The sequence below is a fragment of the Rhagoletis pomonella genome, unplaced genomic scaffold (genome assembly GCF_013731165.1).
Source record: "Rhagoletis pomonella isolate Grant_MI unplaced genomic scaffold, Rhpom_1.0 Rhpom_scaffold_00003, whole genome shotgun sequence".
NCBI classification, from domain to species: domain Eukaryota; kingdom Metazoa; phylum Arthropoda; class Insecta; order Diptera; family Tephritidae; genus Rhagoletis; species Rhagoletis pomonella.
This window is the reverse complement of record NW_023458557.1, coordinates 71,396,227-71,455,282: the sequence shown is the minus strand read 5'-3', so window position 1 is coordinate 71,455,282 and position 59,056 is coordinate 71,396,227. Positions and strand designations below refer to the sequence as shown.

The 59,056-nt window shown below is 38.4% G+C and overlaps 6 protein-coding genes across 8 annotated transcripts; 2 read left to right on the top strand and 4 right to left on the bottom strand.

The window, feature by feature from the left end:
* The first annotated feature begins 5,627 nt into the window (after positions 1–5,627).
* LOC118736360 lies at positions 5,628–8,181 on the top strand. The gene is made up of 2 exons (XM_036466454.1): positions 5,628–5,702; positions 5,762–8,181. The coding sequence occupies exons 1-2, from the start codon at positions 5,628–5,630 to the stop codon at positions 7,970–7,972; spliced, it is 2,286 nt and encodes a 761-aa protein (XP_036322347.1). The 3' UTR covers positions 7,973–8,181.
* A 7,921-nt stretch (positions 8,182–16,102) lies between these two features.
* On the bottom strand, positions 16,103–21,061 carry LOC118735459. Of its 2 annotated transcripts, none has more exons than XM_036465216.1 (2): positions 20,470–21,061; positions 16,103–19,394 (listed from the first exon to the last, which is right to left on the bottom strand). In XM_036465216.1, exon 2 carries the CDS (start codon positions 18,378–18,380, stop codon positions 17,274–17,276), a length of 1,107 nt encoding a protein of 368 aa, XP_036321109.1. In that variant the 5' UTR covers positions 18,381–19,394; positions 20,470–21,061; the 3' UTR covers positions 16,103–17,273. The 2 variants fall into 2 exon arrangements, with proteins under 2 accessions (XP_036321109.1, XP_036321110.1); XM_036465217.1 differs by having other exon boundaries at positions 17,568–19,394.
* Positions 21,062–21,162: 101 nt separating this feature from the next.
* On the bottom strand, positions 21,163–23,012 carry LOC118735460 (REPTOR-binding partner). 2 transcript variants are annotated; one of them, XM_036465219.1, is made up of 4 exons: positions 22,852–23,012; positions 21,875–21,956; positions 21,684–21,809; positions 21,163–21,621 (listed from the first exon to the last, which is right to left on the bottom strand). In XM_036465219.1, the coding sequence occupies exons 1-4, from the start codon at positions 22,894–22,896 to the stop codon at positions 21,593–21,595; spliced, it is 282 nt and encodes a 93-aa protein (XP_036321112.1). In that variant the 5' UTR covers positions 22,897–23,012; the 3' UTR covers positions 21,163–21,592. The 2 variants fall into 2 exon arrangements, with proteins under 2 accessions (XP_036321112.1, XP_036321111.1); XM_036465218.1 differs by having other exon boundaries at positions 21,688–21,809; positions 22,852–23,011.
* Positions 23,013–27,522: 4,510 nt separating this feature from the next.
* LOC118735457 (ubiquitin thioesterase otubain-like) lies at positions 27,523–29,507 on the top strand. Its single transcript, XM_036465215.1, has 3 exons — positions 27,523–27,697; positions 27,817–28,116; positions 28,180–29,507. The coding sequence occupies exons 1-3, from the start codon at positions 27,620–27,622 to the stop codon at positions 28,585–28,587; spliced, it is 786 nt and encodes a 261-aa protein (XP_036321108.1). The 5' UTR covers positions 27,523–27,619; the 3' UTR covers positions 28,588–29,507.
* Positions 29,508–30,194: 687 nt separating this feature from the next.
* On the bottom strand, positions 30,195–51,142 carry LOC118735455 (malate dehydrogenase, cytoplasmic). The gene is made up of 2 exons (XM_036465213.1): positions 50,958–51,142; positions 30,195–31,522 (listed from the first exon to the last, which is right to left on the bottom strand). Exons 1-2 carry the CDS (start codon positions 50,958–50,960, stop codon positions 30,524–30,526), a joined length of 1,002 nt encoding a protein of 333 aa, XP_036321106.1. The 5' UTR covers positions 50,961–51,142; the 3' UTR covers positions 30,195–30,523.
* Positions 51,143–51,746: 604 nt separating this feature from the next.
* LOC118735456 lies at positions 51,747–54,385 on the bottom strand. Its single transcript, XM_036465214.1, has one exon. It carries the CDS (start codon positions 53,955–53,957, stop codon positions 53,034–53,036), a length of 924 nt encoding a protein of 307 aa, XP_036321107.1. The 5' UTR covers positions 53,958–54,385; the 3' UTR covers positions 51,747–53,033.
* Between the last annotated feature and the right edge of the window lie 4,671 nt (positions 54,386–59,056).

Sequence of the window (59,056 nt, the reverse complement as noted above, 5' to 3'; positions counted from 1 at the left end):
TTGTTGCTTTTCCACAATAGTTTTTCATTAAAAACGGCCTCAAGCTCAATAAAAATTGTTGGATTTTAATAGTAGTCTAAATATGTATATTTATCTTCATCTTACCTCTATCTTAATCTTAATCTCAATATTAATCTTATTTCCAATATTAATATTAATATTAATCATATTCTTACTTTATCTTTATCTTTACATTTATCTTAATCTTTATCTCAATCGCAATCTGAATATCAATCGCAATCTGAATTTTAGACCCCACCTTAACTCTCAATGGAAGTCCTAATTTTAATCTTAATGTTCATCTTAGTCGCTATCGTAATCTTACCAGCCCGGCCATCACCAGGTTTCTTTTCATGTTTTTTTTTTGTTTCATTGCAGTTTGGAATTAGAACTCAGCGATCGTGTGGCTTTTTCGTTACATCACTGTTTGTATTTATGCCCAACCGAGAGCGCAAAGATGTTTTACTTCAAAGTAATTCATCAGGTAACCTCTAAGCCTTAACTGCGGAAAAGAGCAGGCAAATAGCACCACCTAGAAATGTTTGGTAAGGTTGTATTGGCTGCCTACATCCAAGTACGGGATTGAAGCACCCGGTGGCCTACGGAGTCCCGTTTTAATCCTGTTTAGTTGGATCAATTTTGATTTCAACCGTTTACCTAGAAATAGAACTATTTAGTTAGTCTAATGAAGCGTTGTAGTAGTTCACAACTCTTTGTCGTGCTTAGGTCCGATAGACAGTCAGACAGTCGAAAATATTCTGAAAACACCAAGTCAAGCCAGACCTGGGCATTGGAAAAGAATGTGCTCGATTCTTGTCACGACAGCTGAGAGCAGTATTTAGTCATTCGCCGGAAATCCCATTCACCTAGCGTGCGTTCCCATGAGCAAGTGGCTCGTAATGATACCTATTACCGGTCATAGTTGGGGTGTTCCAATTGACGTAGAGCGTGTGTTTTGTTATTATTGAGTTTGAGCAACATTTGTCGTGCTACTTGGCATAACAGGCCACAAACAGGTCAGACTTTTTGGTTATCCGGTCAATAGACCGGATGTTGTTCAACTAAACAGAAATTACCCAACGAGTCACAACCGACGTCACTGCGATTTAATGTGCACCGAATAAAAGTACGTGTTATCGCAGAGTCGGAGTGCTGACTCTGCCTCGAGGTCGTGTAAACTTCCGACCACACTCTTTATAACGGGCTAGCCTTTGCTAGATAAATATTAATTTATTTGAAAGCTCCAATGGTCAAACCCCTATTAATAAGGAATTCCACTACCAAGGTCCTTTTTGAATTCATAAGAGAAGCCTAGGGTGTATTGCTTCCGTCTTGACATTGTGCAAAAAGGTAGACGCGGTATAATTCTTCTAAGGCGAATTTCATTGGAGTAAGTTTTGGAGTCAATGTTTAATCCACATATTATTTTTGTATTAAACACTTTAATATGTTTTAACGGTTTCGTAACTAGGCATGTGAGCATTTTCGCCCACTAGCTTGCACCTGCTAACTAACTACATACATACATACATACATATATACTCGTACCCATATAAATAAATATTTCAGTTCAACCTGGATGTACGCGATAATGTAGAGCGGACATGTTTGCAAATTGTTTACAGGAAGAATGTGCCCCAAAATTGTGAAAAATGTGCGCAAATGTTCGTAAATAACAGTAATATGTATATATAAAATAACGACCGTAAAACCAAAAGATCATAAGCATATTAATAGCAATTTATAACAGTTTTGCGCTGATTTCTTGGCAATGGGCGCTTAAGCTAATGTTAAATATATGTATTAGGTACAATAATAAAAGTGGCGTTTTAAAGTGGGAAATACTACAGAAAAATATATGTACAATAACTACGTGAGTTGAGGAAGCATATCGATGAGGATGCAACCAAGCGTTTGGTACCTGGTTGTTGATAGTCATGCAATTGGTTTTTGTTTTTGTACATACATGTATGTATGCTCATGCATATATGTATACGTATTTATTTATAATACTTATATAAAGCCAACATTATGTAAGACTAGGCAAATTCAGTTTTCAATAACACTTGAAACTATTTTCAGTATGAGTTAACAAACAATTATAGACACAAATGCATATATGTACATATATATATATATATATATATATATATCTACATAATGTACGAGTGTTAAGTTAGCAGATAGCGTCTAATATTCATATATTTATGATTGTTTGTATTTTTGCACATTGAATCCATATCTGAACACGCATATTGCACTGAAAGGTATGCTGAAGCGAGTGAAGCGCAGGCGCATGCGCAAATTAACTAGTTGGTAATTAATTGCTAATCTGTATATTATGATGTACCACGTTTCATACAAAAAACTTTTGAACGCTTTTTCCAAACGAATCATGAAATTTCGTCTACATAAATATTTTATAACACTCACCAAAATATTTTAACTCGATTCAAAATCAATCTAGAGCTCAGCCATGTGAAAAATATTTCTTAAATTTTCGAATAAATAGTCCCAGTAGTATATTTGATACTCGACGTCTTCACAGATCACACAGGGTGATGGACCAAGGGTGTATGGTTTAAAATTGACAAGACTAGTTTCACCAGGGTGCTGTAGCGCACGGTGTTTCGACTATGAGGAGATGGGTGGAAAAAGTCATGGTGACAGTTGATAAAAAAAAGCGTCTTAAACTTAGAGAGGGAAAAGTAAAAGTCGTAAATACAAAATTGCTCATAATTTACTCACCCCTCTCTTACCGAATGGTAAATTTCCAAAGGAACAACAGAATCCACGCCATTTCGATTAATCCGTTTAGTTGTGTTTTTTTGAGAATCTTTCATCAGCAAATGTTATTTTTTCAATTCTGATCAATTATATAAGTGGCAAGGATTTTTCACGTGAAAGCATTTATCATTTAAATATCTGGTATTTTGTCATCAAAAAAATTTACTAGGAAATGTACAAACTTTATATTACACAGGGCAACACTGATTTTGGTGCGGCAAATGTTAAAGCTGTTTTTGATGGATAGGTATTTCAGAGATAGTAGTAGAGAGTCGGCCGCTGTGGTGTTGTGGTAAGCAGTGTGCGCTTCCACTCCGCTGCACCTGGGTTCAAGCCCTGGTCAAAGCAACATCGCAAATAAATTAAGAAAACGAACGTTTTTTCTTAACAGTGGTCGTCCCTCGGCAGGCAATGGGAAAACTCCGAGTGTATTTCTGCCATGAAAAGCAGCTTCTCATAAAAATACAATCGCCGTTCGGAGTCGACGTAAAACTGTAGGTCCCTCCGCTTTGTGTGGCAACATCAAGGTGCACGCCACAAGTCGGAGGAGAAGCTCGGCCAAACACTAACATATGTGTAAGCGCCAATCCATTATGTTGGCCTGTATTATTGGAAAAAAAACCGGTTCTTAGATCTAGTAATAAGATGCAAGTTTTAGAGAATTCCATGCAGTCCCCGGATATGTAATTCGATCTTTACTGCGACCTTGCAAATATAGGTATTTTTCGATTTTTATAATTTTCAGATTTATTTTGCGTAATTTTGCGAAAATAATTTTTCGAACGACGGAAAAGTCATCCTATAAATGAGAGAAATGATAATATTTACACGTATCCAATCCCATGTTCCAAATTTTGGATGGAGAAGACAATCGTTCTCCAAGGTGTATTAGTCTGCTATTCATGATACGTGGGCAGTCTAGTATGCTCTGTGGTTTCCTCTACCAGCCCTCAAAACCTGCAGTCCGTCTCTACAGAGATCCCCATTTTATTCGATTGGTACTTTAAGTTGCTGTCTCCTGGCAGATAGCCTGCAATAGTTCCAGGCCCCTCCCGGCTAAGTTCAAGGAACCTTGCGGAGTTCCACCTGGAAGGAGTTAGGAATCTTATTGATTATCTCATTCCCTTTGACTTCTGTAGTTCTGCAGTGTATCCTTTAGATTTACCGCAGAAAGGCTCAGAACCATGCAAGCACATATGGGCTCCAGTCAGTCCAGTGTGAGACAGTCAGTCCTTCCATTGCCTTCAAACCCTTCATGTTCCGGAACCCACCATAGTGTTACGTTGTTGTGGGTTCCCTGGTGGTTCAAAAGAGTTTTACAGATATCCACAAGCCTTGATGCCGTTTTAAAAGGGTCTCAGACCTTTAACGCTGACTATCCGTCATAATATTTATTCTGGACCCATTTACCCTTCTACGAAGATATTCGCGAACACAGACTTCGATTGCGAAAGGGTATGTGCCCTTTGGTAGACTTTTCTGGAATTTGAAATCTGGAAAATAGACAAAGTAGGAATGCCTGGAATGACACCAAGGGCATCCGTTGGACAGGTGCGCATAGCTCTTGTGATGGCCACGCAGACCAGCTGGTGCAGCTTGCTCAAGGTGGCGCCTAGCTTTTGGCCACCAGGCCAGTGTATTTGGCCAAGGACTTTCACTTCAGCTTATTTACCAAAAATTCTTTTTTAGGCTTTTTTGGTGTAAGCTGATTTTTCGACAGGGTGGTGAAAAGATTTACTTGGAACCACTTTCTGTCATGGAGGTAGTGCCAAATAAGAAGGAATTTCGCCGAGCTTCTCCCCCGATTTGTGGCGTTGGTCTTGTTGCTGTCACACAAATGAAGGAGCCTACAATTTTACACCACGTCGTGCACGGCAAATAGTTTTATGAGCAGCTTTTTCAAGGCGTAAACGCTTTCAGAGTGTTGACATTGTTGCCCGAGAAGCGACCATTAATAAAAAAACAGCATGCGGACGTTGCTCAAAGTCGAACTTGCGTTCTATCGAACACTTCTGACCGCTTTGGATATGGCGACTGTCAAAAAAATTAAAGGTTATGGTTACCTCGAATTTATTGCTGATAAAACCAGACAAAATCGATTAAGGTCATACTTGAAGCCCGGAAAAGTTCGGGAAAGATCGCATTGACGAAAAGAAGAGTGCTGCCGAGTGTTTGGCGGTATTGGAAAGGAATAGTTTACTTTGCACTTGCACTGAACTAACGTGGGTCTAAATCACGGCATCCGTAATCGACGATTACTTGGGTCTTATTACATTGCACGCAGATCTCTAAAGCTAGTTATTTTTAAACGTTAAACGGCCCTTTAGAGGTAATTTTGACGTAGTTCAGCTCAGGAATGGTCTTGATTTCAGGTAACGTATCTTGGTGGGAGTCTTAAAATATACCAAACTATATGGTCCGCGCAAAAAAAACAGCCACTTTTTAAATGAGGCAGCCTAATGTTTCTAGCATCTGTGTTTGATTGCAATGCTCATAGCTTTGCCTTGCACTTGAATCAAAGCGCAAAACTTCACTTAACTCACAGCCATACCTCCTCCACACACACACACACACAAATAATTAAAATCAAAGTGCATATTTCTGCGTCTGCGTTTGTTTTACGAGCTCCCTCGAATTAATTGTTCTACTTTTACACGGAATTGCTTTGAAAGTGAAAAATCCAACGTTGGTTATAAATATCGAAAGTACGTGCAACACGTCAAACAGTTTGTATATCGTCGGCAAAGAGTCAACACTTTGGCATACATGGAGGGTTTCTAAAATCAAAACGAGCAAAATAAAACGCACTTGGATTGGATTAAACGCATCAGCAAACGTCTATGACCCCCAACAAGGATAAAATGCATTTCCAGCTGTCATTGGTAGCTATTCCTTCGACTGCGTGTGTTTGCAAAGTCATTCATTTCTGTTTTCCTTTTCCCTCCCCTTCACCTTACCCTCAACCACCCCATAGCATCAACTTCTGCTTCGCTTACGCCTGCCGCTGTTGCTTCTCTTTTTCCTCTGCTACCTCGCGAGCAGCCAAGCCAAAAGGAATTCACGCCGCCTACCACGCGATGAGATCCACGAATACGCCATACATCAGTACAACTATGCCGAACGCGATATTCAGGAAGCGGATTTGCAGGCGCAGGAGTCGAAACGCGTAGAAATTCATGTAAAACCAGCACCGCAGCCGGCGTCACCGTCGCCGAATGGCAACAAGGATATTGGAGCGCCGCGCGGAAAACGTGGCGCCAAAAAATTTCGTCACTTCGTGCATGTGGTTAAACCGGCTCACAGCAGTAACAAGAAGAAAAAGTCAAGCGTCGCAACAAGACACAACAACTATCAACATTATCATCAGCAAAATGTTAACGGTGAAGGAGGCGCTAAGGAGTATCACACCTACGAGGAGACCCATGAGCATGTTATGGAACCAGCGGAAAAGTACAGTGCCGCCAGCACATCTGCACAAACTTCAGAATTCCATCCATCGACTATATTTTCACGCTCACCGGCATATGACGCGTCCAACTCCGCGACGACGCACAGTGAACCGCAGACGCAGGCATCAGAAAGTTTCTCAACGCACGCCTTTCTCAAGCCTCCCGCAGTGCCTTACGAGGACGACGCTCAAGTGAGCGGCTCCGAACACCACGAACATATGCACGAAGAACACGAAGAAGAGAAAGAGCATCAACACGAAAAGATCAAAGTGAAACATCACCATCATCATCACCATCACAATCACGTGAAGGAAATCATTAAAAAGGTGCCCGAACCATATCCCGTCGAGAAGATTGTGCATGTGCCTGTGGAGAAGATTGTCGAGAAAGTGGTGCATGTGCCCAAACCTTATCCGGTGGAAAAGATTGTTGAGAAAAAAGTGCCCTATCCGGTGGAGAAAATAGTCGAAAAAATTGTGGAGAAGAAGATACCATATCCGGTGGAGAAAATTGTCGAGAAAATCGTGCATGTGCCAATGGAAAAAATTGTGCATATTCCAAAACCGTATCCGGTAGAGAAAATCGTTGAGAAAAAAGTCCCCTATCCAGTTGAGAAAATTGTTGAAAAAGTTGTGGAGAAGAAGGTACCATATCCGGTGGAAAAAATTGTCGAGAAAGTTGTGCACGTACCAAAACCCTACCCCGTGGAGAAAATTGTCGAGAAAATAGTGGAAAAGAAAGTGCATATACCAGTTGAAAAAATTGTGGAAAAAGTTATACACATCCCCAAACCATATCCTGTAGAGAAAATAATCGAAAAAATAGTGCACGTACCAAAACCATTTCCAGTTATCAAGCACGTACCATACCCGGTAGAGGTTAAAGTGCCCGTGCATATCGAGAAACCTGTGCCTTACCCCGTGGAAAAGAAAGTGCACGTACCTTATCGGGTGGAAGTGGAAAAGAGAGTACCAGTACCCTATAAGGTGGAAGTGGAGAAGAAAGTACCTATTTTCATACATGCGCCACATGAATCATACAAACATCATGAAAACAAGGAGGAGGAGCACGAACATCACGGGCATGACGAGGAGGATAAGCACGATTTCGAAGATCATGACCTATCCAGTTTTGCCACCAACCAAAATGCGAATTACGCGAATCTACAGCAACACCAACAATCTCGTCTTGCAGCGAATGCTGCCGGCGCATCATTGCCGCCCAAAGCACATGCACCTGCAGCGGCAGCAGCAATACGCGCCGAATTACTAAACCAACAAATACAAAACTTCGGCTATAAGAACCCCACTGCCTCAACGCCAACGGACCTCGACCAAGCAGCCTCGAATAATAATCCGTCTGTGACGCATTTCGAGCCAACGCCAGTTAATATTTTTGGCTATAGGAATCGCAGCACTTCAACGCCTACCGATCTCGATTCATCAGCTTCAGAAAATAAACCAACCGTGGTACGGTTCGAACCCACTGCGCTGCCTTTCCAAATACACGTCGATGACGGCGTGGAAGCCGAAAATGGCGGCTCATTGAGGGAAACACAATCTGCGGCGAATGATATGCAAGCACAGGCTAGCACTCACAGTTTCCGCATGTTGGCGCGCCTGCAGCCCATCGCTTTGCCACTGCACGTGTATCACCTGCATTCAATGCCGTTCCAACAACCGCTCGGTTTCTCGTTACCAGCAATGCAGACCTCGTTAACGAGTAACGGTGCCTAAAATGCCCCAAGTATGAACACCAAAGACGGATAGTAAGACTGAGCAGACTTAACGCGTAAAATACTTAGTTTTAAGAAATGGTTTTTTAATTTATAATTTTTATTTAACTTATTTCCTAAGATAAAATCTTTATATGCATTTCAAATCTGAGTTGACAGAATTATGTACATTTGGAATCGTTGTTCGATAGATTGCCGCTTGGTAGATATTTTTTCCATCTCCTTCCTTCATTGGTTGATTTTCCAACTTTGTCAACGTCACGAGAAAGGAGATTATACGATTTGTGTAGCCCTACATACTATGTCGACAAAAGCTGGAACCTTTCAATAACCAACTGATTGAGCCTAGACAGTGTGACTTCAGACCTTGAAAATACTCCATTCATTTGATCATCACCGCGAATCAATTCTTAGAGTAGACACGTGATAAGCCAATCACCTCTCACAGAAGCTGCCTGTGGCTTCGTCCAAAATAAGAGGAATCTCTCCGAGCCGTTCGAAACTAGGTGAGGTTTTAAACCAAGCGATTCCTTTTCGTGCGACTTCTTTGGTCTGCTGTTGCAAAGCATAATACGTTCAGCCCATTCGAATCAAAATGTAAACCAGGATAAACCAAAATATCTCCTGGCGACACACAAAAATTCTTTGCGTACTGGAAAGCACGTCACTATTATCAGTTATAACCAGAGATCGAAAATAACCGTCACCAAGTGTCTCGTATGGTGTTTACCACTGACACAAACACTCATCTCTCAAGCAAGGAGTGTTTCTAACCGTGGCAAATCACTCTGTGCGATCTTTTTGTGTTTTCCGTTGTGGGTTATTTATCAACTGCTAAAATTTGACTTGGGCAAAAACACTTTGGCGTTTATTTTTAAGTGTCTTTATTTGTGGGTTATTGTAGGACTGAAAAATATAAGTGGGCATATTAGAAAAAAAGCCATATTTCTAGTAACTCCTATCTTTGTACAACATAGAAGTATGTCATTTACTCATTCCTTCTTCTTAAACGATGTAAGCCTTCAACTTCATAGAAATTCATATCTGTCGGTGTAATGTTCAAAAGATTTGAGTTTCAAAACTGTGTAGTAAGCATCGTACAGTTCCATAAGTAAAGTAACTCTTCTTCTTACTGTTTTTTTTTTTTTGGCAGGCTGTAGGTGTGTTTTTGGTTAGTGTATTGGTGTTTTTGGTTCAGTGTGTTAGTGTATTTTGAATAAATTGTAATAGAAATAAAAGAAATTGTAATAGAAATGAAAGATTTTGTAAAAGATAAGAGCACAGCCAAAAAACAGGTGATCTCAGGTGTAAGCATTTTTTAGCAATCAGCTGATAGTGTTTTTACTTATGAAACTGTACGATGGTAGTAAGTAATCACATAGTCGGGCTTACAGGATTTAGTTAGTCTGTTCCAATAGCAGTCCGGTTTACAGGATTTAGTCAGAACTTACAGGAAGTCGTTCCTATTGACATAAAACCTGTTAGTGGGGCCACTTTTGAGAGAGTAACTGAGCAACTGTTCCTAGTCGGAAGTTACAGGATTTAGTCCGGAGTTTTTTCCCTGTAAATTCATGAAGTGTCAAACGATCAGCTGCTTGCATGTGCAAACAAAAACAGAAAGCGGTGAAAGCAAAAAACCTTGTATTTGTAAAAAAAAATGAAAGTAAACAACGAAATATTTGAATATGTATGGATTTTAATAATCAGTTAGTGATATTTCAGGCAAATCAGTGTTGTACCAATGACATGTAAACAAACCGACTGAAGGTTTTACAGGAAATAGTGCTTTTTGCGTTCCCGTTCACTTCTACATTTGTTCTCCTTTTACTCTCACTTGAGAGTAAAATTGTAGTTTGACAGTTCCACAGGTTTTAGTCCGAAGTTCAAAGGAACAGACTAATTATTAGATCGGTACTGCAGAAATTGTTTAGACTCCAGTGTACTTATCGCTTTAGTTAAGTTGTTGAGTGAAATTCGCACTGATTGATTGGCCAAGATAAAACTATAGTGTGAAGCGGAAATTCGTGCTCGCGCTATTCATTGCATAGCAGCTAAGACCTAACTTCCTCAGTGTGTGCTTCTCGCACTTGTTTTAGTTTTTCTTGCGTGTCCGAATTGGAGTAAGCTAAGAGGAAAATATTCAAATGATTCCACTCTGCAGTAAGTCCATATATCTGTGGCAATAAGCATTTAAAGCAGTGGTCGGCATTTTAACATTTTCAAACGATTCAATAAGTGAGACTGTGTGCGTTAAATGCACTGCTCAGCTTCCGCTCTTCGTATACGTGTGAAACACACATGTGCTCAGAGAGCGCTCAGTGAGCTATGGTCTGCCGACCACTGATTTAAAGCAATATTATGTCTTGCTCCATGGGTTCCTATTTAACAGTGTGCAGTTCAAACTCCTATGAAGAGCAAGCGTGACCTCATCAGCTCTCTAGATGTCCAAATAATTTCCATAATAATTTTATGGAAATATTAACCTCTATCTCTCTCTATCTCTTTCACACTTATGAGACAGGACTAGCCTGCCGCTGCCTCTGGAAGCCTAAACTAGAGGATTATGGAGAGTTCCTGCCCTTATATACTTTTAACTGCGACCAGTCCTCGAATAGGCTTGCTAGATTTTTCCCCCAGATGGAGCTCCTCTCTCGATAGATACTCAGCGTTCGTATCCCTTACTTTCGGTATGACGTCCAAGTTACCAAAGTTGATCGATTACCCATGAAAAAATTTAATGAGAACCCGGAGTTGTGGAACAAATTCTCATTTCATTCAATGTCAGATTTCATTTAAGGAAAATCTTTTTCCGCGTTTTGCGGATCAAGTACCTCTCCGAACTTTCTTGGGAATTCTCGTTGATGGCGTACCAATTCCGACGGTGAATAACCCGAAAATTGCCGGAGTTACCTTCTCGGCGCACACAACAGCAATTTTCACAGCAGTACAGAGCCGCAAAAAGGCCTTCAAGTCGCTAGTCGTGAGCCAGAGAAACGTTGCTGGCAACATACAACGCAATTGGCCGTCCAATTCTAAACTATGCAGCACCCGGGTGGTCCCAAGGTACCATCAGGTCGTAGTGGACGAAGCTACAGACTTGTCAACACACGGCTCTCTGGACAGCAACCGGAAGCATTCTTATGTCGCCACAGCACCATCTACGCAACGATGCGCAAATATTCCCCATCGAGGAGCAGTTCCTAATAGGGTGCCACTGACGCGGGCGCCCGAACAGCAGAGTCCTCGCCAAGGCATGTCGGAAAACATCCATACGAATTGACGGACGAAGCCTACCGAGAGGCCATAAACAGAATTCGACCTGTGAATGCCGTTTTGGGGGCATAACCACCTGACAAAGCTTCGTCTGCCTCGGAAGACTCGCACCTACATAGCCCAACATTGATCTGGCTACTGCAGTAAGCTTAACTCTTACCAGAGCAGATCTGACCAACGTGCCCGGCATGCGGAGAGACGCCCCACGACCCGAAACACCTATGTCATCTATACCGCACTAACACCCCTGTCCTTAGGGACTAACACAGTAGGAGTTGCCCACTTCCTGGGTCTCCAGTTAGTTGAGCTTGATGACAACAACCGGAAAAATGTTGATTTTCGTGGGGTCATTATCTTTGTTTCCCAACTGGATGCCCGATGAGAATTCAGCTTTTCAGGTAGGCGACCTCTTTTCCGGCTGATTAAAAGTCGGAATTTTGTCGCTGTCCTCATAGTATAGTCCAGTTGGTTGGTGTAGGATTAAGTTGCGTGAATTTGAAAAATCTTCACAAGGAGGAAGTCTACAACCTCAGTGGGGTGAATAAATATTAGGTCCATTCAGTAACTTTTCCAGTAAGTACTTGCAGCAGACCGTAAAAGAAAAATAGAGAGTAAAATTGAAAGCAAGAGAAAATTTTTTAACGCAAAAGTTATGTAGTCTGTTCCAATAGCAGTTCGATCTAATCACTAACTAATTATTAAAATCTATACACATTCAAATATTTCGTTGTTTACCTATATTTTTTTTTTGCAAATATAAAGTGTGTTCCAATAGCAGTCCGGTTTACAGGATTTAGTCAGAACTTACAGGAAGTCGTTCCTATTGACATAAAACCTGTAAGTGGGAACAATTTTGAGAGAGTAACTGAGCAACTGTTCCTAGTCAGAAGTTACAGGATTTAGTCCGGAGTTTTTTTTTTCCTGCAAGTTCATGAAAAGTGTCAAACGATCAGCTGATTTGCACGTGCAAACAAAAACAAAAAGCGGTGTAACCAAAGAACCTTATTAGTCTGTTCCTTTGAACTTCGGACTAAAACCTGTGGAACTGTCAAACTACAAATTTACTCTCTCTAGTGAGAGTAAAAGGAGAACAGATGCAGAAGTGCACGGGAACGCAAAAAACACTATTTCCTGTAAAAACGTCAGTTGGTTTGTTTACATGTCATTTGTACAACACTGATTTGGTTAAAATATCACTAACTAATTATTAAAATCTATACATATTCAAATATTTCGTTGTTTACTTCCATATTTTTACAAATATAAGGTTCTTTGCTTATGGGCTGTTTTTGCTTACGCGTAAAAGCACATTTAGCGCATTTAGCTCTAAATGTACATTTATCCATACAAAATTCGTCACCTAAATGCAACTAAATGCAACTCCATTTATGCATTAAGAATCTAAATGCTAAAAGCAACCCTGTGATCTTCCAAAATTTCGACGATTCGAACCACGGTGCAGCGAACAAAGGTGGCGCCGTCAGTGGTACCGCTACTTTGGTTTTGCCGATTTTGGCAGTTGTGGTAACTTTTAAATAAACCTTTGTTTACAAATCTGCGAAAGAGAAATTTGAATTATAAGTGAAGAATCAGTTTAAATCGTGTTAATTTGCAATTTGTGAGTGATTTTTGAGTTGAAGACTGCGTAAAAACTAATACAATGAAGTGCTGTGTGTTAAATTGCGATTACCGTCAAGATGCAAGAAGCGTAGATGCAAGTGTAGCGCTGGGACGAATCGGTGCATTTTGTGTACATAGGGCACGGCAAAGCCGTTCCCAAAATGTTTCTCTATTATTATATTAACAGCATTTCCTCACAATGATTTTGTTTCTGCTCCACGCAGCCTCCATTAGCAAGTTAGCTTATCAGTCCCGCAGAGATGCTGCTGCAGTTTTCTGCAGCAGCCTTAATTGCAAAGCAATGGAGTGCACTACAATGTTCACTGTTCTCTAATAGATTAGGTGAAAAATGCAATATTTTCGCATTTAGCAAAATTACAACACGTTTTTCGTAGTAAAGTGAACTGCTTTGGCTGTTTCAACTCGTTCTTCTTTTCGCTCTATTCTTTGTTTACTTGTGGTACACAAATGTCAACACGCAGGACGGCGCAATCTTGTATTCTATCATTCTTGGATTCGAACAGGGTTTAATGAGAAAAAGTGGCAACATTGCTTTTTCGAGTATACAGTCGCTAGCTGCGTTTCAGTGATCTCCGATCGAGATTTCATTTATTATTTTACATTATTTGGATAAAGAAAAGTTACGCAAATTCAACATCGATATGATGCTGATAGAAATCTGGATTAATTTGTGATCAACTCTGCTTGTTTTGTTTCCTAGATAGATAGATTTGTTAGAGGATGTGCACTGCGACCTTAGGTCTATTGTGCCCTCGGAGCTCATCACAACACCTCGTCCAGCCCCAGTGGTCTGATGAAACCGAGCAGTTTCGAGGGCTGTAGAGAGTGAATGTCTGAAGCCTCGGGCCACAGCTTCCCCAAGTGTGTTTGCCTTCTTCTCGACACCGCGTCACATTCTAAGAGGATGTGCCGCGGGGTTTCTGGGACCCTGTCGCAATAGCGGCAGGAATCGTCTGCGCTAATCCCTAAGGTATGCATATGGGCCCGCAGCCTGCAGTGACCAGTTAGCAGTCCTGTAATAAATCTTAAATTAGTCTTGTTGAGTGTAATTAGTTTTCTGAATATTCTGGGATTATAGCTTCCTAGAAATTCTTTCGCCTGCCTTAGTCCAGGCGTATTCTTCCAATGTGTTCTGATCAGGTTTCGTTCCTCTACTCTTAACTCTTCCCTGATAGTGTGAGGACCAACTGCAAGGTAGGGTTCTGGTCCTATGGGTCGAGTAGCTGCTGCTTCCCTAGCGAGCTTGTCAGCCTCCTCGTTTCCCTGTACGCCTGTATGGCCCGGGACCCACATCAGCTGTACTGTGTTGAGTTCCCCCAGGGCGTTTAGTCTCTTTACACATTCCCATACCAACCGTGAATTAATTTCACGCGACGATACGGCTCTCAGTGCAGCCTGACTGTCGCTGTATATGACAATGTGCTGTTTTCTCGGTTGTCTCTGCAGAATTACCTCCGCACAAATGTCGATGGCAAAAACCTCCGCCTGAAAGATACTGGGATAGTTCCCCAGGGGAATGGAGATATTGGCTTGGGGGCCATGTATTCCTGCCCCTATCCCTTCGTCGGTTTTGGAGCCATCTGTGAACCACCTTCGGGTATGGGGCCGAAAGGTGTTATCCAACATTGTCTCGTTCCAGGTTGCCTTGCTTCCTAGTTCGGTTCTAAACTTTTTCTCGAAGGTTCTTAGCCTAACCATGTCGTCTCTATTGAGCTGAGAGATAGGAATCTTGCTTTTGATTTCCTCTCCGAGTCTGCTCGAGACCACCTTGCCTTTTCCAGTGCCCTCCCTCATGAAATTTAGGAGGGCTTTTTTGGCGGTTTGTTCTATGACTATGTGCAGTGGCGACAGGTCCAGGATTACCTCCAGGGCTGCAGTAGGACAGGTGCGCATGGCACCTGTTATACAGGTGCACGCCAGTCGCTGCAGCTTGGAAAGCGACGCCCTTACCGTGTTGAGGGCAGCCCGCTCGGACCATTCCACTGCTCCATATGTAACTATTGGCCTGACAATCATTGTGTACATCCATCGTAGGATGTAGGGGCTGCACCCCCACGATTTGCCGGCCAGTCTCCTGCACACCATTAAAGCTCGTGTGGATTTTGTTACAGCGTACTCAATGTGCTTATTCCATAGCATTTTGCTGTCAAAGATGACTCCTAGATACTTTACTTCATTACATATTTCTATCTCTATGCCTCCTAATGTTATAGGGTGCATGCCTGGAAGGTTTCTTCTCCTAGTAAAAGTAATATCGGCTGTTTTGGCGGGGTTTATGTTAAGGCCCACCGTGCCACACCATCTTTTAGTTAGGATAAGTGCTCTTTGTACAATGTCGCAGAGGGTGCTTTCAAATTTGCCCCTCGCTATAATTACTATGTCGTCCGCATATCCTTGGCACAAAATGCCGTTGTTGGATAGTAACTCAAGTAGTTCGTCTACTAGTATACTCCAAAGCAGGGGAGACAGTACGCCCCCCTGCGGGCAGCCTTTTACCGTCATCAACTGTATGATTTTATTGTCAGCTAGGTCTCTGCCAGTTTTGTTCGCAGCATTGTACTGATCCATCTTCGGATCGGGATGTCTACGTTCCTTCTCTCTAGAGCTCGATCTACTGCCTCATGTGAGGTGTTATCAAAGGCTCCTTCAATGTCTAAAAACGCACAGAGTGTTACCTCCCCCCTCAAGTGCATTCCGTATGGTAGATGACAGCTGGAACAGCGCTGTATCCGTCGATCTACCTGCACGATAGGCGTGTTGCCCATGATGTAACGGCAATGACGTCAGGGTGGTGGACCTTATGTGGTTGTCTATGCTCTTCTCCATTGCCTTAATAAGGAATGATGTTAGACTAATCGGGCGAAAAGATTTCGCCAGCGAGTAGTCTTTCTTGCCTATCTTAGGAATGAATTTGACACAGGCTCTCCTCCACGACTTTGGGAGATACGCTAGTGCCAGGCTTTCCCGCATGATTTTGATTAAAATCGGGGTAAGCAGGTCCAGTTCTTTCTGGAGTAAAATCGGCCATAAGCCGTCCACCCCAGGGGTCTTATAGGGCTCAAACGAATCGATGGCCCATCGTACGGTCGACCAGGTGAACAGGCATTTTGCCGTCTTCCAGTCCTCCGAGGCCGGCTTATGGTATTCATCACTATCCTCTGCTACCGGAGTCAATGCTCCTGGGAAGTGTGTTGTCAGGAGGGCCAAGGCCCTCTCTTCCTCACTTTTGGTGTAGCTGCCGTCTGGTAGTTTTATCGCCATATGGTTTTCACCTGTACCTCTAGCTAGTGCTCTGTGCAATCTGGCAGCCTCCGGGGTGGAGGTGATGCCTTCACAGAACAATCTAAAACTGTTTCTCTTGGCTTCGCGAATCGCTTTGTTATAGGTGGTTAGGGCTGACAAATAGTCATCCCAATTCCCAGTACGTTTCGCACGGTTAAAGAGTTTTCTGACCTCTTTCCGGTGACCTGAGAGGTTGGAGTTCCACCATGGGTTTCTATTCTGTCCTTTTGGTGAAGTCAGCCGGCAGCTTGATGTATAGGCATCCGTTATTGCCTCATTTAGGCTGCCGACCTTCGCCTCCAATTCCACCCATCGCTTAGCCCTGTTCTCTACGTTTGTGGTGGTTAGGTTTGCCTGTAATAGTCTGTGATAGCTGTTCCAGTCGGTACTCCTAGGATTCCTACTGGGCGTGGCTCTATTCATGGAGATCTCTAGGGAAAACTGTATAATCCTATGATCCGACATTGAGGGCTCCGAGGAGACCCTCCAGTCCGAGATCAAATTATCCGCCCAGGTGTTCCCAAGAGTAACGCCCAGAACTTCCTCTCTTACCCTAGTTACAAAAGTGGGCTTATAACCTACATTGCAAATACTAAGGTCCTTACTTAATATAAAGTCTAGTAGAAGCTCACCCCTTTTATTGGTGTCAGTGCCGCCCCACTGTACATTATGTGCGTTGGCATCACATCCAATAACCAATGGAAGGCGCAGTTTCTCGCTGTACTCTACTAGTCCTCTGACTTCCTCCGGTGGTATGGCGGCATCCCCTGCGAAGTAAGCCGAAGCAAAAACTACTTCTCTTGCCTGTCCGTGGAGATTCACCGTTAGTTGGATTGCCACCAGATCTCTCGTTAAAAACTCTGAAATGCAGAAGTAATTAGTCTCCTTCTTTAACATAACACAGGCTCTTGGGTTATCACATGATAAATCCCAGATTACCTTGATAGACTTCTCCGTCAGGCCCTTCACCTGACCTTTATACACCCACGGCTCTTGGACTAAGACTATGCCCAGATTCTCCGAAGTGAACTTCCTTGTGATGACTGCAGATGCAGCTACCGCGTGATGGAGGTTAATCTGGGCAATCCTAAGGCGTGGTGTTGTTCTCATTTTTTACTCTGGACCATCGGCTCGTCTATCTCTGAGAGCGTTAGGTCCTCCAGTTCTCTGCCAGGGCTTTGAAGGTTCAAGCCTTCTGCCAGCTCCTCCAGCTCCCTGGTCGACGGCACATTTTGTTGAGCTGCCCGTCCTGTTGTCTCCGTCGTCGCGGTGGCAGCCGCGGAGGTCAAAGGCCCTTCCACGCGGTGCTCGTCGACAATTTTGTCTCTATCAATTGCTATCGATGAGGCAGCTGCGGAGGTCGAAGGCCCTTCTACGCACTGCTCATCGACGGCCATTGCCGTGCCTGTTGATGCCGCACCTGTTGGCGTCGTGTGGGCAGCGTCCCCAGGAATTCTCTGATTCCATGGCTTGACGAGGACGTTCCCGTACCTGTAATTGAGCCTAAAACTCTGCCGTCTCATGCTACAGAAGGAGTCTTCATCGACAGCCACATTCAGCCGTAGGTAGCCGTCCTCAACTTTTGCCTCCATGACTCTCCAGAGTGATGTGTTGAGGCTCTCGTTCTGAGCTCTCAGGAGACCCAGTGCATAGTCCTGGCCCCTGTCTATGCTCCATGGGAGGAAGATGGTGACATTATGGGTTGGTGGTATGTCATCTCCGCTCCTGGTGTAAAGCGCCGGCCCTTCCCACCCATTGAGCGACGGTACTGTCTGTCTCAGCCATTCGGCAGTTGCCTCGTCTCTGCAGTCCACCAATAGCAGACCCGGTCTGAAGTAGACGCCCGTAAAAATAAGTGGGCGGGTCCACCCCCTCAGAACCTCATGCATAATGATGTCTTGCAGTGATGTGAGTTGCTCTGGAGTGAGAGACATGGCGGGGTACTCTTGGGGTAGCACCGCTATTCTTGTTGCTCTCATTGCATCTGCGTAGCTCGATTGCTGGTTCTGGTTAGCGACTCCGTGCTCGTCTTGTCTATGGCCCCTCTTCCGATCGCTGTTTCTCAGAGGCGACCCCGGCGGGTGACCTCTACAACGCTTTGCAGGTTGCCTTTTTGTTGCTGTTGGCACACGTTGGTTGCCGGTGGTTTTTGCAGCTGGGGCTTCTTGCTGTACCGGTCTCACGGCTCGGCTCCGCGCAGAGTCAGGACTCATGCCTCTTGCCAGGTATCGAAGGTAGCGTGCTACTCCAGCGCCGCTGAGACCCCTTCTACTGGGGTCGTCTCGTGCCCCTGGTTTCCTTGGATCGGGGGTTGCTGGGCCGCGCCGACGTCTGGGTGCTCTTTTCTCCCCTTGTTGGTCTGCGCTGCTCGCTTGTATACCGGTGTGAGCGTTGGGCGACGTCAGCCTCCATCATCTGTGCGTTGTTTAGTGCGAGAGGGCGAGGTCTTACGGCCCTCGCGCCCGTCTCTTTCGTCCGTGCGGTGATGCGTGTGATGTGGAGAGGTCATTCGGCCCCTAGGCCTGCCCTCACCCTTCGTGTGCTGGTGCATGCGCTGAGGCGAGGTCTTGCGGCCCTCAAGCCTATTCTCCTCGTTAGGGTTGTGTTGCGTGTGGCGAGGTGGGGAGGGGGATCGACTGTTTATATCCCTGGTGTTCGAAAGGTGGTGGACACGGGGCGGCGTGGATCCTCTGCTGTCAATATGACGTTTGGCGTTCAGTTGTTGCTGATTTCGTGTAGGCGAGGTTCCAATGCCCTCGAGCCTACCCCATGAGGTTCCATGCTCGCGTGCATATGATGGCGAGGTTGTCCTGCCCTCAAGCCTGTTGTTACCACCCGCCTGTTTGTGTTGCTTGCGGTGTGTTGCGATGGTCCAATGCCCATCTGAGCTGCTGTCGGAGTCGGCATCCGGATGCTTGCGGTTGAGTCTCCTTGCATACGCAGACCGTGACTGCGGTTCGGAGTGATGATGGGAGTGCGAAGGCGAGGTCATATGGTCCTCAAGCCTCCTGCGATCATTTCCGTATAGCTGCGCTGCGCCAAGGGAGGAGTTCAATCTACCCTCTGGCTTTCTTCGTGGGTCTTCGCGTCGATGATGGTCGCGATAGGGCGAGGTCGTTCTGCCCTCCAGCCCTCCGCGCGTGTCTTCCCATAGCTGGTTGTCGCAATATGTTGACGTCAGCCTGCCCTCACTCCTCAAGTGTTGAGGTTGAGATCCTATTTGTTTCCTAATTAAGTGTGGAAATTATAATTGACAGCACCGACATATGAATATATACACAAACAAATGTTCGGTTATGGTTAAAACAATTCAAGTTTTTGTATTGAATTTTCGGTTTACAATTTATTTTTTCCTTTTCAGTAGGGGTTTTTGCACATTATCTTTTCCGTGAGAATTTATCGTAATAGATACGGATCTGAATAAGCGACTGGAACAAAATATGAACAAAAGGTTCGGCAACGTTTCCGTAAAAAACAAAATGCGAACAAAACTCTCGGGAGGGTTCTCAAAAACAAAAGGAACAAAATTCTCATGAAAGTTCTTAATAAGAACAGAATGAAAACGAAATTTTCGGGATCGTTTCCATTGAGAACGCAATAAGAACGAAAGTATCGAGAACGTGTTCAAATGAACGTTTTGCTAAAGAAAGAACAAAAGTTTTGTGGACTTAACGTTAAGAGTGGGGTCTGCGTGTTGGAATGAAAAATCGTTTCAGTAAGAACCATGCTTGTTAATTCTAACCCAGAGAAAGTTGGATCATTTCAGATCGTTTATCATTAGGGTGAACTGTCCATTTATGGAAGAATTTTTAATTTCCTGTGCAAGAAAAGTTCGTGTCTTAAGTCTTTCGTTGACTTAATTAACATAATTATCTTCCAGTTCCTTTTTATTGATGTCAATATTCAAACATTTCCATTCTTCGCGAACAGTTCAGAGTAAATTTGTTCCCGTTTCGTTCTCTGCCAGGACGTTCCCGAGGCTTTAGTTCCTAAATTTTTCTTCGCGAGAAAGTTCCTTAGACTTTTGTTTCCCTTTTATTCTTTGACAGAACGTTCGGAGACTTCTTCACATTTTATTCTCTTAAAAATATTATCGAAAGTTTTGTTGAAATTTGGTTCGCTTTGGGAACGCTCCTCAGGATTTTGTTTTTATATATTTCCCGTTGAGAACGTTCTCGATAAGTTTGTTCTCACTTTCGTTCTTGTCAAAACACTCCCGAAGTTTTTGTGCTCATTTCGGTTTGGGCCCTTAAGCGTTCTTAGGAACAAAACTACGGGAATGACATTTAGTTTCGAGCATACCTTTTGATGACACGAGAATGATGAAGTCCCATTATCCTCAACAAAGTGTTTTAAGCAAGGGTATGTGGTTAAGTTTGTCGAATTCACAACGATTTGGACGATTTAGCGAACCGCTGGGATGAAGCAACGTTTCCCTGGAATAAGGTTAGGAATCACTACCCATTGATGCATATCTCTGAGAAGGAGTGTTTGGCTGAAAGTAGAATGGAAAACGTCGGTGTATATTGACCTCTAATGCGTCGAGATTATTGGGCATCTAAATGGATATGCCGCCAATTCAGTTATATTTGACTTTGTTATGGTATACGCCGCCATAGTCACTTCTAGGTAACCACAACATAGATATATGTATGTATATCTAACCAAGGACCAGTAGCATTCTCCGAAACGGTTTGAGAAATTGGTATGCGGTTGCTACAACATGGTCGACCTAAATTAGAGTGACAGAGTTCTTTTAAACCCAGAGGTCTGTTGTTAATAACAAGTAAAGGGGAAAAATTGTCATAACTGAATATACTATTCGAGGGAAATAATATAAATCAGAAAAAGAATTCACTAAATTCCAATACACATTTTCAATGGAAGTTATCGAAGTCCTTCCGGAAAGTTTATTTTAAACCTTTTTGCGCGACTCATCCTAGTATTCTCGCGGATTAGCTATTATTTTGTTTAAAGTACTAATTGTCTAATTCGTCGGTGTATCAATCTGTGCTTTTATTAACTTTATATAAACAATGGTGACTTCGTGAAAACGAAGACTTAAACAATTCATAATTATGTATCCATATAAGAGCTTGTATAATTACTATTCTGATATTTATGTGGTTCACAAGGTGTTTTAAATGCCGTATTGTCGTATGTCGAAACCACAATAAACTATTTTTTAACGGTGTAAAATCCAATTAAAGTTTACAACATACAATAATACGACAATATACAACACCTTGTAACTCCCTAATTTTGTTTGCAGCCCACAATTAGAATTTACATTGTTATAAAAACCAAAACAAAAGCTGTTAAAACCCTTACAAACTACCGAGGTATTTAGTTTTACATAACTTGTTCCTGTTTTAGCACACCCGCCTCTTCAAGTAACTGTTGAAAACCATCAGGTATGTTGCCTTCACTTAGTTCGGAGCTCCACTTTTTGTACTATAAAAAAGCGGTTGAATAAATTTAGCAACTAAAGTATATAAATAATTGTGTATATTGACCTACTCGCTCCAGTTCTTCACGCAAAGCTATTACAGCTTTCTCTCGGTCTGCCACCAACTCTTCCAAATACTGGTATCGCAATTTTTTGCGGGCACGACATTCCCGCGCACTTTGGCGACTACGTTCTGTCAAAAATTAATAAGCATTTGGTTTATACAGATACATTATTTATATATATGTACATACGCACCTAATTTGGCTCTTATATCGACTTTTTCTGTTGAAGCCTTGCGACCAGGTTTGCGTCCGCGTTTACCAGTCTCTTTACGTTCCTAGAAAGATAAATCATTTTTTCTTTAATAGATTTATTTACGAAAAAAGACGGCACATGCCATCATTTTGATTCCTTCAATAAACTTCACAAACATACCCTTATTTAGGGTCAAGAAAGGTATAATAAATAAGGCACGAATCCTTCGAAGTAAAGTACAGCAAGTTTACGCCCTCCTTAGTATACATAAGTATACTAAGTATATGCTGGCATTCAAATAAACCTGATAAATCTAGTACACACGTATATCTTCAGGATCATTGCAAAAGGCCTTATTTGACCCTATTCGGAATCTCTTTTAATATTTTTTAGCTTTCAAATGAACCTGCTTAACAATAAATAGCTTAACAACTATTAGCTATTGATTTGGTAAAGTAATATATGTATGTATTTAGCTAAAAAAAAACCTCCCTCAATTTCGCCTTCAAATCAAATTAAACAGCGTTTCCAGTGCCAAATTCAAGCTTCGATTTTCTTGAAAAACTAAAATTTTCAAATAGAGTACTTACAATGATGACGACATGTTTAAAAAATGTAGATTCTTTGTTAAGGCGAGATTGTCCCTATTATGAATTTTCATACGATAGACGATAAACGCTTGCAAGCGTATCGTATGAAATCAGTTCTTGTATTATAGTTTTCATATGCCCGACAGGTGAATTGTTGTTAATAGCTGTGGTTTTTGTTCACTTTTCCTTGGAAACCAGCACAAATCAGCAACGCTAACTTTCGGATTTCATACAACATCGATTCGTAAGAGAATAGCAGAACGCAAACGTTTATCGTGCATCGTATGAATTCATAATAGGGGGGTATTAGCTATTACAAACATTCAGTAACTACGCAGTAAAGTCATTTGATGTCCTGGACATATAGACCAATATAGACATACTCACCGAGAGATTTGGCTCCTCAATCATCTGCATATCTTCACAATCCATTTTTTGAATCTTAAATACTATTTCCCCTCAACTCAATAAAAATATTTAATTTTTTAACTCCACTGTGTTTATCAACAGTTGCGATTTTTTTGCTTTTTTGTTGTCTATTTATGATATGGTTACCAACTTCCTTTGCAGTGGTAATTTCAGTTAAAATGCCGCCAGATGTCGCTTGTAATCACAATGGCTTATTTTCTTAGACTGCGTCTATACACGAAAACTTTGTCCCCTCGATTTTTCACATTCCCTTTTGGTGTTGCTCGTTTCATTTACACACGGCTATTTGTGTGTATGCAATTGTTGTTGTCAGCTGTGAACAGCGGTTCAATTTACACCGACGAACGAGAGCACAAAGCGTGTTGCCCGAGCACGAGCAACTCGGTGCCTCTCTCCTTTCCTCGTCGCGCTCTCTCCAACAAACGACGAGTTGCGGCAACAAAAATCGCCGTGTGTAAATGAAACGAGCAACACCAAAAGGGAATGTGAAAAATCGCGTCGACAAAAGTTTCCGTGTATAAACGCTCATCATTTACACGTCGATTTTTGTGTATGCAATTGTTGTTGTCAGCTGTGAACCGCTAACTCAATTTACACAGACGAACGAGAGCACAAAGCGTGTTGCCCGAGCACGAGCAACTCGGTGCCCCTCTCCTTTCCTCGTCGCGCTCTCTCCAACAAACGACGAGTTGCGGCAACAAAAATCGCCGTGTGTAAATGAGTATACGGCGCCTTTACATTAGACAATGCCATGAACGAAAGACACAAGATCACGTAAGAACAAGAGAATGAAAAAAGTCGATTTTTTTAGCGGGTTCTACGCCATCTTGTTTCACTGGAAAACGAGCGAAAAGTAAACAAAGCAAAGAAAACAACGAAAACCAAAATTAGCCAAAATTATTGTCAGCCACTTTAAACGCACAATTTAAGTAAAATGATGCAACAAAATGCTTTAAAATGTGTTGTCATGTTTAATTAACTCTTTTTTACTTGAATAAAAGTGTAAAATAGTGGTGCTTGTGATGTAAACAAACGCTCAGCTGACGAACCCGCTTTCGCAAACTTTTTTCTCAAAACCAGTTACAAATACAACGTCGCGTTCTTACGTGATCTTGTATTTTTGGTTCATGAGACAATGCTGTGACGACAATAAAGAAATTCCTATTATACCATGTTCTGACCGACATCGCGAAACTTTCTTTCGTGTTTTCGTGATAAAGCTGGTGTTCGACCTAAAACTTGTGTTTTCGTCCATGTAAAATCTGTCGGTGTCTGCATTAGTTTTTTTGATTATTCATCGAAGTATATCATCTTTAATACGCCATTTCGAATTTATTTTTAATTGGCTGCTCAAAGTAAAATAAGAATGAAAGTAAAAGGTTGTTAATGAAAAGAAATTGCAGGGGAAGTATTTTCGTTTGGTTTTTGTGTAGGAAAACTGTAATCAAAGGATGTAAGAAATGCCAACGAAAACACTAAAAATCGGTGTGAACAGCCTTCAGCCCACAATCCCAAAACTCGTTTTCAAAGTGTTTTCGTTGTCGGTCAGAACATCAGAGTACGTATATTTATACAGTTTTGAAGAGTATTTAAAAACAAAAGTAAGCACAAACGCTTTTGACCACGAAGCCGAGAAAATAATTCGAGAAAATGGTAGCTATTTTATTATCACTTTAATAAAGGAATTACGCCAACGCCTCCCCACAAATATTGCCACACTAAAAAAATTGACTTTTTTCGGTTGGAAATGCATTAAGAGTAATTAAACCAAAAGTATTTGTTCAACTACAGCAACAAAAACACAAATATAATGCCGACGAAATAACATCCATAGAGATGCAATGGCAACGGTTAACGTTACATACCTGGAGTAATTTAGACTCAACTGTAAAATTTTGGGCCGAAGTTTATCAATTTCGAAATGCCCTAGGAGAAAACCCTTTTGCTGACCTTTCCAACCTAGTTTTTAGTTTTCTTGTTTTGCCTATAAGTATTGCAGAAGTAGAGCGAATATTTAGTTCAATGAATATAATAAAAACTAAGCAAAGAAATCCAATGTGCGTTAAAACGTTAAACGCTATTTTATATATAAGATACGCTTTAAAACGTGAAGAAAAATGCTGCCGTAATTTTACTGTAGATGACGATCTCTTAAAATTAATGAATTCAGGTGATATATACAATAGTGATTCATTTGATGATGAGGAATATACACTCGATATAAATTAATCGTGTTAACTAGTCTTTCGTTTCTTGCGATTTATTTAAATAAAGCATGTGAATTTTCACTAAAACATTTTAGCCGTTGTTTGCCAGAGTCTATGTGAAATTTCACTAAAACATTTTAGCCGTTTTTATCCGCTTTTTTTTGCCAATCTAGCCGGTCGGCCCAAAAGTTCTGGCAACACTGTTTGTAATACAAAAATCCTAATGGGCCTGAGCACACTAGCCTGCTCAGTCGGACTGAGCAGTCCACCACTCGAACGCACACTGGACTGGGCCGTCGGCCGAAAACAGGTTTCAGTTTTGTATACATGAACTACGCATGTGGCACATGCAAATAAAACGAAATAGAAAACATGTTGTCTATGTGTGCGTGTCAGTCCACCGTCAATCCGCGATTTTCGCGGACTGAAAGGAGCGAGGTAAACTCGAACTCTCTTCCCCCTCTTATCCACAAAAAACCGGGTTTAGGCGGGCTGGGCAATCCAGTGTGCGGATGCCCAATATTTATACTAATGAGGTCCTAATGTCGGTTGGGTGTTTTCTAAGCAATAATCGGGATCCGGATAAAAAATTTGAACACAAATGCAACAACAACGATATGATCCTGATAGAAATCTGGTTCAATTTATGATCCGCTATGTTTGCTGCATGGTTTGGTAGTACTGACCAGAGCTGGGTAATTTTTGATTACAATTACATTAAAGTTACGATTGCTTAATTGTAAGCCTTAAATTATATACGATTACGATTATTTCAATTGTAATCATAAATTCTGGCTCTCTCTCTCTCTATCAACAGTAAATTTACGTTTACGCTACGTCGTTGACTAACTGCGTTTTAATCTTTAAAATTTTAAGATTACAATTACAATAATTGTAATCATGAAAATTATGATAACGAATACTTTAATATTAATCGTAAAAATAGAATGATTACAAATAATGTAATCGTAATCAAGAAGATGTTGATAGCGATTTTCTAATTTTCTTTAGAGGTTTAGTAGTTAGTAAATGAGCGGAACTTTCACCGAAAAGTATGTAAAATTTATTTAAATTTGAAGTAATACAGTTAATAAATACAGTGAAGTAAAACAGTTAAAAAATAGAAAACAAAAACGTTTATTTTCTAATAGCGGTCGCCCCTCGGCAGGCAACAGCAAACCATAGAGTGTATTTCAGTCATGAAAAACAGCTTCTCCAAAAAATACAATAGCCTTTCGGGGCGATGTAAAATTGTAGGTCCCTCCCCTTTGTGTGACAACATCAAGGCGGACAGTTAATCAAAGTCAATCCTTATTGGAAAAACTGCGACCACGAGTCTGTGTTGATTGTTACATCAATTTCAAAAAAATATGCGAATTCATAACTTAAAACCATTTTGGTAAATAAAAATCAAATTTGCTCAAAGCAAAACTAATTTCTCGATTACTGTAATCGTAATCATGAACTGCTTGATTGCGATAACCTTAAATTTTTAATTCGATGCATCGGAATGTACATCGATATTTTTCGATGCATCGAAGGGCATACATCGATGCATCGAATTGCAAAGATTTTTCAGATAATGTTTCCCAACAAAATGTGTTATACGATGTTTCCACGCTTCGTAATTCGCTATCTAAGTAATTCGTGAATTACACTGTTTCCACGCCACACATTAGTAATTCGTTTGGCAGCTCTAGTTCTTGTTCTTGTTCTGCGCTGTTTATTATTATTTTTGTGTACTGCAAATATCGAAGATGGAGCTAAAATTTAAGTTATCATCAACAATTTTAATTTATATAGAGAATATTTTATTAATATTATTCTATAACTAGAAAAAGTGCCAGCAATTGGGACCAGGCCGGTGAAAACTTTGATATATTTCCGATAAATATTAGAGAAGGCACCGATTCGTTTGTCATTCGCATGGTTATTCGGTCAGAGTTTTTTATAAATGAGGTAATTCGCTCTCAAAATTTTGTATGGCGAATTACGTAATTCAGAAGGTAATTGGCAAGGCGAATGACGAATGGCAGAGCGAATTACGAATAAGAGTGCGAATTACGAATCGTGGTAATGCCGTATTATTAACAAAATTGTACAAAATTTAAATACATTACTGCAACTGAGCTACGTATGTTTCCAACGGAAGTTTTTGGAGCCGTTTCAACTTTTTGGTCAGTCACTTCTCTTTTTTGTACAATTGAAAACCTGGAACGACGGTTCAATGTACTAGAGAATTCAGTTTTCAAAAAACATCGATGCATCGATATGTCGACTATTTATACATCGAGTAGAAAATTTTCGATGCATCGAAGCAAATCATCGATGTTTTCCGAGATACCTACAAAAACTTTATTTAAATAATCTGTAAATTGTGGCAGCACCAACGACTTGGAATCGTTTGGCGTTCTTCTTTTTTTGTAGCAATTCACAGTAGTTTGGGGTCGCGTACATTGCCTTTTGTTCTTGCGTTCTTATTGATTTTGAAAACAAAATTTGCTTATTTCATAGATAAAATGGATAAAGTTCAACAAAATGATAACACAAATCGTGATGAATTAATAATGCAGCAACAACGCGAAATTGAAAAGGAGGTACGTTTACCATAGGCATTTTAATTAAGGAACAAAATGTTTTGCTAGTATCAGTCCTAATGGGCCACCCGTAGTACCCTCCAACATACAAATCAACTAATTAACAATTTCTTTTGCAGATAAGTGACTCCATACCATTGGTCAGTGAACAATTGCCAATAACTTGCCTTAATGCTGAATATCTAGGCGATGCAGTGTTCACTTCAAAAATTCAAGAACTCGCTAGCAAATATAAATTCTTACGGCGTACTAGGCCTGATGGAAATTGCTTCTTCCGGGCATTCGCTTACGCTTACCTAGAGCATTTAATTTCCAATAAAGATGAGTATCAACGATTTAAAGATTTGGCGGACAAGTCAAAAGATAAGCTGGTGCAATTAGGTTTCCCTAGCTTTACTCTGGAAGATTTTCATGATACGGTAATGATACCGACATTTTATAATTATTTAAAAGTTTATGTTGCACCTTTTGTTTTTTGACAGTTCATGGAAGTTGTCAAGCGTGTAGATCCGGCAGCCGGTTCGACAGAGTCAATGGGTGAGGAGCTACATAAAGTATTTAATGAGCAAGGTTACTCCGACTATGTGGTTGTGTATTTGAGATTATTAACCTCTGGTAAACTACAAGAGGAGGCTGACTTTTATCAGCATTTCATTGAAGGCAACTTTACCATTGAGGAATTTCGTCATCAAGAAGTTGAGCCAATGTACAAAGAATCGGACCATATACATATTATAGCATTATGCACTGCTTTAGGCGTGGGTGTACGCGTAGAATATATGGATCGTGGAGACACACATGTAAAAGCGCACGATTTCCCAGAGGGAAGTACGCCAAAAGTTTTCTTAATTTATCGGCCGGGTCATTATGATATACTTTATCCTAATTGAATTGCAAAATCATAAAACATTAAAGGATCATAGCGTTTGGCCTAGCTACCTACTAACATATCGCTCACTTTCTTCAATAGTGTCACAACTCAAAAAAGCAGCACACAAGATAAACGGCTTTCAAGTTTGGAATTTACACATACTCCCGTAGTAAAAACGAATACATATTTTATTCTAGTAGAGAGATAGTGGTAATCGATGCAGCTATGAAACTTTTATAAAACATAGAAGAAATAGCGGTAATTTTTGCATACTTACCTCAAAATACGTAATTTTTGGATTATGACACTAAATGAGCGATATGTATGTACTTTCTAATTTACGAAAACTTGCATATATTGAGCACAGATTACGCGTGGCTGCTTTGAGTTAATATCCTATCACCCACGTACATAAATAATGAACAAGCCCTATTTAATCAATTGAATTAACATTGGTATACATTGCCTTTAGCACAGAGAGAGAGGATATATTTGAAATTCATCAACGAGCTATATTAAAATTTTAATTCTTTGAAAATGTATAGAAAGATCCTTCTCAAATAAATTGTATATGCCGAAAAAAAAACGAATAAAAAACAAATGGGTCGGTTATGGATAGCAATGCAACCACAGTTGGGTTGCCGATGGACCAAGCCACTGAAAATATATGTATATTTAGAACACCAACTATAGTATACTGCTGTAAAGTTACAGATAATACAATTTCGAAATAGGAAGAAACCAGGCTTGAATTTAAAAAAGCTGCAAAATTCTCGCGTCAACCACAAATAGGCAGTTGCCAATAACAACAACAGTTGCCAATAAAGCAACTCAGTTCTTTCAATTGTTATCTCTAATACAATTTCAGACACTGGCAGCGCAACTGAAGTTCGATTGCCGTTTGTAATAAACCCAAAAATGTTCTTAAATCGACTTTAATTTATGTTCTTTTGGACTTCTTAGTGAAAGTAAGCAGCAAACTTGTTAAATAATGTTAGAAATACTGCGTACGGTAATTTAATCCAGATGCTGGTGAATAATGCTGGGGTGGGAATCCTTGGGTTACAGGTTACAACAGTTGAGGGAACGTAATAATTATTCTCAAGGGTTGGTCCTTAGTTGAGTTCGCCGGCATCGATCTAACAACGTTAAACCGATCAACCTGTGATCGACAAAAGCTTGAGCCCAGTAAACATACAATTTAGTAGCATTTTGATAAACATCTTATGTATTTCGATTAGGCGTTTTCTCTTTACGTGCAGTTAATGTGTGCTTTTAATAGAAGCTCAACAAAAAATTTTAATCCGAAGTCTAAAAATCACTTAAGTTGTTTCATCAAAATCCCGCAGGAATGTATATTCATCTTAATGAAGAAAGGTCTAACATTTGTTGGCTTTTACCGAGTAATTCTAAACCTTTATAAAATTCGAAGATTTCCCGTAGCGAATTTCTTCAAAATACTCTTTTTCAATAAACACGGAAAGTAGATTTAGTTTGATTTTAAAATCTATTAGGACATCAGTGAACTACTTTTGTACAAAGAAGAATTTCGAAAGAAAATTAGTTAATATATATATATATTCCCATTGCTTTTTTAATATTTTGTATGTAATTAAACAATCGTCGGTACTTGTGTATATATTGTGTATACATACGTATATTTTTTCTACTTCAATCTCGTTTATACATACATATGTAATTATAATGAAACAAATAACAATCTTCATTGGTTAGTTACATGCATTTCAAAAATACATAAATTTACACAAAATGTTAATGTTTACAATCCCTTATATTGTAAATGAACAAACTAGTCTGGATGTCCACAAAAATATACTACATTCTACATCCAAAATCTCAACTTCAATTCTTATTTTTCGGACACTGTTTTTATTTACGATTCAATAGAAATATGCTGCTTGTATTTTTTACAGCTTAGAATCGGTTGAAACTAGTCAATCCGCGGAGCATACGGCCATCGCTTCACCCTTTTCCTCTTCCAGTTCCTTGCCAGTAAGGGCCAACTTGGATTTGGCAAAGTCGTCCAATTGCAAACCCTGTACAATCTTCCATTTTCCATTGCTAATTTCCACAGGGAATGAGAATACCACATCCTTGGGCGCCCCGTAGCTGCCATCAGAGATGACACCCATTGAGACAAATTGACCAGATGCAGTACCATTCCACCAATCGTGCATGTGATCACAAGCAGCCTTAGCTGCGGACATGGCCGATGACATTTTACGTGCAGCAATCACTGCGGCGCCACGCTTTTGCACTGTCTCTACGAATTGACCCTGTAAAAAGGCAGCATCATTGACAGCATCCCAAACACGCTTGACAGCACCATCGACTTCAACAATCCCGTTGCTGGGATCGGGGAACTGGGTGGACGAATGATTTCCCCAGATGACGACATTCTTGACGGCATTAATTGGCACACCCAATTTGGCGGCGATCTGTGCGGTGGCACGATTTTGATCCAACCGTGTCATGGCGGTGAAATTCTCACGTGGAATTGATGGCGCATAGTGTGAGCATACGAGTGCGTTGGTATTAGCTGGATTGCCTACAACTAAGACTTTAATGTCCTTGCGAGCATGCTGATCTATAGCCTGTCCTTGTGCCTTGAAGATTTTCACGTTGGCAGAGAGTAAATCTTTGCGCTCCATGCCCTCCTTCCGTGGCATAGCGCCTACCAAAAAGGCAGCGGACACATCTTTAAATCCTACCGCTGGGTCAGCGGTTGGGATGACTTGGCGAAGTAGTGGTAACGCGCAATCTGCCAATTCCATAACAACGCCCTCGAGTACACCCATCATTGGGGGGATATCGAGTAAATGCAAAATCAAAGGTTGATCCTTACCGAACACCTCACCACGGGCAATCATGTATAGCAACGAGTAGGCGATTTGACCAGCAGCGCCAGTAACAACAACACGAATTGGTTGTGCCTGCAAGCAAAGGAGGGTAGAAATATTACTTATAATGCATTTTGTAGGTACTTTATATGGTATATGTACATAGTATGTAAGTAAGGTACATCAATACAATAACCGAACAAGTTTTCTGCGATCAATATTAAGAACGGTAAGTAAAATTAGTTTTCTCTAATCCTATTCCGAAATCGGTGACAATAAATTCTTTTTATTAAGATTCTCTGCTTTGGAAGACTTAATGTTTTCGAACTCAAGCAAAAAGTAGGAATCGTGTATTTTTTCTTAAAGCTTAGAATCCAGCTCTCAAGAAAATTACCTCAAATATCCAGTCTAAAGTTGTGTATTACATATTGGCTCATTTTTGTATCATGATATAATTGATGCGAATGCCTTATATGCGTAACTAATTTCCACTAGGCATTAAATGGCAAACATTTTCATGACAAGCTTGGGCATTAAAAAATATTCTTGTCAATACCAAGGCGAATTTATAGGTGCAACTCCGTATTCCTCGGACTCGGACTAGTAAAACTGTCAAAAAATAAAACTTCGCTCAGAGCGAGAGAGTAACATTGAAAAGTACGGGATCGCTTTCTAGTAAAAAATGGTAACTTCTGTCAACTTCAACATAGCCTCCAAATTTTGGTTGTAAATTTTTGCTTATTTTATGCGTAAACACAATCAGCTCACACATATAAATAAATAAAAAAAAAACTTTCAAATTGTTTAAAATCCACCTAAACAAGTAATTAAATACTTTTCAACATGAATTAGCAGAGTGCACTTTTCTTTTGTTTACAATTGTGTTGCCAAACACACTACAGCTGATTGTTTGACACATTTACCAGAATTTACCAGCAAAAAATTCTCGGACTAAAACTGGTAACTTCTGACAGAGACAGAACCGCATTTACTCTCTTTTTTGTCCTCTCAATAGTCAGAGAACCGAGTACGGGATCGATTTCCAGTAAAATCTGACTGATTCTGACTAGTCCGGACTCATACGGGATCGCAACTATCAAATTGAAAAATTTTGTTTGAATTTCTACACACATTTACAGATTTTGACAGTTTATGCCGCCAAAGCAAAAACAAAATACATATAAATTTTACTAATATTTTTCTATCGGAAAACTCTTTTCGTCTGCAGAAGATTCCCAGTAATAATACCAAATTTTTTATTTAACCATTTTTTCATCGCAACTATAATTTATAGGTCTGCCAAAAACCCACAAAAATCCCCAAAAATGCAATGGGGGGACAAATAGAAAATCGTTAGTATTAAAAAAAGGTTAAATAAATAATTGGATATTATTATTGTAAGTCTCCTGAAGAAAACCAGAGTTTTCCGATGGAAAAATTTTAATTTTCAAGAATTCTATACCATTTCTACGAAAAGTTGTTTTTTCCCATACTTATAAAAGTGCATGGAAAACTTTGAGCGCTTTGAGCGACCTCTGAATATTTTTTGATTTCAAAAAAAAAAAAAATAGGGGTATGCTTTTTTTCTATATAGAACAATCCTAGGGGCTGAGAGCATTACAATTCCGACTTTACTGTTTTTGGACCACCCTAATGTATATGCAGTCATATCAAGAGCACCTCATTTCAAAGTGATATTGCTTTCCACTTATGCTTATTTATTTATTTTTAAGAATTTTCATTAAAATAAAGTTCATTCTCTGAAAAAATCCATATAAACCCAAATTTAAAACATTGTAGAAAACTAAAAAAAAATCTAAAAATGTTCATCCAAATTTCAAAATTATTTTCTCAGAATTTTTTGAGTATATAGATTTAAAGCCCTTTATTTTAATTGAAATTGAACATACTGGTTAACCATAAAACAATATGAATTGCATAAAGCTTAAGGGAAAAATGCCTTAAAAAAAACAAAAGTGGATGATCTCCAGCAAATGATAACTAAACGCTAAATACCATCTGAAGTTCATGAATTTTATAATACAATTATAGAAATATAAAATAAGCACTTAACTTCCAATATAAATTATGCCTTTAGGATTTATTTTAAGCCTTAAATGTGCTACTCTTCCACGCAAATAGTGAAATGTGCTACTTTTCCACGCAAACATCTAAAATGTGCTACTTTTCCACGCAAACATCTAAAATGTGCTAGTCTTTAACGCAAAAATCTGAAATGTGCTAGTCTTCCACGCGAATAGTAAAATGTGCTACTCTTCGTAGGGACCGACGATATAATATTCGCATATGAATGCTTTTTCGATCCGTTTACGACTGTTCGTAGGCGCTCGACAATTTCAAACGAAAAAGTACTTGAAAACGAATCGTAAACGGCTATCATAAACGACCTTTTAGCTGGTTTTTCTTCGAGAAAATATCCAGTTACGAGCTCGTTTACGATGATTTTGCTGGCTGGGCGTTTTTTCAAAACCATTATTTTGTGATAAGGAATATCATTGTATTAAACTAACAATAATTGATTAAATAATTACTTGCTAGATGTTAATGCAATAGCCTTTAATGATCGAGAATCGCTTAAATTGATATAAAGAACGATTAAGTGGAAAAATTTAATTTTCATTGACGTTGAACTTTTCATTTTCACTTCACAGTTTCATAGAACCCCCCTGGTCCCCTGGTTAAAAATTATTATTCTAACTATATTTAATTGTTATAGCCACATAACCAGATAACCAGGCAAGTCTGGCTCAGTTACGGTCTGGATATTGTAGCCGCCTAAACAGCTACCTGTCCAGACTCGACCCAAACATCCCAAATGAGTGCCCGGCATGTGGAGACTCCCCCCACGACACCAACCACCTCTTCTCATGCCAGCTCAATCCGACTCAACTAACGCCCCTCTCCCTTTGGTCCGACCCCATCGAAACAGCTCGTTTCCTGGGCCTACCGTTAGTTGAGCTTGACGATAATGATTAAAAGTTGACCCGAAACAGGCGGGGCTTAGTAGTGCCGCTACAACAACAACAACAACATAACCAGGCAAGTGTGAACAACGACATTATGAAAAGAGTATCAAAGGCAGGTAGGGATTTTCAAAAAGCGGCATATAAGTCGGTAGTTTTAGGTACTTCCACTATACAATTTTTATTGAAGGTATATTTTAATCCGTCCTACCAAAATCTGTGAAAAACGCTGCTTGGATAAAGGTGTTGGTTAGGGCCTTTGTGAATTAAGATAACGATTAACGATACGTACATATCGCACACCTAGTTCTAAAGCAGAACTGGGCGGCGCCTCTTTAGAAGGCGCTCTGCTTTAGAAGGCAGCGAAACCTTCATTCAACCACACGAATTGTTCGCACGCCCACAGTGACATCAATTTCTCGCACACTACAAAAATTCTCTGTCGAAGCTGCCCACCTCTGTTCTAAAGTGTAATTAACTCAAAAAAAAAAAACAAGTAAGAGCAGCGCTGTCTTCGGCTATGCCGAAGGCTTTATACCTTTCATGAACGTCTGAAAATTTTAATTTAACAGATCGCAAAAACTGCAAACTGAACAATCAGTGGTACAAGAGATAAAGCTTATATAGCATAGATCTTGACGATTTTCTCAGTAGCTTTGTATTATTATTTATAAAATAGCTTACAAAATTTATCGGTTTTATCTGTCCAAATAAAGGAGTTTTACAGTAAAACCCCATATCTGAACCATCAGTTGTATGAGGGACAATAAATAGGTTACAGTGACCCGAACTTTGTTAATTTTACTGTAAACTTCCTGTTGATAAGGTGTGAAAATAGTGCGAAATTTTATGTTTCTAGCTGCATGCAGAGGTTATAACAAAGAATCTCATATCTGAACAATCAGCTGTATGGGAGCTATATGTTATAGTGGTCCGATTCTTCCGGTTCCGACAAATGATTAATACATTATAATAATACACCCACCTACCAAATTTGATCTGGATATCTCGGAAAACTGAGAGACTAGAATGCATACAAACAGACGGACAGACAGACAGACGGACATGGCTACATCGACTCAGCACGCCGTTCTGATCATTTAAGTATACATTTTAATGGGTCTATCTTTTCTTATTCTGGTACTTACAAACATCGGACCAAAGTTATAATACCATTTCATGCTCATGAAAGGTATAAAAAAAGCGCTTTTTTATTGCATAAATCAATTCATAGGACTTACATCCAATTAATGGAAATATTTTTTTCTTCATGATGATATACATTAAATTAACTAAAAAACTACTGGTATACTTGCTTTTGTATTATTTACGTTGAATCTGTATGATCCACAAGCAGTTAAATTTCCCTCTCTGAATTTTGAGTTAGCTCACTTTAGATCTAGGTGTACGATATGTACAGGTATTTTTTTTTTATCTCAGTATATGGTTGTACGATAGCATTACAGACTAAAGAACAGTAAATAATTACTTAAAACTATTAAAGAATAATTAATTTGGATTAGGAATGGATTTCTCAATGATACATGTGTCGTGAAAGCCAAGCGTGTTATTGCAAGGATAAAACGTTCGTAAAATCGAATTTTATTTCTTCGTGCCGATAATATGCTAAATTTGTAAAGGAAATTTATATAAGTGCAGTACTGAATCCCAAAATATGTATATCGTCACCTGAAATGCAAAGAGGCGTAACTAATACAAAATTCACAACTCAATTTTGATTGATATGTCCATTATATTTCATCGAATTACAATTCCCACATCATTTTATGGAAAAAAAATTATTAGTCCTGACTTTCTACATTTCAGTTACGTTGTTGTTACGTCCTTTTGCATTTCAGAAGACGATAAGTTGATGTCAAGTCTTTGGAATATCACTTATTATTCAAAAAAAAAGGTATGAAATAATAAATTTTTTAAAGCTTCAAAAATACCGATGCTAAAAATAACGGCCAAAGCTTCAGGCTAAAGCAATTTTATGAAAATCATCGACAATGAACTTGATTCTATAAATAGTCAGCCCCACGCAGGCTCGGCAGAATACGTAGTACATTTGTAAGTAGGTATGTACACACATACATACATACTTATGCATGTACGTTGGCGTCACAATTGGCACTTGAAGCTTTTTTCGCAAAAACAGCAAAAAGAAATAAAACGTCAGATGTGCTGCTGCCAAGAAAACTAGCGCCCCCTGTTTGGGGATTTACCTTCCGCAACTATTTGTACGTTACACTTAGTTAAAAGCAAATTTTATTATTATTTACATATCGTCCCGTTTCTGCTTTAACCTCGTATCTGGAATAGAGGTATTTTAGAGAGTGTAAGAAAAAAATCTTAATTTCTTCCCCTAGGATACAATACGCGTATTTTTTAACTTAATATTTCTGGTTCCACTAACAGCAGTGAGAACCCTTATTAAGTCTTTGTTCTATTTTCAAAAAGTGTGACGCTTAAACAGCTGTTATAAGTAGTAATATTAGTTTTCCCAAAAATTGTAGATACGTGGTTAAGGCAGAAACGGGACGATATGTACATATGTACATAAAAACATGCATATGTAGAATATACGAACCACCGTCTAGTTAAATTATATATCTATAAGTGACGAGCATAGCTCGATATGTCCATGATTCAATAATTAAATGTTTGCTCACTAGTGGCATTCATGATACAAAAAAGAAGGTAGTTTCATTTAATGACATTCGTTGTTGTTGATAACCATTTGACTTTTAATAAAATTATGACATTTCATTAAATTCATGCTACCTGATCACGAGCAGTAATATTTTTTTTTTTAAGAAGAAGAATATGATGAACCTGAAAATTAATGCATAGTCTAAAAAGGGGGTTGACGAAACTAGGTTTCAGAACGGATGAAGAAAGTGATCAAAATTATACTTATGCTAATTGCTTATCGGAGGGCGGTCTGCGCAAGACGAATTCAAGTTTTTTGCATACATTGGAAATTTTAAATTCGAAATTTGTTGAAGTTAATGGTGATACGCTAACCACAAAGCTGAATTTTTTCCAAAATCTAAAGAAATTTAAAAGTAAATTTCCACGAATTTCATTACGAATCACAAATTTCATGTGAACAAATATTCCCAAAATTATAACGTAAAACAAAAATAATTTTTCACAATTTGTTTTTGTTTTGCATGTTAAATTATGAGAACAATTTATTCACATGAAATCGGCGATTATAAAAGGATTTGTTTGGAAAGAGAGTTCTTTAGAATTAGATTTTTAAATTGCAAGATTGCATACAAAATAAGAAAATGAAAAAATAACAACATAATGCTCTCGTGATTTTTATCATAAAATAAAAAGAACAATTTCAATGAAGTCTCCTTTAACATTACATATGTTATATATTTTTAATAAAAAAGGTGCAAACCACGTAAGTAAAAAAATTACCAAGCACTGAGAATGATTTTTCGTTTGAGGTATTATTAAATTGGTATAAATGTGGGAAAGAAATGCACCGTTTTATTGTTTTAATATTATCAAAGTGGCAAGGCCTTTGAGAATGCTCACAATTTATGAAACTTCAAAAAATTGTATAATCCATCAAAAGTTGTTTATTGAAACTACCTTCTTTTTTGTATCATGTTGGCATTAGAGTTTTGACACTCCCTTACAGAAAGTTGCCCCCGCACACGTACCCACTAGGGGTGTTAATTTTTTTCGATTTTTGCGATCCCGGGATTTTCGGGACATCGTTTATACAATCCTGGGATCCCGTGATTAGTCCCGGGATTTAGATATTCTATATTTTGCAACAACTTAACATGAAAAAATTGCATTAATATAATTTGAGAAGCTGTCCTACAATATAAATACATAAATGGGTTTGAAATCTACTTTATTATCTAAGTTGAAAAATATTTCATTAGTAACATAACAAAAGACGGTAATTACATTTATAAGCACTTAACAATACTTTAGCGTTTACATATCTGATAAAGTAACTTAAATAAACAAAAGAAATATAGCGAAAACTGGTCAACATAAGGCATTATATTATAGCCACGATTGCAAATTACAAATACCGAAAATCCCGGGATTCTTGGCAAATAATCCCGGCATTTACGGGACTTTTAAAAGTCCAGGATCCCGGGATTAACATCCCTAGTACCCACACACAGGGCCTTGCTCGGGGAGCCGATTTTGTCAAGAGGGGGCGAGAAAACTGTTTTCTGAGCAAACCTTTTATTATTGAATCATGCTATAAGTCTAGCAGTTCAATATACAAATATTCTTATCTCGTTTAAGTTCCTTAGCTAATTTTGACAAAAATTATTTTGTTAATCAGTCATCGACTGTCATTCAAAGCGATCTGACGTGTTTTCAAGTGTTTGCTAGTGTTATATCTCCGTTATTCCCAACCATTAACTATTTTCTCTTTCATCTTTCGTTTCTTTTTCTTCTATTTTCTACCCACGTGCGTACATAAATAATTAATTCTCTAACATGCCGGTTCCTACGGATAGGCCTCCAAATAGATTCTCCGCGTTATCGGTTTTTGACGACAATCCGCCAAAAAAGAAAAAACCAAATACCAAACAAATTGATTTCCCGCAACTACCCCATAAACCCACTCCGACGAATGTCCCCAAGTTTATATTAATATCATCTGCTGATAAAAACATCTCTCTTTCCCAATTAAGTCCCTTCGCCATAAAAAAATGCATAGAAGGCATCTCTACTGAAGTAGATTCAATATCACAGATAAGAGATGGTAATCTTCTTATCTTAGTGCGCAATTCCCGAGTTGCTGATAAGTTTTTGAAAACGAAAGCTTTTCCAAATCTTTGTCCAATCAATGTTAAGCTGTACGAAACCTTAAATTCTGTGAAAGGTGTAATATACGGTCCGTGTCTTAAGCACGTGCCCGAGAATGAAATTGTAAGTGAAATGAAAGACCAAAATGTAACTGGTGTATATAAATTCTCTCGGCAGGTCGAAGGTAAATTGTCTTTTACTGGTCTAATGGTTCTTACTTTTGATCTATTCCGTCTCCCGGAGTCAGTTGATGTCGCGTGGTACAAGGTTAAGGTACAGCCTTACATTCAGAACCCAATGCGCTGCAAGAACTGCCAGCGATTGGGTCATACGCAGAAAAGATGCTCAAGTAACACAGTCTGTAGTATCTGCAGCCTACCACCACATGCTCCGGAAGTTTGCACAAGAACTCTTTGTGCCAATTGTGCTAGTGACCACCCATCTTCTGACAAAAATTGTCCAAAATATTTACAGGTCAAAGAAGTGCTTAAAATTTTAACCCTCGAAAAATGCAGTATTGGCGAGGCGCGCCGTAAATACAGAGAAAACAACCCTTCTACCAACGAGCGGATACATATGCCAACATTTCAAAAAATACCTCCTCGATCCGATCCCATACCGCCTCAAATAACGAAATACCGACAAATCCACCGCAACAGTAATCTTAGACAACACTTCTTCTGCAGCACCTTCAAAAACCATTACCAACAAAGATTCCAACCTCAAAAAATCAATTTCCAACCCGAAGACATCGACTATCGACACCAATGATTCCCTTCCATTATCTTGCCATCTACCATCTACCTCTACTTCACTAAATTCCACCTCTCTCAACAGTCCCAGTTCATCTACAAATCCAGCATCTTTATCCCCGTTTTCCCAATTCACACAAAACTTACTGAAAAATAATGATTATTACATCAACCATAAAACCCTAGACGACTCAATGGACTCTACCCAGGAAGAGCTCTAATTCGAGTCCAAGTGCACAGCATCTAAAAACATTATTTTCGGTATATTTTTTGTAAAACTCGTTTTTACAAAAATTTTATACGATTTTTACAGACATGAATTTCAATATTCTCCAATGGAACATGAAAGGTCTTCTGAACAATTATTCGGAACTTCAGATGCTCATCAAACAACTCAATCCTTTCTTCATTGCGATACAAGAGACACATTGTAACAACTACCAAGGAACTACTTAGGCTATTTCCACAATGCGCCATCCAATACTCATTCCACACAAGGAGTTGCTATCCTGGTGAAAGACTCTGTACCACACAAAAGAATAATGATCAATTCCCAGCTCCAGGCAGTTGCAATTGAAATCAATATGTGCTTAACATTTACCATTGTATCGATATATATCCCGCCGTGTCAAATTTTCAGTAGTAGAGACCTTACCGACATCTTTTCATCAATAAATTCACCCATTCTGGTTCTTGGTGACTTTAATAGTTGGAGTAATTTATGGGGATCAAACGTTTTAAATCATCGCGGAAGACTTGTCGAAAACGCGATTTTACAATCCAACCTCTGCGTTTTGAATGGCGGCCGCCCGACTCACTTCTCCACCCACGCCACGTTCACCCACATTCATTCCCTATTTCCACTTATAGCTTGGCAAGTCCTAAACGATCTGAACAATAGCGACCACTTTCCGATCTAGATTCCTTCTAGACCTCGCTGATTGGGCTAATTTCGCAAAGCTGGTAGATCTCGAACTAGAGCAACGAACTCCCACAAACGGCACAAATCATGATGCAGCCAACTTTGCCAAAGCTATTCGCGTAGCTGCGAACCGCTTCATCCCGCAAGCTACTCGCTTTATAAGGCCCAACGTGTCGTGGTGGAATAGAGATCTAGCAAATCTCAGATCAGAAAAAATGAAAGCCTGGTACCGATTCAAAATAACCCCCACACATCAAAACCTTGTTATATTTAAAAAGGCCAATGCTAAATTTCGGAAAGAGATGAAATTAGAAAAAAGACGCAGCTTTACCAAATTTACCGAATCCATTAATCCGAATTCCTCAGTCACCGAAATTTGGAACAAAGTTAACAGGCTCAGTAACAGAAACACTTCAAAACCCCCTTTTATTATTAAAACCAATAACATTACCTTATCTGACCCAAAAATAATTGCCAACCACTTCGCTGCTGACTGGTCTAACTATTCAGCCGACTCTAATTTCTCCAACAGTTTCAGGTGTTCTAAAAATTCCATCCACCAACTAAGCTTAACGCTCCCAGACTCGCATCCAAACGCCGTGCTTATTGAAAAACCTATATGCAGCATAGAATTAACCATGTGCCTCGGCAAAGCCAAAGGCAAAACCCCTGGCTTCGACCGCATTTCCTATAAGATGATGAAGTCCATATCAAACTCTGCCAAAGCTCGTCTATTATCTTTATATAACTCTGTTCTAGACTCGGGTGTGATCCCACAGAACTGGAAAATCGCCACGATAATCCCCATACCCAAAGCAAATAAAAGCCTACTCTCCTCTAATGGATATAGGCCAATATCGTTACTATCTTGCCTTTCCAAAGTTCTGGAGCGTATTATAGCCAACCGCATTGCCTGGTTTTCAAACTCGCTGCAGCTCATTGATCGATGCCAAGTCGCCTTTCAGCCTAACCGAAGCACCACTGACGCCCTTCTCCACATAGACTACTATGTAACCAAAGCTCTGTCCGCGCGGCTTCACCCTTCTATTCTATCCGTAGACTTCGAGAAGGCATTTGACCGCATCGGCTCTCACGTTATCCTTAAATGTCTTCACACCTGGGGAGTAGGTCAAAAATCTTCCGATTTGTCAAAGCTTTCCTATCAAGCAGGCGATTTAGGGTTAGGATCGGTAACACCTTTTCTAACATTTTCCCATTGGAAAATGGAGTTCCGCAAGGTTCTCCACTCTCGGTTGTCCTCTTCTCCATAGCTTTTAACCAGATCAGTCAAATTATAAAGAGCCACAATTTTGTCGATCACTGTCTTTACGCAGACGATCTATACATCCTCGGCAAAAGCATCTCCGATTGTGCGGAGTACTCTGGAGTAAAAATATCTTTAGAAAAAACTAAAAATTTTCATGTCTGTAGAAAACGAAAATGTGATTTTTACAATTATAAGATATCTTTCAATAATTTCGAAATCGAAAATGTTAAAGAACTAAAAATTCTAGGTATAATCTTTTCTAGCAACTACACTTGGAATAAACATTGCCTATATTTAAAGAAATCATTAGCTGCCAGACTAAATTTAATATCTTATTTTGCAAGCAAAAAATGTCATATACACATCAATACACTCACATACATAACAAAGGCTATAATTCTTAGCAAGATAGATTATGGGCTTTATCTATATGGCAAGTCCCCGAAATCCACCTTAAACTCCTTTAGTCCAGTTTACCACCAAGCCGCAAGAACATGCATCTATGCCTTTAGAACAACGCCTACCAAACACATTTTGGCAGAAGCGGGTCTACCAACTTTAGCGGATAGAGTTTATCAAATCCACGCACGCTTGATACCCAAAGTCACTTTCTTATCCGGTTCCGTCATCAACAATGACGCAATGACGCATATATAATTTAGTAGAGCTGATAGCCCTGGCAGCTAATGCTCATTAATTGTATTAGCAGGTTAATTTATTTAATTTTGTTAATAAATCATAATAATAATAATAATATTTTGTTAATACTACATGGCATTACGTGACTACAAAAATGGAAAACAATTCAAGATTATTCAAAAAGACGCGCCCTCTTGCTACTGATGGTATTTATAGGTTTCTTATCTTAATGAATATGCATAGTAGCGCACACGATACATTCATATGTATGTATTTATGTACATGTGTATGCATAGTATGCACGTACCCACATAATCTACCTACATACATATTTATTTAAATAAATTCTGTTTTTATAGCTGGTTGTGTACACATATGTATGAATGCATGCATTTACATATAAGGGGGGCATTGATAACAAATTGATCGTGATCTAGAAACTTGAAGCGGGGTGCAAATATAGTGCCAAACTTTTAACATTCAGTTCTAACCTTTTTAATAATTGTTACCGCGTTATAAAAATTATGACACTCTTAAATTTTATAGAAGCATACACTCGCTAGTTATAAGCACAATCATAATACTTGCAGGCCCGGCGAACTTCGTCCCACCCATGGTACATTGAACAGGTAGTATCAGTAGAGCAGCTGATTTGATTTATTTTCAAATTATTTGGTCTCGAAAATGTCAAATATTTTTAATTTTTTCTCACGAAAATTATAAGTTGTTAAAATCCATTTGCTTGTGAAACCCTTTTCCATACAAAACAAGCGATTGAATAGCAGCTTTTGGAACGTTTGCCCAACTCGGCAGCACGACCGCTGATTACTGGGCCTTGCAAAGGATGGATCAATGCTTCGAGAAGCAAACAAATTTACTAGGAAAGAAAGTTGCATCAATTTTTATTTTTTCCAATTTCAATTTTTTATTTTTTATAATTTTTTGTATTTCACATGGCACGCTTTGATTTAGAAGAAAAAATTCAGAACAGTTGTTGACACTTTCGATACCAGAAGCAACAACAAAATACACGCAAATGTTGTTTTTGCTCTACTGATACCTAGGCGAATTTATATAAGGTGGTGTTACTAGCTCAGCTGATTTTGTGTATGTGTTTCGCCGCACGGCTTCTGATATCCAATTAAAATATTTTGTTTGAATTTCTACACACACTGTTACAGATTTTGACAGTTTATGCCGCCAAAGCAAAAACAAAACACATGTAAATTTTTGTTTTTGTACTCCTGCTATCACCTTATATTAATTCGCCTTGACTGATACTACCTGTTTAATGTGCCTTGGTCCCACCCAAAATTAATTTTATACCCGAGCGCACTTGTGCACAAGGGTATTATAACTTTGTTCACATAACGGTTGTTTGTAACAGCCAAAACGAATCGAGATAGATATAGACAAATGTATACATAAATGATCACAATGAAAAGAGAAATCGTCCGTCCGTCCGTCCGTCTGTGCACACGATATCTCGAGTAAAAATTGAGATATCTGAACGAAACTTGGTACGTGCACTTCTTTCTGGCGTAGGACGGATGGTGTTGAAAATGGGCAAAATCGGACAATAACCACGCCATCATCCCATATAACGGTAATTTTCAGAAATACGAAAACTGCGATATTTTACTAACTAGTGAAGATTATTCACTCAAAATTGATATTTACAATAAATTTTAGACGAAAAATAAGAATGTTATAAATTTTCGGAAAATGGACGTAGCCACGCTCACTTACGGTTACCAATTTCTTCCAAACTTAGCATAGTTGTTGGCCCTGGTATAGCATACCAAATGGCCGAACATTTTTTAAATCGGACAATAACCACGCCCACATCCCATATAACGGTAATTTAGAGAAATACAAAATCTTCTATAAATCAGTAAATATTAAAGCTAATTTATTCAAAATTGATGCTTGCAACATTTCTCTACCAAGAAATACTTTTCAGATAAAATTTTGGAAAATGGGCGTGGCACCGCCCACTTATGATCACATTTATGTATCTCGGTAACCGTTTTACCAATTTGTTCCAAACTCGGTATGGTTATTGTGCTTGCCACATAGAAGAAAAAAAGATGAAAATTATTGAAATCGGACTAAAATTACGACCGCTTTTCATATAACGGTAAATTTCAGAAATGCTTGAAACTTCAATATTTCGAAATTTAAGGACGTTAATTTACTCAAAATTGATACACCCCGGCTTACCATGTAGCGGTAGCTTTCGGAAAGGTGAAAAACATATCTTGAATACATGCGCCGGGTATTTAATGTTCGGCTCCGCCCGAACTTAAGACTTCCTTACTTGTTTTTATTGAACATTTTTAGCCCAACATTTTCTCCAACAATTCACGTTTACGATTTCCACTGGCACATTAATCTGCTAAACATATTGTTTTGATGGTCATTTGCAGCTTTAAGTAACGTAACGGAAGTGTTATGTCCGTGAAGAAGTTCTTAAAACTCTCCAATTGTGCAGCATTTAAAAGCGCGGTTATTTGCAAAACGAAATAAATCTGAAGAACCTTTTCCTCTTCACTCCCTGGCAGGAACAATGATCCGGTTCTATAGTGAATCTGTCCTAGAAGCTCTATAGTATAGTTGGCGGCAAGTTCAAAATGTTCATTGTTCGACAGAAATACAATATACATATCGTCACCTAAAATGCAAAAATACGTAACAACATCGTAAATTAAATGGAAAAACTCGTGACTAATATTTTAATTTTTTTTCATAAACTGATGTGGGGAGTTGTAATTCGAGAAATCCATCATTTAAATCAAAAAAAGAATTAAGAATTTTTTATTAGTTGACTTTTTTCATTTCAATGACGTTTGTTACGTCTTTTTGCATTTCAGGTGACGATTTACTTATTTCAGACGAAATACTTTAATCGCTTAACGCATAACATATATTGGAAAATCACATCCCTTGGGCCACTCGTAACACAGGAGAGTTCGACATACTCAATGGTGCAACAGAGGGATTTAATCTGACATTCACGGCACGTTTTCTCACTTGGCGATTTTTGGTAATAACTCGTCTCCAGCGCTAACGGACACCCATTTAGGAGCATTTCATTCACAAACACACCTACAGAAGAATTATAAATACATTCAAAGATAGCTAAAAGTCAATACGTTTGTAGACCCCACGCCCCCTTTTCAAATAGCCTCATTTTTCTCTATGAGTATGGGCTCGATTCCATATATGTACATACATATCTCCATACGAAGTTCAAGTACTGTACCATGAACACTTCCAGAGATATGCAGTATAAAAATGCGGTTTGTATGGGAGATGCCACGCCCCCTTCATATAATGAAATTCTTTTAGCCTATAACCATCCTTGAGACGTGTGCGGCAGAGATCCGTAGTATGAAAAATTTGGATTGTATGGTAGGTGCCACGCACCCTTTTCCAACAGTCCGAAACTTTCTTCAAGAGTATGCGATTTATTTCATATATCCCCATACCCAGTTCCAGTACTCTACCATGAACATATCCATAGATATGCAGAAGGAAAAATTTTGTTTGTATGGGAGGTGTTACGCCCCCTTTCGAATAACTCCAATATTTCTCTAAGAGTATGCGCTTGATTTTATATATCTCCATACCAAGTTCCAGTATTCTACCATGAAAATTTCCAGACTTATGCAGTATAAAAAATTTCGGTTTGTAGGGGAGGTGCCACACCCCCTTTTCCAATAGCCCCAATTTATCTCCAATAGTATGCGATTTAATTCATATACGAAGTTCTATACGAAGTTCCGGTACTCTATCATGAACATTTCCAGAGATATGCAGAATGAAAAGTTCGGTTTGTATGGGAGGTACCACGCTCAAATTTTTCTCCAAGAGTATGCGATTTATTTCGTATATCTCCATACCAAGCTCCAGAACTCTACCATGAACGCTTCTAGAGATATGCAGTATGAAAAATTCGGTTTGTATGGGAGGTGCCACGCCCTCTTTATATAACGAAATTATTTTAGCCTCTAACCATCCTTGGGACGTGTGCGGCAGGTGTAAGAAATTTCAAAAAAAACGGTTCATGATATTGCAATAAAAGTATAAAAAGCATTAAAAACCCACTTAACTAATTTTAATTTGAAGTAAAAATTGTTCGTTGACGTTGAGGGTAGAACTTTGAGTTCAAAAAAGATAGTGGCGGAAGTTAAGTTGGTTTCACTGGGCCGTATGCATAAAAACTAAGCAATTGCTTTTACTTAATATTTCATACCTATCACTTAAATTTTTTTGAGTAAATCGAGTAGGTCTGAAATTAAAAAAAAAAGCATTTCCCAAGGCGAATTAATATATAATATATTATATTAAATTAAAATATAATATAATATATAAATTCACCTTGGCATTTCCTTAGGTTTTATTCAAGGCGAATTAATATAAGGTGATAGTATATAAATTCGCCTTGGTTTTATTCATGCGGCACACTATGCCAAAATCAATAACATTTGTCGTCAAATAGGTAAAAACACATTGTCAAAAGGAAATAAGAAATGGTTTATTGATTGATTTAGATCAAAATAGTTCTTTGGTCGTGTACATGTACTGCTATAATATGTATGTATATTATATAGTCCGTATGCAACAAAAAATAATAAATTGCTTTTATTTTCATAAAACATCTAACAATGTTTACAAGATTTATTTTAGAAATAAACATAATAGAATTAAGCTGAAAAAATGTTAGTAATTATAAATAGTTCTTCCTAGAATAACTACCTACATGATCTTTAATAATGCAAACAAGAAAAATTATTAAAAAGTCAAATGCGTGAAGCATTAGCATAAGTTTGGATAATTTAATGAAAACAAATTTCATTAGCATTATATATTTCAGATATTAATGCACTAATATTTTACTAGGCATTTGATTTTCAAAATTATTTCATTGCAATTTTTATCTGCACAAAATTTCAAAAATAAATGCATTAATTTTTTACATAAACATTAGTTGTGTTTGTTTAGAAATTATCCAGTAACTTTAGTTGCGTTCGATAACAAAATTAGCCAACACCAGCCAACAATCAAAATCAAGAGCGTTAGGTTGGTGTTATGCAGAAATTTTGTTTGGCAAACTCCGAGAGAGCGAGAGAGCGAGTTTGGCGACTCTCACAGCAAACTAATTTTGTTTGGTCAAACTGCAGCAAATTCGGTGTTGTCATATACAAAAATTTTAAATTGTGCGCGTTATGTACATCTGAAATTCTCATTTCGTGTTGGCAATAGCCATGAAAACCATAATGAACGTGCAACCCTGTGCCAAACTCGACATAACCACCTCCGAGCAAACTAAGCAGCCGCCATTTAATTTGGCAAACAAAAGTTTGTCTGCATAACACCGACCTAAGCGAAAATTCTCTCCCAAAGAAAAGAAAAAGCAAAAAAAGGAAATTAGCCATCACTTGCAAAAACCGAAAGAAGAAGACACACCAGCTGACTTTGTTTATGTTTTATTTGTAAACATACTGAAATTCATGTTGCCTCCATGGAAGAAAAAATGAAAGTGAACGTTCAATGTTCACCAGGAACATTTCTAGAAGTAAAAACTAGTTGGCACTATCTTAAAGTCACATAGCAGGCAGCCAAAAAGCATATAAATACCAAAAACCGAAAACCGCAATTTTGTTTGTTTACAAAAATTACAACCATATGTTTTGTGATCATATGTTTTCGTGTTGGATAATTTTTGTTGACTAAAATTTTGCCAGTGTAAAATGAACGCTTCTCTTGCATCAAAATGAACGCTTGCTCTCTCAATTTTTGTGTGTTGGATAATTTTTTGTCGTTATCGAACGCCATCCAGTAAAAATTTGGAAAAACTTTTACAAATTTTTGACTTGTCGAACGCAACTAATAATTTTTTGTCGTTATCGAACGCCATCCAGTTAAAATTTGGAAAAACTTTTACAAATTTTTGACTTGTCGAACGCAAGTATTATTTCTAATAGTTCTCATAGAAAAAATTTGCAAAAAAGTACGCGAACGCTATTCCAGTAATAATTTGCAAGTTTCATGAACTGCTGATAAATTGGATGTTTATTCGCAGCAAATTCCTAATAAAACAATGGCGCGTATTCATAGTCCAGCCACTAAGTCGAAACTAATAAAGTTGCAACTTAAATTTAAGTACCAACTTATAATTCACTTCTATTCATAGTCGCATTTAAGACTTCTACTAAGTAGTTTTAACTTAGTTTTACGATATTGCAAAACGAGTGTGAAAATGTATCGATTTTTCTTTACGATATTTTGGAAAAATTTCATTTTTATTAAATAATGTCAAGTTTGAAAATCCGTTTATGTAATTTTTACTTTCATTGCATGTTTATGCAAAAGAATAAGGTATAAGTTTCTTGTTAATTGTGTGAAATAGCCAGAACTACCGCAATGATGTGAAGTTGATGTTTGTCGAAAGCATGCTGTGAAACATACAAACACATATCTAAATGTTATGCACTAATTTGCTTTAAAAGAACAAGCTTGAAATTGACTTATTATTTTAGCATTTATATATGTAAATCATTCCAGTTATAAAATTGTGATGTAGCCTTATTCGAATTGTAATACGCATTTAATTTCATCTTCCGATTCAAATGGATCGCTCTTTGTAAGTTTCACTTAATTTTTACATATTTCGTATTTTTTCTTTAATTTAATCAAATACTTCTTCCTAGTGACGACTTAATTGCAGCTGCAGCCGAAACTAAATTTTAAGTTGGTACTTAGCCAGAAAAGTGGAAACTAAGGCGACTATGAATAGCTTTAGTTGTAACTTAGGATAGTTTCGACTTAGTTGTGAACTAAATATGACTATGAATATGCGCCAATATATTTTATATTTAAATAGGTTTGATTTGTGAAATCCAACAATAAAAACCCACAAACAGTTTCCTTATTAGTTTAAATTTCATCCAGCAACATGCGATCAGCTGTTTTTCGTACTGGCAAATTCTTACAAGTAAAAATTTATCCAGTAAAATCCAGTAAAAACTTGCACTTCAACTGTCATTTTTCGCTCTCTCAATTTCCCCTACTTTGCAAGTTTTTGTGTACGAAAACGCCAAAACACGAAAATTCGTAAAAACTTTTACTGGATTTTACTGGAAGTTAGTAAAAAAACGCAAATTCGTAAAAACTTATGGCTTAATGGTAATTAACGTACCGTAACGCATTACAAAATTAATGCATTTTTCACAACTCTGGTGCATATCTATGTACATATGTACTTACTTCCGGCAAACTCAAATTGTTATATTATTAATTATAATAGGGCATGTTTTGTGCTGTTCTCCGCAATGATTAAGCACTATAAAATCACCTGATTTAGGCAATACATTTAAATGCTGATAAGAACCAATGCATATATAAATCGGTGTATTATAATGGTTATGTATGTGTAAGTATTGAATGCACACTTAAACTAAGGTGGACTCACTACTATTACTAGGTATTTCTATAAAAAACACTAATGAAAGAAATTGATGCATGTATTTTTAAAATACATACATTAGAAATAAAATTGTTTTAAATTGTAGATCTTTTACATTGCCGGCCGGTATGCTTTTGGCGAAATTTGTTTGCATTAATTGATATGATTGCAAGGTCACCTGTTTTGTGGTAAACAATTGGTATTGTCTCTTTGCATTCTATTCACCTGTAATTTGCTAGAAATGATTCGCTGGGCTCCATGCTTATATGTATGCTTGTTTCCCACACATAGCAATCTCAAACGGATGAGCTTACATATATACACAAGACATTTGATTGCTAATCGCGACGTGGCGCATCGCCGGGAATTAGTAGCTTGGTCGACAATGGCACAAACTTTGCAATCATCAATTGCGGTGCATGTCAGCCACTTCATATTCATATGTATTTGCTGGTAAAGTGTATTTTGTATATTTTCTATATAGATTACTGATTCTATCGTTTACTCTATGTATTTGCAGAGTATAAAGGTCAAATGAATGTTAAATAGTATTGGAGTGTTTTTTCTCCAGGCTAATATCAAATTGTTCCTTATATAAAGTCATATTGAGAACCAGATACGCTGGTGATACAAAATGCAACGCAGTTCGTTATCCTGGAGTGTCAACTGACTATGTAATACACTTACCATTTCTTTGTTAATTCCTTAAAACAGGCACGTAAAAAAGCGTGAATATAAAAAAATTAACGTTAAAGTTCAATCAGCAACAAAACCGCAAGACGTGTATAATTTAACACCGCACAAATGGATGGGGAATGGAGAATAAAATCGAGTCGGCTCCAACGTCAAATCACAATTTTGCTCCACACGAAGATAAAATGCACAGAGTTGCATCAGCTTAGCAGGGGTGTATTTTGGTTCCATAAGGGTGAGTTTACAATGAGTGTTCGGATTATAAGAGATCAAATCCTTATAGCCTCATTAACTTTTAAGGCTCTTTAAAATAATCATCCCTATTGCGAGTGTCGGCTAGTAGTAGATAAACGACTTTTCTATGGTATTGTGAATGTGGATTTCTTGTTCAACAAGCGACTATGAATGGTGTTTAATCGCTCATCCTTCTACATATATTTGTTTGTAGAAGAATGGGCGACTATAAACTTTTCACACTTATTGAACAAGAAAACGCCTTGAAAATACCGCGGATAATCGATAGTCGACTAACAGTCGCTTATCTGCTACTCGTCGACAATCGCAATAGGGATGATTGCGTTTCTATGAAATTATACTTTCTTTAATCGTTAAAAATAAGTTTCTGAAACATAACAATAAAGATTGTATGACGCCAAAACTGGGCTCGAATCGTCACATACGTTATCGTACTACTCGTCACGTAAAAACCCATTTTTCGGATTATGGCATACTTGAACGTACTCTGTGTCTCATTCAGCTTATACTGCCTGACGTATCACGTAATCAGTGAACGGATGTTACGATTCGAGCCCTGGTTTGCTTCCAAACAAAATTTTATATTATCGCTAGATTTTGAGACCATGTTCGGGATTTTAATAAAATATCAATCATAGCCGTTTTACCTCTACGGTTTGCTAAAACTAGGTCCATTCAATAACAGTAAAATGGAGGAAGAGAAAATTACGACAAAAGTTATTGAATTTTCATTTTGATTAATAATTTCCATCGTCATAAAAATCAGAAAATATACATTAGATTTAAATTCTTCATCCATATTTTCGTTTCACTAACTTTGTTTCATCAAATCATCCTTTTATACACTTTGTTCAGATTTGAATTTGGAATATAGCCTTGTTTTTTAACACCTGCAAATTCCTGCTAGTCAAATTTTAACTTGCAAGAATTTGCTGCTTTCTCGGGTGGTTACGCTCTCGAATTCGCTCTCCTGTAAATTGTTTGGGTTATTGCAAGGTCTGTTTAAGGTGTGCGGTGCGTTTGCAGCAAATACCGGTAACAATTCGTTAAAATTTTTTGATATTGGATGCCAATTATTGCGCAACATAAAAGCCTGGTGGAATTGAATTATGCCTAAAAGTATGCTAAGATATATACCAAAATCCCTTTGGAAATTTATGCGTAACAGCATATACTACATACATATTGATATAGGAATGTAGAAACTATGTCTTTGCATTAAGCTAACCATGGATATGTATCATTAGTTTTGAAACCCCACGAAAATGTCCTACTACTATTTTTATCATTTAACTGCGAAGACACGATATCAATTTTAGCAGAGTACCTTAAATTATTTTGGAAGTGTTTATGGCGCAAAATATCGAGTACATAAATTAAAATTTTCTTAAATCGCATAGCTCAACATTGTTTTTAAAGCAATAAATCGAATCTACTAGTGATACCTATTTGGCTAGTTATTGATATACCCAACGTAGTGCTTAATATAGTTTATTATAAGCTACATACATACATCAGCTATAATTAATATACATAAATCAAATTCCATTCATATGTACCATACAAATAATAATATAAATTCAAATTTCTATATTTTATAGCCATTATAAGAAAATCAGGAAAATAAATTGTAAATTTTGTGGATACGCACAACGCTATCTATTTTGCTTGAATACTTTGATAAAATCCATTTTTACTGAAGTTTGCTTCAGTAATCCGTTTGTTCATTTGCGAACGCCATTACACAGAAGTGGCGTTTAATTATTAAAAACTGCATGGTTTTCATGCCTATCACTATCTATTTACTCCTCATCTTCATATGTACATCATTTCAGCCATTGTTGACATTTTCTTCGGTATGTGCACAAATGTATCAAAATAGCTAGCAAGTTCATCGATGGTCACATCATCGCCGTTGCCATTACTGTTAGTCACTGTGCCGACACCGTTGCCTGCTTGTTGCGAACATGACGTGCTGGCAGTTGAGCGAGTACTGGCTCCTGTATTCTTTTCCGGTGAATATGGTTGTATGCCACTTACACCAAAACTTGTTCGCTCCCTGTTACTAAATAGACTTCTTTTGGCCAAAGATGGCTGCATAGTTGTAAAATTTTTGGAAAACTGTTGATCTGGACTAACTAAACCAAATCGACCTTTCACATCGTTTTCCAATTCCAATAAATTCTGACACTCGTGAATTAAATCACGGAAATTACAAATTCCACGACTTGTACTCGATGAGACTGCATTATCTATTGATGAAATAACAGTTTTTCCCACAGTAGATGTTGACGTATGATCGGTATTTTCTGTAGGCAATGTCTGAAGCAATTTCTGAAGATTTTGAAGTTTTCGAAGGACTGGAGGGCGCAAAATATTGCGACGGTGCTTTAAGGATTGCCGTTGAACTCCTAATGTAGAATGCGTCCAACACGTGTTATCCAAAGGATCCGTAGACAGGGCCTTGGTCGCTGATTTATACGCGTCTGCTACACTCTCTGACCGGCGTCGCAATCTGCAACGTCTACATCCCTGATGACTACGTTGCAATAGTTTAGTATTCGATGTTGACTGGCTATCTTCAAGCTTTAGATCACTGGCATCAGTTTCCTCATCATAGAATGGATTTAAAGCGAGTGGAAAATTTGTAGAATCAATAAGATTAAGAGCTCCTAAGTGGGCTAGTTCCGCTGTAGAAATTTCCAGTTTATGCAGTTTGCCCGCAATCTCCTCAGACATTTTGTAGTATGAACTGCTATTCAGTTCTTGCCAAATATTGTTATCCTGCTTTGCTCACATAGACGCACAAAGTTTGTGCACTTTCGAAATGAAAATGATGCTACCCAAACAGTTTTCTGCTTGTATTTAATAATGTTTTCACTTCTATATATTTTTTTCTTCTTCCTTGTTTATGTGCATCACTTGTTATCGTATTTGTTTGGCTTGTTTGTTCTTAGCACAGTGTTGGCGTTGCTCCAATACCTTCCTTGCTATTTATGGAACATTATCGTCTGCATAAACGCGTAATTTTGTTATTTAGGAAACTTAATTTGACTTCTGTTGATTTTTAACACAAAAAATTTCCTTGTGAATTGTGAATCGGGTGAATTGCTAAATCTTTATTCTCTTTACTTTTTCTCTATCATACGTGGTGTGTTCAGTGTTGGTTTTTGTTGGGCATAAATAATTACCCTTGATAGGGAAGAAAGAATTTTATCCTCGATTGATCTAGAATAAAATAGAAAGGAGGCAAGGACCCAATTACATTGCATTCTAGAAATTACTGTAATATGCTTTGTTAAGATTTATGAAAAAATTACGGTTGATTCAAACTAAAATGTATCTTGTTTTGAACTTAATTACTAGCTGGTTGATTTGGGTTTGCAGAACCATTGAGATTGTATTAGCTGAGAAACGATCGATACGGAGGCCTGCTATAATATGGGTCGCCCCGTAAACCTCGTAAATTTAGGAGCCTTGTAAAAGAACTGTCAAAATTTGTATGGTGCTCTTTTTACGAACCCCTCGTAAAAGTGGCTAGGTTCCGAGGGGCAACAGTTGAGCGCAACCGTTGCTAAAAAACTTAGTGATCGTTATGCGTCTTCTGAACGGACGATGCGTGAGGGGGAAGGGGGGCGGGGAGGGGGAGTTGAAATAACACAAACGGCAATAACGCAAAATTTGCTTTATTTCCCTTTTAAATCGGAAATAATACCAAAATCTGAGTTTTGCTTTATTTCCAACAAAGATTGGAAATAAAACAAATTTTGCATTATTTCCCATTGCTTATTTATACTGTTTGTAAAAAAAAAAAACAAATTACTGACAGAAGGAACAAGAACTTTGTTTATTTCAAAAATACAATTAAACCAAGGCACATTGAACAGGTAATATCAGTATAGCAGCTGATTTGATTTTTTTTTCAAATTATTTGTTCTCGAAAATGTCAAATATTTTATATTTCTTCTCACAAAAATTGTAAATTGTTATAATCTATTTGCATGTGAAACATTTTCCAAACAAAACCAGCGATTAAATAGCAGCTTTTGGAAAGCTCGCCCAACTCAGCAGCACAACCGCCCGCTGATTACTGGGCCTGGCACAGGATGGATCAATGCTTCGAGAAGCGAACCAATTTCTTAAGAAAGAAAGTTGCAACAATTTTAATTTTTTCAATTTAAATTTTTTACCTTTTTCGTATTTCGCATGATACCCTTTGATGTAGAAGAAAAAATCGGAACAGTTTTTGGCACCTTCGATACCAGAAGCAACAACAAAATACAGGCAAATGTTGTTTTTGCTCAAATGCTCCAAACCTGTTTGATAGGCCTTGAATTAAACAAAACATGTGATATAATTCATATGAAGAAAGTAATATTAACAAAATATGTTTACTTATGAAAAGTCTAACAAAATATAGGAAAAGAATCGTCTTTAAAAACTGCTCCGTATATTGGACATAGCATGTATGAATTTTTTCTGCTTTTTAATATGTTAAAAACAGTGCTGGAAAACCTTAAAAAAGCAAAATAATGCACATATATAGGTAGTCATGAACCAAATATACAAGATCACGTAAGAACGCGACGTTGTATTTGTAACTGGTGTTGAGAAAAAAGTTTGCGAAAGCGGGTTCGTCAGCTGAGCGCTTGTTTACATCACAAGCACCGCTCTTTTACACTTTTATTCAAGTAAAGAAGAGTTAATTCAACATGACAACACATTTTAAAGCATTTTGTTGCATCATTTTACCTAAATTGTGCGTTTAAAGTGGCTGACAATAATTTTGGCTCATTTTGGTTTTCGTTGTTTTCTTTGCTTTGTTTACTTTTCGCTCGTTTTCCAGTGAAACAAGATGGCGTAGAACCCGCTAAAAAAATCGACTTTTTCACTCTCTTGTTCTTACGTGATCTTGTGTCTTTCGTTCATGTAGGTAGTCACCCAGTTACATTTGACAAAAAGTAGTACATGAACATGTTAAATGGATAGTCACATTTTATAGGCAAATTTTCAAATAAAGCAGTGGCACCTGGGTGGGATGCAGCATGCAATAACACCATACACAATAATTCCCATTACTTGGGCATTAAAAAGCAGTTTCAGAAGTGAACTAGTGTTATTTTATCATTTTTCCTTTTTCTAAACGGCTATAATGCCACCAGTACATAATTGCGAAAGGAGGGGCGGGGGACACGAGCGCGACGTCGAACGCGGCGCGGTGTGGCGCGGGGCGCCGCGCGAACGCGGACCGCCGCGACGCCGGGCACTTTCAAAATTGTATACTTACAAATCCGTCCATTTAACTTGTTCATGTACTACTTTTTGTCAAATGTAACTGGGTGACTACCTATATATGTGCATTATTTTGCTTTATTACTAAAATTGTTAAGTATAAAAGTTGGACTTATTGCTCAACGAGAAATGAAATAAAGCAAATTTGTGTTATTTCACATTCAATTGGGAAATAACACAAATTTGCGGTATTGCCGTTTGTGTTATTTCACCCCCCTCCTCCCCCCGCTTGATGAATTAACTGTCGAATTCAACTCTCAAACATGTTTTCTCAAATGATCAGAAAAATATTACCATCATCTAACACGCAACTGTTCAGTTGATCAGAAGTACAAAACAACCCCAGTGGAAAAATGTAATGTATAGTAATCAAAAAAATAATCAGTAATACAACCTTTTTCACATTCGAAAATGCATTTATTTCGGGTGCACTTTGAAATGGAGACCCCCGATTCGGGGATTAAAAGTGATACCATTGGAAAGCTGGAGTCCTCCACTTTTCAGATATACCCACTTTTTGGTGCGGGAGCCTTTTAGTTTTTGAGATATTTAGTATTCAAGTTTTGTACTTGCTTAGTAAACGACACTATGTATTAGACAAATCAACACGAACATACACCTTATGTACAATTCAAATCAATTTAAATTATTTAGTTATTTTAATTTTTTTTACTGTTCCCCTTAGTTATATAACAGTTATATTTTATTTATTAAATATTTTGTTTCTTGATTTCACAACCAGCGCAAATGGCGGCTTGCGTATTGACATAAAACGAATGTGCGCTTTCGCAAACTTTTTCATGAACCAAAAATACAAGATCACGTAAGAACGCGACGTTGTATTTGTAACTGGGTTTGAGAAAAAAGTTTGCGAAAGCGGGTTCGTCAGCTGAGGGTTTGTTTACATCACAAGCACCACTATTTTACACTTTTATTTAAGTAAAGAAGAGTTAATTCAACATGACAACACATTTTCAAGCATTTTATTGCATCATTTTACCTAAATTGTGCGCTTAAAGTGGCTGACAATAATCTTGGCTAATTTGGGTTTTCGTTGTTTTCTTTGCTTTGTTTACTTTTCGCTCGTTTTCCAATGAAAGAAGATGGCGTAGAACCCGCTAAAAAAATCGTCTTTTTTCACTCTCTTGTTCTTATGTGATCTTGTGTCTTTCGTTCATGAAACTTTTTTCTCAAAACCAGAGATCAGAAAAAAAGTCCTGTTCTTGTAGGTAACTTATAACCTTTTTACCATCTGCAAAACTGACGAAGTGGCAACCATCTAAAGAAGGAGGAAATCAGCTGACACGGAAATATCTAAATTCCGCAGATTTCTGCGCTATGGGCTATGTATTTGCAGGAAATCTGGCATTCACTTCCTTTTCGTCGGTGAACGAGTGTGGACGTGGTTTGGCGCAGTAATACTCATATTCTTTTAGTTCTAGCGCATAGGCACTCTGAGGTGCTAAGTACAGCAACACAAGTTTCTTTTAATATATCTACGCTAAAACAAACGCTTATAGCAGACAGATAGACAAGTGCCCATTTTCGCTTTTGTGTTTTTTTTTTCACTCATCTTTAAATTGGACTACAATTAATTAACCGCAAGACGTGATAAACGGCTCTGGTGAGTAATTTTGTTATATTTCCTTTATTGTGAAGTGCGGTTAGACATTTTTGTGTCGCTTAGTGGTTTTCATAACCATAAGACTGCCGCCAACGGCGGGAAAAAAGCCAAAGCCCGATATGGCGTCGCCGACTGCAGGGTCGGTGGCGTCTTCGGTGGATTTGGTGGAGGCCCTCTCGAAAGCCAATAGGGTGAGGGGGAAAAAATTAAAAAAAAATGCAGAAGAAAATTTGGTGAAAAAGCTGAAAAATAATGAGCTCATCAGATTCAGGGATTCCTTGAATACTTCGGATGAGGGGAAGATCAGTGACAATGAGTGTGACAGTGTTAGTGACAATGAGATGGCAGTAGAATTTGAAGGAGAAACAGAAAACGGAAAGGTAACGGAATGTCGTGAACCGCTAGCGGTGACGGCAAATGACACGGAAAACGGTACAGTGACTACGGACATAATCCGAACAATCAAGCGAGTGAGGTTATGTATCCATCTGACTTTGTAGGTGCTATTTTTATATTAATTGACACGGCGAAATGCCAAGAAATGCCTAATGAGAAATTTACCAATGGGTTGACACTGTTTAACATGATTAAACACTTACGTATTAAAGATATGGACCTAATAGAAGCGTTAGGGAAAAGTCTGTACAAGATTACTTTTAAAAACTGTGCATCGGCAAACAATTTTCTTTTAAATTCCAAAATTAAGGCAATGGGATTAAGGCCTTTCGTTCCGCGGACGGCCTTAGAATCCTATGGAGTAGTTAGGGGTATCCCTACTTCATATACAGACACCGAATTAAAAGCCAACACTATCTCAAGTATCCCTATTTCGTCGGTCAGGCGCTTTACACGCAAGGCTGAAAACATTGGCCCGTAGTCATAGTCAAAATAAAGTCGACTTTAAAGTTAGTTGCAGCTTTTT

What these genes read in the sequence shown, in the direction of transcription:
- LOC118736360 (XM_036466454.1), top strand. Translation starts at nt 5,628, where the DNA reads ATGACCCCCAACAAGGATAAAATGCATTTCCAGCTGTCATTGGTAGCT. An exon ending in CGACTGCGTGTGTTTGCAAA is followed by an intron (nt 5,703 to 5,761) that starts GTCATTCATTTC and finishes ACCACCCCATAG; the next exon opens with CATCAACTTCTGCTTCGCTT.
- LOC118735459 (XM_036465216.1), bottom strand. Translation starts at nt 18,380, where the DNA reads ATGAGTCCTGACTCTGCGCGGAGCCGAGCCGTGAGACCGGTACAGCAA.
- LOC118735460 (XM_036465218.1), bottom strand. Translation starts at nt 22,896, where the DNA reads ATGGATTGTGAAGATATGCAGATGATTGAGGAGCCAAATCTCTCG. An exon ending in TTGAGGAGCCAAATCTCTCG is followed by an intron (nt 21,957 to 22,851) that starts GTGAGTATGTCT and finishes TTATCTTTCTAG; the next exon opens with GAACGTAAAGAGACTGGTAA. An exon ending in CGATATAAGAGCCAAATTAG is followed by an intron (nt 21,810 to 21,874) that starts GTGCGTATGTAC and finishes AATTTTTGACAG; the next exon opens with AACGTAGTCGCCAAAGTGCG.
- LOC118735457 (XM_036465215.1), top strand. Translation starts at nt 27,620, where the DNA reads ATGGATAAAGTTCAACAAAATGATAACACAAATCGTGATGAATTAATA. An exon ending in AACGCGAAATTGAAAAGGAG is followed by an intron (nt 27,698 to 27,816) that starts GTACGTTTACCA and finishes TTTCTTTTGCAG; the next exon opens with ATAAGTGACTCCATACCATT. An exon ending in TGGAAGATTTTCATGATACG is followed by an intron (nt 28,117 to 28,179) that starts GTAATGATACCG and finishes GTTTTTTGACAG; the next exon opens with TTCATGGAAGTTGTCAAGCG.
- LOC118735456 (XM_036465214.1), bottom strand. Translation starts at nt 53,957, where the DNA reads ATGTCTGAGGAGATTGCGGGCAAACTGCATAAACTGGAAATTTCTACA.